This window comes from Corylus avellana, chromosome ca11 (assembly GCF_901000735.1).
Source record: "Corylus avellana chromosome ca11, CavTom2PMs-1.0".
In the NCBI taxonomy this organism is placed as follows: domain Eukaryota; kingdom Viridiplantae; phylum Streptophyta; class Magnoliopsida; order Fagales; family Betulaceae; genus Corylus; species Corylus avellana.
The window spans coordinates 5,875,868-5,947,509 of NC_081551.1; the positions used below are offsets into that span (position 1 = coordinate 5,875,868).

General features: G+C 35.5%; 5 protein-coding genes and 1 long non-coding RNA gene across 12 annotated transcripts in view; 3 read left to right on the top strand and 3 right to left on the bottom strand.

The window, feature by feature from the left end:
• Window positions 1-5,440: 5,440 nt before the first annotated feature.
• Window positions 5,441-9,422, bottom strand: LOC132165445 (brassinosteroid LRR receptor kinase). The gene has a single exon (XM_059576015.1). The coding sequence runs from the start codon at window positions 9,280-9,282 to the stop codon at window positions 5,683-5,685; it is 3,600 nt and encodes a 1,199-aa protein (XP_059431998.1). The 5' UTR covers window positions 9,283-9,422; the 3' UTR covers window positions 5,441-5,682.
• Window positions 9,423-18,740: 9,318 nt separating this feature from the next.
• On the bottom strand, window positions 18,741-26,833 carry LOC132165617 (UDP-rhamnose/UDP-galactose transporter 6). 4 transcript variants are annotated; one of them, XM_059576254.1, is made up of 6 exons: window positions 26,730-26,833; window positions 25,461-25,652; window positions 23,028-23,212; window positions 22,736-22,936; window positions 21,867-22,028; window positions 18,741-19,398 (listed from the first exon to the last, which is right to left on the bottom strand). In XM_059576254.1, exons 2-6 carry the CDS (start codon window positions 25,633-25,635, stop codon window positions 19,069-19,071), a joined length of 1,053 nt encoding a protein of 350 aa, XP_059432237.1. In that variant the 5' UTR covers window positions 25,636-25,652; window positions 26,730-26,833; the 3' UTR covers window positions 18,741-19,068. The 4 variants fall into 4 exon arrangements, with proteins under 4 accessions (XP_059432237.1, XP_059432236.1, XP_059432234.1 ...); XM_059576253.1 differs by having other exon boundaries at window positions 25,461-25,679; XM_059576251.1 differs by having other exon boundaries at window positions 26,680-26,833.
• A 4,552-nt stretch (window positions 26,834-31,385) lies between these two features.
• Window positions 31,386-41,247, top strand: LOC132165922 (uncharacterized). Its single transcript, XM_059576634.1, has 3 exons — window positions 31,386-31,758; window positions 36,182-36,262; window positions 40,681-41,247. Exons 1-3 carry the CDS (start codon window positions 31,600-31,602, stop codon window positions 41,092-41,094), a joined length of 654 nt encoding a protein of 217 aa, XP_059432617.1. The 5' UTR covers window positions 31,386-31,599; the 3' UTR covers window positions 41,095-41,247.
• Window positions 41,248-43,299: 2,052 nt separating this feature from the next.
• Window positions 43,300-49,300, top strand: LOC132166716 (TSL-kinase interacting protein 1). 4 transcript variants are annotated; one of them, XR_009438594.1, is made up of 9 exons: window positions 43,300-43,605; window positions 44,754-44,895; window positions 45,679-45,902; window positions 45,987-46,225; window positions 46,304-46,544; window positions 46,831-47,328; window positions 48,142-48,261; window positions 48,353-48,623; window positions 48,705-49,300. XR_009438594.1 is itself a non-coding variant. In XM_059577585.1 (8 exons), the coding sequence occupies exons 2-8, from the start codon at window positions 44,769-44,771 to the stop codon at window positions 48,443-48,445; spliced, it is 1,542 nt and encodes a 513-aa protein (XP_059433568.1). In that variant the 5' UTR covers window positions 43,300-43,605; window positions 44,754-44,768; the 3' UTR covers window positions 48,446-49,300. The 4 variants fall into 4 exon arrangements, 2 of the variants coding, with proteins under 2 accessions (XP_059433568.1, XP_059433569.1); XR_009438593.1 differs by having other exon boundaries at window positions 48,721-49,300; XM_059577585.1 differs by having other exon boundaries at window positions 48,353-49,300.
• Window positions 49,301-50,286: 986 nt separating this feature from the next.
• Window positions 50,287-57,397, top strand: LOC132166325 (probable serine/threonine-protein kinase At1g54610). The gene is made up of 7 exons (XM_059577128.1): window positions 50,287-50,697; window positions 51,442-51,726; window positions 52,320-52,637; window positions 52,869-53,093; window positions 54,058-54,149; window positions 56,303-56,405; window positions 56,946-57,397. The coding sequence occupies exons 1-7, from the start codon at window positions 50,287-50,289 to the stop codon at window positions 57,297-57,299; spliced, it is 1,788 nt and encodes a 595-aa protein (XP_059433111.1). The 3' UTR covers window positions 57,300-57,397.
• Window positions 57,398-59,223: 1,826 nt separating this feature from the next.
• The window catches only part of LOC132165258 (uncharacterized), a 31,473-nt gene continuing 19,054 nt past the window's right edge, over window positions 59,224-71,642 (bottom strand). The window contains exon 3 of the long non-coding RNA XR_009438476.1: window positions 59,224-59,459. This is a non-coding gene — a long non-coding RNA (uncharacterized LOC132165258). The remainder of the gene's footprint in view (window positions 59,460-71,642) is intronic.

The following is a 71,642-nucleotide window of genomic DNA, read 5'->3' on the forward strand; positions in this document are numbered from 1 at the left end:
CCCCGCATGATCTACACCACTAATGATGCCATCTTTTTTTTACCTTCATCCGTACTTAGTTTTGCCAGTCACCTATAAAATCATTGGATCCAAAGGCAAACAATAAACAAAAATTTCTATACTATAGAGTCAACTTGTATAATGGTAAGTTCATGGTTGATGGTTGTCATCCATACATGAAGCACCATGCCGCAAGATGCAATTATTCATTATCTTTTACATGCATGCATTTGTAAAACTCATACTATGCAACATCCTTTTCCATCACCCAATTTACAGAAAAAGTGGTTTCACATCATTATAAAATATATTTCATATGAGTTATAAGTATGTACGTTTAATAAATGAAATAATCGTGTTATAAAAAGATTTATAATAACAAGTATCCGTGTGGATTTTAGTCATCTTGGTTGTAAGGAACTTTCCGTTAATCCTCTGAATATTCACCGACATTGAAATCTATGAAATGGTCCCATTATTAGCCTCTATCTAAGCTGGAAACACACTCAAACCTAATTTTTAGTCAAAAGAATCATTTTATTCGAGCATCGATCGTTCAACGTCGATTGATCGATAATCGTGTCAAATGTTCAATGGTCCGACAAAATACTCATTATTTTTTCAAAAAGTCCTAACTACACCCTTTCTAACACAATAATGCCCTAACATAACCTACACGTAAAAGTTAATCCATCTTCCTCAAACATATAACCCTCATTAAATCTACTATAAAACAATATCAATATGTACATATCTACATTTATTCTCCTAGTTAGTAAGTTTTTTTTTTTTTTTTTTTGACATGTCCGCACAAGAGGGGAGAGGGGGATTCGAACTAGAAACCTCCGCTTCATTAAGCGTGGTCCCAGCCGATTAAGCTATCTCCTAGGGACTCCTAGTCAGTAAGTTAATCATGAAGAAATAACAAAATATCATATGTCTATAGAAAACTTTCATTTACCTAGTCATTAACTAACACCAAACCTATAATATTCATCTTAGAAGCTTAGAACTAATAACCCATATGTAAACTACGATTTTTATAACTAATACAGTAGCTAATCATAAAAAAATCATGCTTATAATAATAATGGAGACAAGATTAGAGTAGAAAGTTACATCCCTTGAAGGTAAACCTCAATATCCACATTCTCTCTCCCTCTTTCTTTCTCTTAAGGTTTTCTAAGCTAAGGAGCGGCCAAAATGAGTATAAAGGAGCGTAAGGTTATATTTATTGGATAGTTGTCCCATGTACGTACAAGATGCTGAGATGTTCAATTTTTATTGCACATAACTATCATTGATCGTTCGATGGTATCATTGATCATTCGTTAGGGTTAGGTCAACATTGATCATTTGACTTTCTCATCGAACGATCAATCATCGCAAAAATTCACTATAGTTCAAAAATCCAAATCTCTCACTTAAGCTCTTAGAACGAACCTTAACATACTTGGGCAATAATTAGAGTACACTTAACCTTAATTAAAGATCAGTGTGCTATAGCAACATGGACCAAATAATTAATGTCATGTGGATTTCGTTTAACATGTCATGTACTAATTGTACGATTCACATGACACATTTACTTGGAGGTGAAACCTCATATACCATCGATGATAACATAGATAGAGTAATGTTGGAAATTACATTTTTACCTTACAGTTATCTTATACATTATCGTCCTAATAAACCCTTGACTAAAAAAAAAATTAAGAATTGATTGGAATTGGTACATTAACATTGTAAAACAATAGTGTAAAAAAAAAGTTGGTTTCTAATGTTACTTAAATAATAAGTAACGTTATTAGTAATGACCACCTTAGTGGTCGAAATCATATATCTTCACTAATAGCCTAACACAAATATATTTGTGACGAATCTAGATATCGTCACTAATAGACTAGTACTACTAGCGACTATATATCGGTCGTTATATATATTCATGAAGTTAATGGTCGCTAATAACCTACTATTAATAACAAATACAGTCATCACCAATACTAACTTCATCATGATGACATTATAGTTGTCACTAATATTAATATACTATCAACGATTTAAATTATTGTCGCTCATATCTAGGCATGTAGTAACTCTTGTGGTTGCGAATACTAATTTCATCCTGACGATAATGTTTTTGTCTGTAATTTAAGTATTTGCGATTGTAATTGTTGTCGATCCTATGATGCTCTGACGGAGACAAGTTGTCAATTTTTACTTCAATATAATGATATGTTGAGGAATAGGCATGGTTTGCATTTATAGCAAACGCCAAATTGGCCACATAGTCATAACAAGAGTAGTTAGTGATGGATTTCTTGCATTTAGTCACATAATCACTACTAGGGTTCCCCCATCAAGATGGATAAGCCTAACATTTTGTAGCTTCTAGATCTCCTATTTGATTGATTTTTTTTTTTCCCCTAGAATAATGTTATATATACAACTCTTTTACAATTTTTGACACGTGTGTAGCTGGAGCCAAAAGTTGTAAACAGATAACACCTTCCAATCACATCCCGACAACAGTCAAAAGATTTTAAAAAAATTATATGTTTGCGTTTTTTTTAATTTTATTTTTTATGTTAAATATGTTGGTTTGCACAAATTCTGATCTATTTTCCACTAGAGAATATAGGCCTAACAAATGGAGGAAGAAAAATGCTCATAAATAGCTAATTAGAAACCTCATACTTTGGTGTTTGATTGCTGTTGGGAAAGTGATTAGGAAGTTACTCGTGTGTGCCAGTTGAACACCAAACCATAATTAATACTATGTTTATTTTTTTAAGGTACGATATATATCATATGTACTTACATCGTACATGACAGCCATTGTGTATTAGTCTAATTTGAGGGATTATATTAACTAAAATTACCTATAAAAAAAACCCATCAAAACGGAACAAAAGGAAACAGAATATTATTAATAACGATCCATTATTACTTATAATATATAGTTTTATATATATATATATATATATATAAGTGCTTATAATGTATAGTTAATTTCAATGACAGCTGAGTCCCAATCTTTGTAACACATTTGACAGCGTGTCAGCATGGTTGGCAGGGAAGAATTTGAAATGAAACCTCATTCCCCCTTCTTGGGATCTGAGATTCAAACGCACGTAGGATAACCAAGAAATATTATTATTGGGTATTCTAGATTATCTTAATCAAATTTGAAACAAATGTTTATAACTTAATGAGTTTTTCACTTGTTATGATTTATATTTAATACAATTATAGGACAAAGTTTTTCTTCAAACTGAGTCGAAAGAATTTCTTTTAACCTAGTTTATAAAAGTGACATGTGTTCATTTTTTTAATAACATATGAGATGTACATGAGTTTTTAATAAAATTTATTCTAACTTTGTCACTGCTATTAAAAAAACATGGACATATCACATGTGCATCTCACATTTTTTTAATAACATGTGAGATGCACATGAGTTTTTAATAAAAATTTATTTCAACTATCCCTATTATTAAAAAAATATGTGCATCTCACATGTGCAAGGGACACATGTTACTTTTATAGACTAAGTTGAAGGAAATTCCTTCAACCCAGTTTGGAGGAAAACTTTGTCCACAATTACATATATGTATATATATGAAAAATTTTAATTAGGAAAATGATAGGTGTTCTTCTAGTGTTCTTCTGGTATCCTTCCAACTGTGATGTAGCTTTTAAAATCACTGTTGAATTTGAGATTATCATTATTGCTATTGGTGATTTTAAAAGCAACATCACAGTTGGGAGGATACCATGAGAACACTAAAAAAACACTTAGCATTTCCCAAAATTTATGTAGCTGATATGTGTACAAGACAATTTACTATTGTTATTCAATTTTCTTTAATTTATTTTCAATATTTCTTCTAAAATATATCAGACTAATTATTTTTATTTAATTTTAATAAAAGGTAATTTTAATGAGCCAAATATGATTACTTTTCCTCTATTGTTGGAAAAGGTGATGGACTTTAATATAAAGTCCAAATTTTTTTTTTTTTTTTCTTTTCTAATAATTGGACTACTAGAATTTGATTCATAACACAAATTTGACGTACCAAATTAAAAACAAATCCAGCTATTGAAACAGATTATAAATTACTAATTACATATAACTTATATATCACACCCAAAAGACATATTAAACACCATGTGCCCTGACCATGTGACTTGGGCTAAAAGTCAAGATCTCAAGCAACAAGTTGATAGTGTTCATCTAGGGCAAACAAATTAGTATATAATATCTTTTTGTTAGTTTATTGCATGCTTAGAAAAGAGGCACACATTTTCATAACCAAAAAAAAAAAATTGGTTACGAGGTCAAGAGCACGTGTGATGCACATTGTCGATGGAACAGAGACAAAATTTTATTGTTTATTAGTTTATATTGAAAGGAGGAAAATAGTAAATCCAAGATTGATTCTGGACACTTGAGAGCATGCCAATTTTGTGTACAATTTGCAATTATGAGATTGGGACTTTAATGTTTAGATGGTCCAGCCATGGATGTTAGGGCTTTGAAGAGTATATTTGAAGGGTTCAAAGGGAAATGGTCCACTCCTTTCCCCTGCCCAAACCAACCATAAATAAAAATAAAGTGAAAATGGTCCAAAAATCATGCAACACTACTGATTTTTTGGCAGTCATTATCTCTATGTTTGGACCTGCCTTTGAGGGTTCATTTTCTTTGAATGTATATATATATATATATATATATATATATATATTGAAGTTCCCTTAATTCTTAGAATGCAAGAAAAGCTTCATGGAATTGGAAGGTACCTTAAAGATAAGGTGCTTTTTTGAAAGATACTTTCTTGTTTTTGTTTGAAGAAGTGTTTTAATGAAACATAAAGTAAAAATAGTTTTGAGTATTTTGTGTTTTAAGTTGTTTTTATTAATATTTTTGTTGAGAAGGAGAATGATATGACATAAGCTGAACAGTAATTTTTTCAACTGTCCAAATTTAACGGTGGCAGGAAGTATATTGCTCTTCCTTTCATCATTGATTGGAGCTTCTGCTTTTCTGGTTAGGCATTAGAGTTAACATAAGCCTAATAATCCCCACAACACTATGGAGGAAGGATGCATGTTGGAGACCATTTTGGAAAAGGAGAGATCACCAATGAAAACAAAGAAAGAAGAACATGAAACTGGGAGAATAATAATAATTTAACAAGAAAATGTGTATTAGTTAGTGGGATGAAACATAAAGAGACATGGTTTGAGATTATGTTATATTACAAAAATGGAACAAAAGTTGGAGCATCACAGAAAGAGAGAGGGAGAGAGAAAACAAATCAAGCAGGCAGAAGAAAGGGCCAAAAGAACCCTCCACTCAGTCACCATCACTGGACTTTTGAGGATTATATATGAAGGAAAACTTCACTTATGAAGGAAAATCTAAGAAAGAACCAAAGCAGCAAGACTACTGAAACTGTTATATACACCTTTTATAACAAGTTAACAACCTTCTATGTATAAATAACAAAGATTACATACATTAAATGGTAAAAGATACAGAAGCAGTTTTTTTATGCCATTTGAAATGCCAAAGAAGAGGGAAAAAATTGGGGGAGGTGACAAAATCATCTCCACCTTCTTTTCTTCTTTCTTAATTCCAAAGAATGCTCTTGAAAATTCGTTGAAACTGTTGAGCTACTGCTTGATTAGTTCAGGGGCTTCATTTATGGTCTCTACCATTTCAATTGACCTGAAACATCCATCTTCGGTGGCAATGGTAGACTGAGAGTCAATCTCAGACCCTGCCTGGATTTCCTTGAACATTGCCATGACTTGAATCATTGAAGGACGCCGCAAATGGCGATCGTCCAAGCAAGCGCAGGCAACCTTTAAGTGCTGTAAAAGCTCCATCTCAATGCTGGGATCCTCTTTCATGAGCTCCGGATCAAATACATCACTTATTTTCAGTTTGGCATGCTGTTTCACCCACCCCACAAGATTGTTGTCACCAAAATCAGCCGAATCCGTTGGTCGTTTCCCGGTTAGCAGCTCAAGCAAAACTACACCATAACTGTAGACATCACCTTTTGTGGAGCATCTGAAGCTCTGATAGTATTCTGGAGGGACATAGCCGGGAGTGCCTGCAAGAGTGCTGACGCTCAAATGGGTATCCATTGCGCTCATAAGCCTGGCCATTCCAAAATCAGAGACTCTGGCTTCCAAGTTTTCATCAAGCAGGACATTGCTGGATTTCATGTCCCTGTGAATGATGTGTGGGATGCAATTGTGCAGAAAAGCCAATCCCCTCGCAGACCCAATGGCAATCTTTCTCCTCGCAGACCAGCTCAGCTTGATCCCGGCTTTCTTCGGGTTGTGTAGAACATCTTCTAAGCTTCCATACTTCATGTACTCATAAACCAAGAGCCTTTCTTCTCCTACCTTGCAGTAGCCCAGAAGAGGGACAAGGTTCCTGTGTTTGATTTTCCCAATGGTTTCCATTTCAGCAGTGAATTCCCGATCACCCTGTCCGCTCACATGTATTAGTTTCTTGATAGCTACAATGCTTCCGTCTTTCAATTGCGCCTTATACACATCGCCAAAACCTCCGGAGCCGATAAGGCTGTCGTTGTGGAAGCCGTTTGTTGCTTCAAGAAGATCTGCAAAAGTGAGCTTCCGGAGGGGCTTCTCAAATGTGGCAAGGTTGATGCTCAACGCTTCCCGGGCACCAGTTAGCTTCCAGCTGACATTGGCCATGCCGGAGTGGGAACCGCTGTCAATATAACCATCAAACGCCGCATCTTTCTTCTTCCTTCTTTTCCTGGTTTCAATAGCAACTATTATCAAACCAAAGATACAGAAAAGGGAGAACAACAATCCCATTGCCACACTCCCTGCAAGGGATGCTTGCCGCCGATGATTCTTCTGATGCTGGGAACTCGAACTCGAATCCGAATTCGACCCACAGGGATTCAGAGGATACCCACATAGTCCTGAATTATTCTGAAACCTAGACGCTGGGAAAGTTTCAAGCTGACCCATTTCAGGAATCATTCCACTAAGATGATTATTGGACAGATCAATCTCCGTAAGCAAGGTAAGCCTAGTCATGGATTGCGGGATACTCCCTTCAAACCTATTGCTAGAGAGATCAAGAATGTTAAGATCCGTCAAGTCCCCAAGCTCTTGTGGAATCTTTCCGGAGAAATTGTTATGGCCCAAATTCAATATATACAGATAGAACATACTCCCAATCTCCTTTGGAATATCACCCGACAACATATTATGCGAAATATCAAGAAAAATCATAGACCCATTGTGGTAAAATGTTGGCTGAAGCTTACCTCCATATACTCTAGTGAAATTGCACGGATTCCTGGTGGAAATCTTATTCAGCTGGTCAGGCCTAATCCCGGCAAACTCGAGCAAATTCCCAGCCCCATGACACTCCTTACTCCCATCATTCTTGATATACTTATACGTCTTCCCGCTTATGAAATTCACGGAAATATTTCTAGATTGCTTGAAAAGCGCAGGTGGGATCGTCCCGTTCAAGTAATTGGTATTGAGATCCAACCATATCAAGCTCTTGCAGTCTCCAAGCTCTGGCGGAATCCTCCCGTACAAAGAATTGTTACTCAGCTTGAGTATTGCAAGGTTCGAAAGCTGCCCAATCCACCCTGGAATCTCGCCGCTCAACTGGTTATTCGACAAGGAGATCCAATTTAGCCTGGTGCAGTTGCTTAGCCCGGAAGGAATCTCCCCCGTCAACCGGTTGAAGTCAAGAATCAGATTCTCCAGCGTCAGGATGTACATGAGCTCTTGTGGGATTTCCCCATGTAGCTGGTTCAGCCATATGATCAAGTCCCGGAGCTTCGACAACCTCCCCAAGCTCGAAGGGATGGTTCCGGTGAGGTAATTGAAGCTCAAATCCAGCGAGACGAGCTGAGAACAGTTGCTCAAACTCGCCGGAATCGACCCAGTAAACTGATTGTTCTGTAAGAAGAGCTCTTTCAAGATATTATCAGGAGCTTCACAGAGACTGCTGGGAATTTGGTCGGAAAGGTTATTGGCACTAAGATCCAACGTCTCCAATTTGACTAGCTTCGACAACAAAGAATCCGGCAAAGGACCGTGGAAGTTGTTGAACGACAAGTCCAGCTTCTTCAAGTTGCTCATCTTTGCAAAGATTTCGATCGGTAGGTCACCGGAGAAGTTGTTTTCGGATATATCAAATGATTCCAACGATGCACAAGCGCTCAAACCGCTCGGGACCGTACCGTTGAGCTTGTTGGACGAGAGGTCAAGCTCCACGAGGCCGCCGGAAGTACACGCGCCGGCGAGCCACGCGGGGATTTCGCCCTCGAATCCGTTGCTGGCGAGGTAGAGGAGGCGGAGGTTCCCGACCGGGAGCGCCGGAACGGCACCCGAGAACAGGTTGCTGGAGATGTTCAAGAAGGCGAGGTGGTCGCACGAGGAGAGAACGTGGGCGACGTCGCCGGAGAACTTGTTGGCAGAGATATCGAGGTGCTCCAGAGCCAAGCAATCCCCGAAAGAAGGAATACCCACAGAGAAATTGTTGGAGGAGAGGTCCAGGTACTGCAAAGTCTCGCAAGTGGAGAGTGTTGTTACATCGCCGGTGAGCTTGTTTCCCTTCAACGACAACCATTGCATACTACTGCAACCGGCGGGAAAGAGCCATGGGATAACGGTTGCGCCGGAGAGCTTGTTGAAAGAGAGATCAAGAACCCGGAGATCCAGCTTGGGCGCGTCTTTCAAAGAAGAAGAAGGGTTCTCGAGGAGATTGCTGGAGAGGTTGAGGGATTTCAAGCCGGAGCAAGAACCGCCCAAGTAGGAGAGGTCGGAAACAGAGCCGGAGAGGCCGTTTTCAGAGAGATCTAAGGCGGTCAACAATGTGTTACATTTGGATCCAGGGACGAAAGAAACAGCGCCACTGAGATTCGTGAGTCTCAGAGAAAGCGTTTCGAGGTGGTCGAGGGAGAGGAGGAAGGCGGAGACGAGGCTGAAGTTGGCGTGCAGAGGGACTAAGCTGAGGTTTATCGAGGAAACCAGGGAGTCTTTGCAGGAAATGCCATTGAAGGCACATGGGTCTCCGTTGAGGAGCCAGTTGGGGAGGATGGCCGGGTTCGGGAGACCGTCTTTGAAGTTGATGAGCTGCTGGGTTTCTCTGCTGGGTGAGGCGGAGGAGGTGGAAGCTGGCGAGGCTTGGAAAGAGAGGAAAGTGAGAGAGAGAAGAAACAGAGAGAAGTGGGAGTTTGAGGGGCAGAATGGTTTCATTTTGAGGCTTTGAAATGAGTAGGTGGTTTTAGGCTATCAGAGCTGCCATTAGAGAGAGCTTAGAGAAAGCTCTGATCTTCAAAGAGAAAGTAGGCTTGGTGCTTTGGAGTGAGAGAGAGAGAGAGAGAGAGAGAGAGAGCGTTCAAAGGAGTCAAAAGTCTGAGTAAGGAAGGTAAGAAGGGTATTTATCAAGTGGAGAACAGCACACACAGCTGTTGCTCACATGCCATGTGACCCCCCTCCTCCTCCTCCTCCTCCTCACTAATTTACCAACAATATGGATGAGAGTGATATTCCCAAAATGAGATTAAAAAAAAAAAAAAATTGATAGGGTTAATAAGTTTTTTATATTTAGCTAATATTTTTATACAAATTTAATAGATAAATCAATAGATTTGTGGGGTCCATATAAATTTACAAATTTAATGATTGATTTATAAGATGAGATAAACTAAATATGAGAAAAATATTAACCCCTAATATTTCGAGTAATGCTACAAGTTTCTATTGTGTCTCTTCCAAGATGATTGACTCTTAAAATCACTATTGAGCTTGTGATTGATCATTTTGATCAAATGGTAATTTTAAGAGCCACATAATTTTTGGAGGGATACAAGAGGGACTTCTAAAATTACTTTAACATTTCTCATTCTAAAATGCTCTTATCTGACATGATAGTACAAAATTTATCGATAAAATAATAAACAATAAATAGTGAGAGTACTAAACTTTTTATCAACAGATAAGTACCAAAATGATATAAAGTTTATTCATTAGTAGTCGTAACATGTTTTTTGATTAATTATTTTTGATTCTTTTCTTTCTGATGAATACGTTCCAGATCATTTTGGTCATAAAAGATTTTGTACCTCTAGCCTTTCTCAATGAAAATATAATAAGTATTCGAGAGTATGTATGGCATTTCTCATACTGGATTGAGATTTCGAGTAATTTTGTTATTAGTAAAAAATTGCTGCCGAATCAGAAAACAAGACCTGGATTTTATTTGTTTAAGGATGTTGTGTCTGTCTATGTTGTGTTAGTGGTGCGCAAAATAGCTGAGATTAGGGGATGATGGGCATAATTTGTTAATGCTAAAAGTGGTTTCTCTCTTTATAGAAGTCTTTCTTTCTTTCTTTCATTCATTCATTCATTCATATGCTCTTTGATTCTCTCTTTCTCTCTCTAAAACTGTCTCTTTGTCTCTCTAGCTTTCTGCGTACGTGTGATGAAGGATTGGTCCATTACTGTCAATTAATGGAGATTCCTTTGTTTAATTAAATGTCTTTTTGTTCACGAGGATTAATTAACTCCTTTTTTGGCAGCTTGTTGGAGAGTGGTGCTTTTCTATTACTCCTTACTGATTTCTTAAATATCAGGGAAAATCTTACAACCATCATTAGTCTATCCTAATTCATTGCCTCTGCATTTTATTTGAAACGGAGAGGCATTGAATTAAGATCCTCTAATGATAGTATTGGAGGATCTTAATTCAGTTAGTTATAGTATAGAAATATTTTTGTTTTATTAAAAAATGAAAAGATAAAAATATATTTCCACTATAACTGATAAATGAACGAGAGAAAATTTTGTTCCCTGCTATGACAATGTACACTACCCATTTATTATCAACATTAATTTTCTTCAATTTTGGTTGGAATAATTTTTTTTTTTCTTTTTAGTTTCGACTATGAAATTGTCCCATGTGTTTTTAACATGTGAGAAGGACATAATTTTTTAAGAGATTTTTTTTTTATTTTTTATTCTTATATCCTTCTCCCAATTTTCCATTTTAAAAATCAATTGTTAGATCAGTGTACTAAATAGTAGGTCTCTTTTTTTAATGAGTAATATATGTTATATACCACCAGATTTACGTGATAGTGCTCATTAACTTTTGGATCAGTCATTATTAAAAAAAAAAAAATTAATAGTTGATAAGCACGATCACATCAACGCAGTAAAATGAAGGTGCAGTATATATTATTTCTCTTTTTTTTTAATTAGCATGTGTAAAAAACATGTTTTTTTAATAGGAATATTAAAAAAAATTAATTTTTTGTTAGAATATAAATTAAATGATTAAATTAATTTATTTTTATTAGCTAAAGTTTTTATAATAAGTGGTGATTTAATATGGTATTAGAACCAAAAATTCTGAATTTGAACATTGACTGTGTCAATTCATTTTCATTTAAATCATTTAAATACTTAACGTGTTGAACTATATTTATATAAAAAATAAAATTTGAGATATTTCTTGACATTAAATAATAATTTTTTTTTTCACTTTTCTCTCATAAAAATTTAAACTCGTTTGTACTTTTTATCTCATCAATGATTCCTTCGTCATTTTTCCTTCTAAAATTATTTGTCAAACAAATTGGTGTGGACCGTGTGGCATCACCTTCATCTACAGCAAAGAAAGTACTCATTTTGGTACCCTTTTTTCAAAAAAAAAAATGTAAATACTACTTTTTGGTACGTTAATGACACAAATACGACACTTTCATAGAGGCTTTCTGTAGAGTCTTTAATACTAGATCTAGCATTTTGGACAGACTATTTTACCATCACCACTCAGCAATAAATACGTGAAAACGCCCTAAATGGTCGGGGACTTATTAGTCCAATCACAAAACTATTTCTTTATTCAAATTTAATTTAAAATATTTAATATAATATATATTATCGCAATTTTTTGAACTATATGATATCAGATCATGGAGTAGTGATAATCATAACACCAACGTGAGTGAGCGTACAATCACTCACGCTGGTATATTTTATAATATTATTTTTTTAATAATATAATAATATTATAATACACCAGTGTGATTGACTGTTCACTCATGATGTTATGATTATCACTACTCTAGATCATGAAATGATTTCTCTTTCGTTTTATGATCAACCTTTTTTAAAAAAAGACTGGCTCATCCAAGGCTCATCAACAGTTATTTTAAAAGTCACATCACAGTTAACACCAGCCAGTAAGAGAACACTAAAAGAACATCTAACATTTCCTTATAAAAAATGATTGGTGTCAATAATTTGTTTGTTTTTTTTTTTTTTTTTTTATATTCTCTTATAAATTAAATAGATTAACCATTAGATTTGTGGAACCCATCATTGACTTATGTAAGGTCCATAAAAGTCTACAAATATAATGATTGATTCGTAAGATAATATGAAGAAAAAAAATATTGATAAAATATTAATACTAATCATTTCTCATATCTATAGCGTACTCTTTTAAGTATCGTATTTCTTCACACTCGTGTTATGCCCGCTAACATGATGTGTTTAAGTGACAATGTAAATCACTTAAAACACGTCGTATTAGCCTGTATATCATGAATGTAATAAATGAGCAGAAATTATAGCATTACTCATTGAGTATTCATGGTGTAAATGCCTTGAGAGATTGGAGACCTGACATATTTGATCTCATTGTTGTCAAATTTTATTGAGTAATTGACTGTAAATAGTTCCTTTTTTTTTCTTTTTTTTTTTTGAACAAACTGTAAATAGTTCCTGATATGCATTAAATATAATTCTCAAGCTTTATTATATATATATGATTTTTAAGATAGTTCAAATATAATAAAAGCCTAAGAAGGACCCTGACAGTAAATCTAAAAATGCAAAGAGAAATTCATTTTTAACCATATAAAGTAAATATTTTTTTTTAACTATTTTAATTATAATTGTACTATTTCTCATAGTAAATTTTGTACACCAATAGATTTATGAACTGCCAACACTTTAATTTTATTTTCTGTTTTGGTACTGAAAATTAAAAATTCTCTAATACTCTCTCACATAGCGCGTGTCAAAACGCTCCTGCCGTACATGCTTCGTGACTGCACGCGCAGTGGGACAGGTGGGGCGGCGTCTTACTAGCGCACGCAAATATATGTTTGTGGTACTGTACATAAGGGTCCCACGGTTCCTCTCAATCGTAACCGTTGCTTAGCTTTGACGGTCAAGATTTTACTGTTGGAGTAAGAGGGAATGAAGTTGAGGACCCACACGTGTTGGCAGCAAATCTAGTAATTCCTTTGCCAGATCATAAAATTACCTGATGTACATGTAAGGGCTTCCGAGAAACATAAGTGGGGGTAGAAAGGGAATATAAAGATTTCAGGTGCTTTTTAGGTGACGTGGTAGATAAACGTGAGTGTTTTGGGAACAGATTTAACTGTCGTCACGATGAAAACAAAAGGCTTTGAGGGTTAGTTTCGTAATTGGCAGACATTCTCTTTACCGAATCATTCTATTTTCTCTTAAACGAATTTGTTCATAGAAGGTGACAATTACGGATGACATTCTCTTTACCATGTTAATGGCCATGACCACTTTGGTGTATGGGTGAGGCAGTAGCTCTTTCATTTTTATTTTTATTTTTTTCTCATATTTACCTTCTAATATTAATGTTTTACTCTCAAATTTTTTTTTTTTTTTTTTTTAACATCCTAGACCTAAATTTTTAGTTTCGTCCTTGTACTTAGGCTTAGTAGTCCAATACACATAACAAAATTTGTCACGTAAAGTAAGAAAGGTAGTACTAAAGGCACGAGTGGAAGGTGTGCGACAACTCTTATGGGCAATTGTAGCCTCAATGACATGTAAATTGTATGGGTGAGAGGAGCGGTTGTCCTTTTGGTTAGTGTTTGATAACTCCAAATTAGTTATCGTAGTTAATTAATACTGGGAGCGTTAGATATTCAAAGGCAAAATGTCATAATTATGACGTTTTATAGTATCGTTCGAACTTTTTGTATAAGTGTACAGTTAGAACATTCCATGGAACGTTCGAATGACATTCCTATTTCATTGATACCTATCCTTCCACAGTTTACGCATAAATTACTCTAAGCATTCAAAAATCCCACTTTTCTCCTTCTATTGAGATGTAAGACTAATCTAACTCTACTAAACACATTTAGGGATAAACTAGGATGTCCTTAACCCTAATTTAGTGTGTGGTGTTTGTAACGCCCTTGTCCCATATAGAAAAGACAAGTAACCCACAAGTAACATACATTCCTTATAAGAGATGCTTATGGGTGCTAAATCTCACATTACTAATTTATTATGTGAAACTGACATTTTATAAGTGATTTTATAGAAGTTTCAAATTGATTAATTATTTTGGGGTGATAGCACAGATGTGGCTAACGTTTTTCTTTGGGTTGTTACAAATGGTATCAACGCCACTTAGTAATGCACCAATTAGCACTATTAGCACTGCATGATATGGCCATGACGAGGACGTTAGGGTTTAAGTGGAGAATTTGTAACACCTTAATCCCATATTGGGAAGACAAGTAGCCTAATATGATGAATATATATATTTCATCATATTGGGCTACTCGTCTTTTGAGTGGTTATTTTGCAATCATTTAAGTTCACAATATTTGTTTTTACATCACAAGTTAAATGATCTAATCATTTATGAGCGCACCATTATTTTAGCTCGACTCGGATCAACATTATTGTTGTTGGAGGCTTCAGGAGATCTTATTAGGAAAAATAGTTCAAGGTCAAAAGCATTGGTTTTCGTGTCCCCTATATATAGATCATGTCTAGTTTATTTGCTAGTTGTTTATGCTATTGTGTGTTTGTAATGCCAATGGATTAAATTTAAGACGTATAAGCTTTTATTCTATATAAGCACACACAAGCACACATATAGAGAGATTATATATATATATGCTTTTGTATTTATATAAGTCTATCTCCTTAACTTAACAAAAAAAAAATCATTCCCTCACACCAAAAATCCTGAGTATGACCCTAAGGGTATGGTATGCATTCAATTTTCTTAATTTTACTACAAATCATAAAAACATTAGCCTCGTTTCCCTATGATTTTTGAAGAATTTTCTTCTTTTTTTTAAAATAATAATAATAATAATAATAATAATAAAATAAAAGCATTAAAATTCTAAATAAAATACTTTTATTTTTATTTTTATGTCACATCAAAATACTATTTAAAAATAAAATAAAATGTACCATTTAAAAGATTTTATCAAATGAACCCACTCAAATTCTCCAAAAAGAATGTCAAGATAGATATATGCAATTTTTTAAAACCAAAATTTGATTAGTTTTCTCTTGATGAAAAGCTTCCCCAATTAATGAATGGTTGAACACAATTAGCCCTTTTCAATCCATGCTAATTAAAGAATGTTTTGAGCAAGACACCAATATATCGTCAATTTAATTTGCCCACCCTTTCTAGTAGTTTCCAATCATTAAAGCTGACGTACACCCGAAAAACATGTAAAAATAGCCGTGTGAAGCAAAAGATTTACCGGTTAATCAGTTTTTACAGTTATTTGGATATTTTATTGTCGAGGAAAGAAAGGTGAATCTTTGCTAACGACGCACACAAAATTTACCACCCAAAAAAAAAAAAAAAAAACACAGCGCTCACCTTACTCCCTCGACTGTACAACACACGATACTCGCTCCCCCAAATGGAGGGTAGTGCACGTCCAAGGGGCGTCACTTACTCACTGACACGTGTCGGCCGGTAAAAGCGGCTACAATGCTTTTTACTGAAGTAGAAAAAGCACCTTAAAATCTAATGATTTTCACTCAAATGTCACACGGTCACTTGAAAAATTCTTCTTATAGGATGGGGGCTGCTGATATGACGGTCAGTCTGTCACCATCTCTCTCCCACACACACACACTCTTGGCAATGTGAGGGACCCACACAGGCTATCATTTCCCTGGTGGGCCCGGCCCATGATGGGCTTCTCATCCAATTTTGAATAAATGGGGGCACTGAAAAACTGAGAGATGGGTTTTTGGGATTGATTGAGCACGACGACGACGACGACGACGATGATGATAGAAGGAGAGAGAGGGGAAGAGGGACCCACGGGCTGCAATCAACACGTGGCCATGTCCAGTATGCTGACGTGGCCCAATGACACACGGAGGGGCTTATCGGGTTTGACTGCTCGGTCACCGACAGCCTGGGCAGGGCCGTCACTGTTACTCTAGCTGGGATTTTTGCAAATTGCAAAATCCAATCCCCCCAATCTTCACTATTTCAAGTCCCCGTCTATTTATTGCATCAACATGCGTTCGGGAGTTGCATTAAGAGGAGGGGGAAGGAAAGCGAAACCCCAAAACAGGGCTCTAAGAAAACACCACACGTGCACAAACACGCGTAGGCAATTATTGGAGGGTTTTGGAGGGGCCCTCGTTTTATGAGTGAGTTTTAGATTTCATTTTTAATTAATTATTATTATTATTATTATTTTGTTTGGTTGGGGGGGGGGTGCGTAGGATAAGAAGTGGGTGCGGAGGATAGGGCAAAATGCAAAGTTAATGGAAAGGTTATAATGATTAATTTTGTGGGTAATGTTGGGTTGGGGAGAGGGGGTGTGGGGCTCACTTTCTTTTTGGTCTTTCTTTGTATCAAATAGAAAGTACATGGGAGAAATGAGAATGTAAATCAGTGCCACACGGGCTAGAGATGACTTGAGAGGGAGTGGCCCTACCAAATTATTTGCGTACGATTTTCATGAATATGTGTTTATGAGAGAGAGATCCAACTTTTACATGTTTTAAGCTTGTTTTGGATTGTTAATTGTTTTTTTAATGTTAACTCAATATAAAATGAGTAAGATATAGTTGACGAGTTTGATCTGTATAATTAAATGAGATAGGTTTGTTGAGTTATGTAGTCTTATACTCATAACTCGATACGACCCAAATTCAACACTCGACATTAAAGCTATTAATTTTTGACAAAACAGTCAAATTCGATAAGAAATTAACTGATTAGAGTTGAAGGGTTGGATCTATTTAATAAAAAGAATCGGGTTAGATTGACATATATAATCTTATACTCATGTTTTGACATGACCTAAACTCAACACACGAATTGCCACTCACTTCGTAATACGACACTAAAAATCACCATTGATCTAAAATCCAATAGTTACTTATTCAAAGTCTAATAATGCAGGTAATAACTATAAGCTTTGAGGCGTGAAGTGGTAGAGAAAGAATTTCATAATCGGGGTTTTGAATAAGACACATTTTATGTCTCAACATTCTCAAAAAAATAAAATTCTATTCATTTATTTTTGAAGTACCACGTCAAGGAAAATGATCATTTCCATTGAGTATCTATTTAGCTCATTTAGGAAGGTAAATTTGTCCAAAAAATTTACTCCCAAAAGAAAAAGACAATATTATCTTCCTAAATATACTAAATAAATAGTCTCAATTTCATTTGAAACGAAGATCATCTGTTTCCGTCAAAAAAAAAAAAAATGCCTTCGAGAGTGTAACATTTATACGTCATAAAAGAGTTTTATTATTCTCAACTGATAGTTATACGTGGCAATAACAAATAGTAGTAACAAAAAATGAAAGTTAAAAAAAAAAAAAAAAAGAAAACGAAACAGGGAAATCAATGTAGTACTTCTGAGATATCGGTCTTCTCACCGAAAGTTTAGGCCGGAATGGGTAGATCACGCTTAAGACACATGGGAACAAAAAGCGGGGCCCAAATGCAGCTGTAATTGAACCAAACTTTCGACACTCCTCAACATCATGCTCCTTTCTTTTGGAAGCCTCTGCCAGAATTTCTGAATTTTTGGTTTCCATCTCATTATTGTTATTATTATTATTATTGTTATTATTATTCAACGCAAACACTTGTAATCAGTGCATTTCACACCTCAAAAAGCAGGGCCCTGAAAATAGCATCTTAAATGTTCCCTTTCAGAATGGGGATATATATATATATATATCAACAACAATAATACTAACAATTTAGCTCCTTTTTTTTCTTCTTCTTCAATATAGTTACTTTAATGGGGGTGATTGCTTTTCAGAGCCCAAAAATAGTCATTTTGTATTATTAAAGTAAGAGAACATGTTTGAAACTTGTTGATAAAAAAAAAAACAAACAAACAAACACCGTAAATGTCCACAAAAAGAGCCAAAATATTTAATGATTGAATTAATGCATCGTTTGCCCAGGTCTCTGAAGATGGGAGATTTATTGCAGCTCTGGCTTTCCCAGATGTTCTATTATTTCTCTCTTTGGAACCTGAACAGAGGAGAAACCAGTGGTTGAATTTGTTTTAAATACCCAGACCCAGCTGTGTTTCGATTTAGGACCACAATAAGTGAACCTCCAAGAAGGTCCCTAGGCTGCAGGGTAAGGGTAGCAGATTTGAGTCCAATTGAACTATAGCTATAAGATTATATAAGTCAACTATAATCTAATTTATTTACTTAAACGAGTTAAAGTCTACAATCATAATCCATTAATTTTGGATTCGCTGATTGGATCTAAAGTTGTCGGCTCATATTGCCAAAGCATAATAATTTTGAAACGTTGGGCCTAATATTCCAGCCCATAGCAAAGAAAGAAACAAAATATATGAAGGGTTGACAAACAAAGGGCAGAAGAAAAGAAGAGAGAGCAGATGGCTTGAAAATTATCAAGGAAATAAATTACAATGGACATCATCTGTGAAACAATTAATGTAATTTTAATGGGGACAGTGCACCCTTTCAATACAAATTAGGATCATTTTTAGTTCATTTAAATCTAAAAATATTCAGTTAGTTATATTAGAAAAGTATTTTTGTTCCCCCAAAAAGTGAAAAGACAAAAATATTCCTCAAATATAACTAACTGAATACTCTCTCGTTCAAATGAACTGGAGAGGATCCTATTCCTTTCACCAACATTCTTTTCTTTGAGTAGTGGAATGTAGAGTTTTTTAGTGAAATCTAGACCTTATCATCCATATCGGAGGATTCTGTCGAGCTGCCGTGTTTGGGGGATTTGTTGATTAGAGAAGAATGGCTACGGCGTTCCTTCCCACCCGGCATAGAGGAGGCATTGCCATACCAGACCATTCCAACAACGGCAACGATCATACCCGTAATTACATGTAAATTGAGACCCTCTTTACCAAATAAAATGAAACCTAAAATCAAAACAAGAATGGTCTTCATATGTCCAAGCACCTGGAACGACACAGCTGTAAATCTGCCTATGCAGATGAATTGACTCAGATTGGTCCCTACCGCGATAGTGCAAGAGAGAATTATGAATAACTGCACCCAAACAAAAGTGACCCAAATCATTGAGGGTTAAAGAAAAAAAAGAAAAAAAGAAAAAAAAGAAGAAGAAAGTAACAAGTGTTCATCAGGTTAATATATTTTGTCAAATCTATTGGATTACATTTTCTCCCTGAGCTTGTCTTATTATTACATGCCAAAGTTCAGGTTAATAATATATCATTTACTATTCAATAAGCTGAATAACTGCATCCAAACAAAAGTGACCCAAATCATTGAGGGTTAAAGAGAAAAAAATAAAAATAAAAATGAAAGTAACAAGTGTTCATCAGATTAATATATTTTGTCAAATCTGTTGGATTACATTTTCTCCCTGAGCTTGTCTTATTATATGCCAAAGTTCAGGTTAATAATAAATCATTTACTATTCAATAAGCTCATAATTTGAGTTTCTTTATAAAATAATAAGATTATAATTTTAGGTATTTTATAAATAGGATAATAATTCCTAACCATATTGACATTTGGCAAGCATGATGGTATGCCAGGTGTGGAGAAAACATATATTTGTCGATGAGCTTGACAAAAATATTAATATGATAAGACAATTATTATATAGAGAAAAGTCTACATATCTCTCTTAAACTACTACCAAATTGACAATATTTCCTCCAAACTATAAATACATTGTCAATGTTTCCCCAATGACGAAATTACCCTCAATAAAATAAAAACAAAAAATACTAAAACTTCTAGAAAAAACCTACAACCAAAAATAAGTAAATAAATAAATCCAAGGGGTGGCCAAATTTAAAAATAAAATAAAAAATTCCTTTTTATAAGAAAAAAAATTTAAAAATTTCTTTTTTTAAAAAAAAATCAAATTTTAAATAAAAATTTCCGTTTAAAAAAATAAAATATTTCGTTTTTAAAACAATTTTTTTAAAAAAAAAAAAATTCTTTTTTAAAAAAATTTAAAAACTTTGATTTTTAAAAAAATTGAAGTTTTTTTATTTAGTTTTTTTTCGAATGTATATGGGTATTTTTGTCTTATTGAGAAATTTATAGGAGCATTTTGATTTTTTTGCTAGTCTTGGTGGGGATATTAATAATGTTTTAGTAGTTTGGAGAGAACATTATCAATCGAGTGATAGTTTGAAGAGGGTATGTAGACTTAAATATGCATTTATTTTATTTCTTCTAAATGCATTTTTAAGAGTCATTAATCTTCAATTTTGGCCGTCAATTTTGACGACCTCCAAATTGTTAGGGCTTTTTCACATGTATAGTTTTTTTTTTTTTTTTTTTTTTAATAAAAATAAAATAAAGGCAATTAATATATTTCCCCATATATAGCATATGAGGTAGCCTATGCTATTCCATGACCATATTTCTTGTATATGGATGGGACAATAAATGTTTTGTCTCATCACTTGACTTGTTAAAGTGGGATCCTTGATGCTCTAAGAAGCTTTATAAGAAACTTCGCTCAAAAAAGAATCAAGCAACCACCTAAATCGAGTAAATTGTTGCAAATTTAAGATATTTCTCTACAAACAAATTAGAGGCAATGTTTTTGGGGAAAATTATAATTTTACCACCCCAAACTATCGCACTTAATGTACATCCCCACCAAACTTTGACTTTGGGCAATTGGCATCCTAATTTCTTATAATTGTAACAATATATCCCCCAAATGACAAAAAAGACCAAAATGGTGACAGTTTGAAATGGGGATAGATTTTCAAGGAAGAATGATTACACTGCTATTCTCCCCTTAGGGTTTGAAATTAAAGAAATGTCATTGGTCCAAACTATGGAGGAAGAACAAAAGATGAGACTAGCTCATGGACAATAATACCCATTGAATCTCCCCCTCCTATACCTAATGAAGAGTCATAAGCAATATGCTCTTTCGCAAAAGATTGAAAGAAGAAGCATGTTTCTTTTAATAAGGCAGGCAACTTATGACTTATCCCTCTTTGCAATAAAAAGGATGAATTTCCCACCTTCCATAAGAAAAATATGTTAGTGTGAAAAACATACAACAGAAAAGTCTTAGGGGGTGATTGTTAAACATCACCCCCTTCCTTGGCACTGTTCGTACTTTTCTTGAAAAAGAAAAAGAAAAAGAAAAAGTAATAAAAAGTAATGATTTTATAATGATTTTCTTGTTTCATAATGATTTTTTTTATTTGAATAGTAATAAAAAGTAACTGCAGCCCCTAAACTTAGGCTACCAACCACAATACTCAGATCATGGACATTTAAAGCATAAGATACAAATACAAGCATGAATACGGGTAAAAAGGACATGCAACTAAGCATAAAAATATATTGATAATCACATGCATATAAAGGCATAGACAGAAGAATTAGGTCATGGAATGATATGTGCGATGTTGGAAAATTTCCCATATGTCACGGTTGTAAAGAAAAGTACACCTCATCATGCCAACCAAATTTATATAATTCTGACTAAAAGAGAAGGAAAAAAAACTTACCGTAGACGCGAGACTAGAGTCATATGCATAAACCTTTTTACCAGTCAACTGGTAGTCAAGAAATGGCCCTAATACTAGCAGGGATGCTGCCTGTGCTGGAGCAGTATGCCCCAATAAGTTGAAAGATCCGAGAGAATAATTTCGCTGAAGATAGTGTACATACTGCAAAAGCATAATAATCAAAACAACGTTATATATTCTATGTTATAAGTAAGATAAGAAATATGTGACCTTTGAAATGAACCAACACTACTCAATCTAGTCTTCAGTTTGGAACTTACGTTATGCGTAAGAACACATAATATAAAGCAGAACAACAAGAAATAACATAAATAGACACAAAGATTATTGTGGTCTGACAAATAGCCTACATTTATTTATTAAAGCCTTAATAGACAACATATTTTCTTGATTGATTTGAGAGTTACATAAGAGGCTTATTTATACAGGTCAATAATCAAAGCCTCTTCATATATATATATTCTTTAACATTATGAAACCCACATCATTCCAAATGAGTAATGTGGGACAAACCCACATACATATTCTCTAACATTATGAAACCCACATCATTCCAAATCAGCAATGTGAAAACCCTACCCATATTAAACACAAGAAACTAATATGGTTTGGATACCAAATTATCAATAGGTAAATAATGTGAGCAACACATGTATATGACTGTATTCATGAATGAGGTTGCATGTCTTTCTACGCACATACATGAAAGAAATACATGCAAAGAATACAAACATAATGTACCTAAGACTCAACCAGCCTAGCCCCAGGACTTAATTTACCACCCTTAATCCATTCACACCTAATTGCATCTCTATAAAGTATCACGGGTTCAACAAAGAATTACTTACATACTGCTGTAGCGAAGTGCTCCAAACTGCCACTAAAGCCGCTATAAAACCCTTTGCATTGACACTCACATCAGTAATAGTACAAACTGCAACACCAAGGAGGACTACCATTATGCTAAGTTTAGTGTCCCTTGAGTATCGCATCTTGTCCAAGACAACTTCCAGAAAACAAGATACCGGGATCATACTCAGCTTCGCAATCTGACCATGAAAATTGAAAAGGAAAATATTAATTATACTTTCTAAAATTTTCAAAGCAAAAAAGTCAACAAATTGTTTTACCAAAACTGACCTGATAGAATCCCACAGAATTCCACATTAAACTCACATTCATCCCAACTATGGAAAAATTTGCAAATATAACAAATTTCAAAAGTTCAGAAAATGGTAGATGAGAAGCCTGAATATATCCCAGCCTCCTAAGAACAACGGTCAACAAGGTTGTTGTGGCAAAATGCAGACCAGTTAATGTTGTAGCTGCATGGAGGCATTATATAGAATGCAATGTCAGATTTGCAAACATTTAGGAGCAATTTGCAGCAACTTGTTTTATTTCATCACAACTATTAATCTAAGAAACATAACAAAATATATACTTTTTTTGATAGGTAAATAGTTTGCAAACATAACAAAATATATTTTATTACAACATAAGCAAATATGAATTAGATTCCATCTTGGCAGAATTATCTTGTTGAAAGCTCTGTACACGAGCCCTTCCTCATGGCATTCTTGTGTTGTACAAAAGTGTGCATTAACATATGGCTAAAAATTTATTCGTAAGAGTTTGTTCTCTTCTCCGACAGTATGGGTAGATGCAGAGGCCTCAAAGACAATTTCCAATTTCTTGGCTTGCCTTTGGATCTTTGACAAGGGTTCCTAAGCTTTTTCAGAATCCATCATCATGACCAACATAAAAACCAGCAAGCCTTAGGTCAACTATTTGGGTTAAGCTATAACAACTACAATCCATCATAATTAAACATTATATCAGCTGGCCATACACCAGTTCTCTATAAATTAATGCTAGATTCCTATGAGGATATCTGGTGCAACCTTCAAAATAACTTGTAAGTTAGAGCATTTACAACAAGTTCTCAAATCCATTATCCAATTCTACTCTAACCAAAATGCACCCCAAAACAATATTTAGCGCCTTGGAAAGACTACAAGTCAGAATGAAACAACATAGAATCCCTAGGTCTGTTCGATAGATGGATTATTTCCCTTCAGTGTGGCCAATAAAGGAATAGTTGGATAAAGCCCCATTTGGGGAGGGACAGAGCACTAGAAAGAAAAACACGTCAGAAAAATGGCATTGTAATTGACAATGAACTGATGCTTCAAGAATTTTTCTTTCTTTTTTTTTTTTTTTTGGAGGGTTTATGGGTATATCATCAAAGTATCTCTGTATCTAATCAAAGTGTTCAAAGGATTCATTTTCGGATAAAAGCAAATAATGCACGAACAAAATTTGCTCATACCAAATATACAACTATAAACAAATCCCAAGGACTCTTGACCAATCATCTTTCTATCAGATTACTAGTTTTGCAAAGTTTTATCAGAGATCTAATCCTAAAGATTTAGAGATGTCAATAAAACAAACTTTTCATTCCCAGGCAGCCTTTTTAAATGTCTATAATATTATACATGCAACTTTCATGGACAATAATAATAATGTAATCAGATTAAGAGTGGTTCCCTAGATAATACTAAAACAGTATCTCAACATATTTTAACATTCAAAAACCATCTTCAGCAAAAAGAAAGGTTTCGTGTCTCTTCGAGAAATTTATTGATCACAAAAGAAAAAAAGAATCAAAATCTTCAACAAGAAGCGCCTTCGGGCCTTTCTACTTGATTTTTTTTTTTTTTAATAAGTAATGTTGAATATACCAAGAAGCGCCCTTGGGCCTTTTTACTTGATTTGATCAAGGTTTAAAATGGATTTGAAACAAATTAAAATGAGCATCTCTTAGACGGAATTTTCCATCCCCATCACTGGAACTGCCAAAGGTTGTTTCCTTTGAAGTAATAGATTTCACCTATAGGATCCATTTTGACCATTTTCTAATCAATCATAGTGATTTCATTATATGATTAGCAGTGTTAATCTTAACATTATCGAGGAATTTTCAATCAGAGTGAAGAAATTAAACCATACGACTCACATTAGCAGATGATGTCATTTCTTTAAAACAATCAATAGAAAGACAATCAAATATCTAATATCTTTTTGTTTCCCTTCAATGTGGAAGTTATTTCACTATGGAGGCAACATCAGCCAAAAGTCAGTGGAAGGCCTCTTATGCTACGATTTTTCTTAAGGTGAAAAGGGGGAAAGAAAAAACCTATGAAAGGTATAAATAAAAAAGAGGCACACAAGTACATCCGTTGTTAAAATTATAATTTTAAGTAAATATTACTTAAAAACCTTCAACTTACAAGATTTAAAGCGAAACCAAAATCCACGCCAGCATTGTTTATGTTAAATTCAAAATAATTAATTAATTTTTAACTTATCCAAAAAGTTCATAACAAGAATTCTCCCCAATTTCTTCCTCTTTAAGAAGGTCAAATAGAAAACAGACCACACAACATGACTGATTGTATCCAAATCATGATAATATTCAAGGCATAAAGCACAAGATTTGTTAGGTAAGTAATGCAAGGGAGAAAAATTAATCAAATCATTGTATTAAAATAATCACAAGTGACATACCAAAGGTAAAACCATATTTCGCCATCAAGGCTTTGTTGACAAGAATTATTCCAACAGATGTGACAACATTAAACATCCATGAAGCAATATCAAGCATGGCCTTTCTATCAGCCATCTTTGCTGAAGTCATTTTCTCTATTAATGAATTTGTCACCAGTATTTTCTCAGTCTTCATAGAAGCAAATTTTACGCCTGAATATCAAAGGCAAACAACTTTATCTGCATTAGGAAACAAGTTATCCCAAAAAATTAGAATAAAACAAAACCAAAGAAAACACTTTGCAGGTAACAAATGCTACCTTGTAGAGAAAAGAAAGAGTGCTTTACAATATGGCATCAATATATACAGATTTATGAAACCTTTAAGTAAGAAATCATAAAAATCTCTTCTTAATCCGCATGCACAATTTTAAAAAAATTCAACAGCTTATTTTGAGGCCATTTTGTAGGTAGACAATAGCAGTTTCACAAAATTTATATTCAAGGCCATTGTGCAGCACGAACAAACTTTTTCATTTTACAGATTTGTTTGCAAAATTCCAACATGCTTCAGGTTCTTCAACAGATATACTCCTTAGTGCTACATTCAATTTCTCACAACTAATCGAAGAAATAGAGTTCAGAGATTTCCAAATGTTCGTAGTTTGATTGGCCTTCTCAAAATTGGCGTCCTTACCAATCAATCAAACAATGAACAAACTCACACCCGCTTATACAAGTTTTAATCAAGTTTCCATCTAAATTTGTAAACAATTTTCAGCTCAATGATTTGAACCCTGGACCTGCAGCTGTTTTCCATTGAAAAAACTGCCACTAAACCTTATCCACTCATCTATCCACCAAATGTAATTCCAGTCAAAGATCCTACATCCACTAAAAACTCCTCAAATCCACAAAATTCAACAATATACCAAAAGAACAAAACGTAAAACAAAATATTTGCAAAAGATTCTGAGATGAATAACACAAACACGCAAAGAAGAATTGCCAAAAACTGTAAACAGATCAATCACTCTTACACAAAAACACAGAGCAAAACTCCAGGCATAAAGCCATACAATTATTGCAATTCTAAGCACAAAAACCAGCAAATTCCACCACAGATCAACACAACGAAAGACGGAACGAAAGCGAAAAGGAATTCCGTTTGTTTCCACGGAAACAAACAACAGCTGAGAAAGACGTTTGCAAAATATGAAGAAGATTTCGAATTCCGAACCTTCGAGGCGAGGGAGAGGGAGATGAAGAGGAAGAGACAGAAGAATCGACCTCGAAAATCGTGCTGGCAGAAGGAGGCACAGAGAATGTTGAGAACTAAGAAGCGGGGATGGAATTTAAGAGTTTCGTTCTCTCCATTAAAAGAGAGACGTACACTGAGCGAGAGAGAGAAAACCAACACTACAACGTTTTTATTTTTCTTTTTATTCGTTTTTTATTTTTCTGAAAAATGTTGCCTGGGGCTGGGGGTGTCAGGGTGTGCGTTGATATGTCCACTCCGGGATCTCAGGAGTGGACTTTAGAAAAGTCATTAAATCATGTGGTTTGATTTTGTTTAGTTTAATTTGATCATTGCAGTTTGATTTGAAAAAAAGTAAAGGTTTTTTATTATTAGGAGCAACTTCACTTTACACCCTTAAATTATCACAAGATTAGACAAACCTCCGTCTCTAACGGGTAGCTCAATCGGTTAGAAATCACGCCTTATGAAGCGGAAGTCACTAGTTTATACTCCTTACTATAGAACTTTTAATTGCAGTAATAAATTTGACCCCCCCTCCGTCAAATTTTAAACGTTAAAAGTAAGACAATAACATTTATACTCCTAAACTTTTTTTAATAAAATTTTAAATTTAATCTTAATTTTAAATTAAAATAAAAAATAAATTAATAAATAAAAATGAAAATCAGGAATATTTTGTTGGTCTTTTAGGTATTAATCTGACGAAGAAGTTCAAATTGACTGCAATTGAAAGTTAAGGGTTCAAATTAAGAGGTTTTGAAATTTGAGATTTGTCAAATTGCGTAGTAATTCAAGAGTTTAAAGTGAAATTAGCCCTTATTATTATTATTATTTTGTGTATTTGCTTAAGTGGTGGTCCATTGTGTCATTTTCTCTCTGTTTCAAGGGAATTACATGCTCATGTGCTCCGCAAAAGTCATTTTCCCATTCTTTTCCTTCTTCGCATGATCGTTTTGGTCACAACAACTATATGACACATCCATAACTAGTGGGGCTTTTGATTTACCCCTCCGAGATGACAATTAATTTTTGTTTGTTGAGTTCAAGTTACATCCAAACATTAATATAATATAATATAATATAATTAAATTCTTCAACCCTAATTTATTAATTTTGTATTGAATTTATGTCGAATTTGCAGGTTGCGTAAAAAATTGACAACTCTTGTGTCGCATACTGAATTTTGACTATGTCGAGACATATATATAAGACTATATAAATCAACTATAACTTAATCCATTTAATCAAACTGGTTAGACTCGTCAGTCCAAACCTTCTAATTTCATGTTTAATTCATAGATCGTGTAACAACAGCCTTAGTTTTGGCGTCTAAATTTTATGTATCATTCTTTTTGAGGGTCCATACTCTATATATTGGTAGCTTATAAGAATTTTCGAGTGCTTATAATAATTTTTCTTTAAATTGAGTTGAAAAATTCTTTGAATTAAATCTATTAAGATAACATACATCCAAAATGAATGTGATTAAAAATATATAAACTTAATAAACTTGATTGAATGAATTTTTTTTCTTACCCATTGAAACTTTATCCATATTATTTATACCTTATTAAAAACTTTTACAAACGATTTAATCTTTGTTTCCAAAATGAAACTGACCCATTTTAAACTCTTAAACCCGAAAAAAAAAAAAAAAATGACAGAAATTTCTTTCAACCTAGTTTAATAAGTAATAAGTGCCATTCAATATGTTTTGATTTCTTAAAAATTAATGTTTGTGTTCATAAATTAGTGGAATCGTAATAAATGACTCTTAAAATATTTTTTTAAAAAAAATATAAGAAATGACACTTTACACTTACTAAATTAGGTTAGAGGAAATTTCTTCTTTAACTAGTTTAGTCGGATGAAATTTCTGTTCACTAAGTAACCATTAACTTTGCTTGTTAGCAACATATGCCTGGAGCAGCATTAAGTGTTGGTTAATGTCAACGATTTGACCCAAGGCCCCATTAAATCTATTGCTCATAGCTTTTTACGCTTCAATTTTTTTATTTTTTATTTTTTTTAAATAGTATATCACCCTTTAAGTGACTTTGAAGTAAAAAAAGTACTGTGTTTACCTTTTTCTTTTTTCTTTTTTTTTTTTTTTTTGAAAAAAAGGGGTTGATGGCGGAGGGTTGGTTCAACAGTGAGGTCCATGTGAATGGATTGCGAAAATAGTGAAGGAGTTGTATACATGAAGATGAGATGGTCTTGAGAATAAGAGTTTATTTGAGATTGTGTTTGAGAAATAGAGCTTTTAAGTCAAAAAAAATTTTTGAGCAAAAATTTTATTTTTAAGTTTTTGCTAAAAGTGTTTTTTTGGCAATTTTTAAGCTTTTTGAACAATTAAAAACGTTTTTAATTTTTTTACCAAACGAATACTTTTTTTTTCAAACAGACTTTTTGAGTGTTAAAAGCATTTTTAGATCTCTCAAACGGAATTTCAAATATGCCTTAAATAATTGTTGAACAACACAAAGGAGTATGAAAAGGTCCATGGCCAAACATTTACTACCAAATGGCTCTTTCTAGCAACATCTATATATATATAGTGATAACGTGAAAGTGAAAATTAATTCTTGATTTTTGGCTTTTACAATTTTTTATTTTGATCTAAAAATTGATTTTAACAGATTAAGATTCTCTCCGATTCATTTGAATCTAATCCTTTATATCACAAAAGTAGAAGCGTCAAAAATATGTAAAATGATAACTCTACTATTGTGATATAAAGTAGAGCTGACAATTTTAACACGATCCGTGAACCCAACACGAACACGACACGAAAAAACAGGTATTGGGTTTGGCCTTATCGAGTTTGGGTCTTAATCGGGTCTACCCGTTTAAGACCCGGTTAATTCGTGTCTAACGGGTCGACCCGGCAAACTCAATTACTGTTCGAGTCTTGCTAGTATCCGTCAGACCCGATTACTATTCAGGTCTGGCGGGTACTAACCAGGTTTGACGGGTACCCGCCAGACCTAAACAGTAACCGGGTCTGACGGCCACGGGTACCCAGCAGACCCAGTTAAAAAAAAAAAAAGGTAAAAAAATGAACATATTTGTAATGTTTCATAATTCATATCTTTGATTACATGGGATGGATCATGGATCATTCAAGACTTCAAGTGGATAGCACCGGGCATCCCATGAGAACCTAATTTGTAATGAATCTAATGATGAGGTAGTTTTGAGTTTTGTTTATTTTTTTATTTATTATTTTGTTTTTGTTAGGTTTTATTTATTTATTTATTTATTTACTATTATTATTATATTTTTCTTTATTGCTATGATGGAGATGTCGTGGGAAATCTAATTTGATCCATATTCATTTCATATATACACCATTATATATATATATATATATATATATATATATATATAAATGGTGTATATATATATATATAATACAATAATGATTTTTAAGTCTAGATGTTATCTAATTTTAATGTTCATATTAAATTTCACACACACACACACACACACACATATATATATATATATATATAGAGGTGTGTGTGTTCAGTGGCGGAGCCAGCCATTTTCTATTGGGGGTGCTGTTAAATTTTTTTTGGCGTCCTAAAAATTTTTTCTACCCTAAAAATTTGGTACTTCACACAATATATGCATCACAAAAAATATCTATAAAAGTTCATAAATATTTGCTCAAATTGATATATTAGAAATGTAACATATCGACACTATATCAAAAAGACAGAAATACAAAAAAAAAAAAAAAAAGTTTAGAACTGCACTTTACGAAGAGACTAGAGAGAGTCTGAGAGAGAGCGACTTAGAGTTTTTTTTTTTTTTTGGTGCGGGAGAAGGGTTGCTGTGTCTAGGTAATGGGTAAGTAAAATTTTAAAAGGAATTTTTTTTTTTTTTTTACTACCCACGGCACCCTAAAAAATAAAAAAATAAAATAAAATAAAATAAAATCTTTTTTAAAATCCTTGGGGGTGCCCCAAGGGCTAATGTGGCTCCGCCACTGGTGTGTGTGTGTGTGTGAAATTTAATATGAACATTAAAACAGATAACATCTAGACTAAAATCATTATTGCATTACATGGAATTATGGAAATGGACTATCTAATATTCTAATATGTATAGAGTTGAAAATTGCTAATTTTGTGAATGTTTTTATTAACAATTGTATTGGTATTAATGTATTATTATTACAATTTTTTTTTTAAAAAAAAATTTAGGGTTTAAGGTTTTTAGCAGGTCGGGTTACTTGTTAAGAGAACGAGTCGTGTCAGGTCATGTTAACCCGATATGACCCGATTATTGTAAAATGGTTAAACGGGTCGTGTCGGGTTACCCGGCTATTTCCGTGTCATAATCGTGTTAGACCCGGTTACCTGTTTAGCTAAACAGGTCGTGTTCGTGTATAGGCTAATCGTGTAACGCATACCCGTGGGTCGTAATTAGATCGTGTCAGGTACCTATATTAATTTGATAATTTTTTTTTAAAAGAGATTAATATCTTAGCCTCTTTTTTTTTTTTTTTTTTAAAAAACTTTAACTTTAACTTTAAATCTTTTGGGCTAATGTTAATTTGGGCTAGAGCTTCAGCTCGGTGTTGACTGTTGTTCACGAGTGTTTGCTTTCTGGCCTTTTAGACCCAAGAGAAAAAAAAAAAAAAAAAAAAACACACACATACACACAAAAACGAAAAAAAAGAAAGAATCCACGTGCCAAAAGAATCAAAGAGCCCCCAACTTCCATCTCTTTGCTCCCAACTTGTCTTCAAAAACTTCTCAGCCCCTTATCATTGTCTTTAACCATCCGCCACGCTTTCACACAACGAACGTTTCCCTATCCATCCGTTTCTATTTACAGGTGAAATACAAAGAACCAAAAAAAAAAAAAAACGAATTTCACCCACCGACCATGGCGAAGAAGAGGAAGTCCGACGCCACGCGCCTGGACGAGGTGGATCGTAGCATGTACACGACGTTCTGCAGCGCCGCCAACTCCCTCTCCCAGCTCTACACCCAGACCATGAACCACCAGCGCCTCTCCTTCCAAGCCGGTGAACGTCACGCGCTGGTTCGCTCCTCTTCATTTCTTTTCTTAAATAATAATATATAGTTTTTATTTTTATTTTTATGTATTTATACATGTCAGGGGTTTAATATGATGGGATTACTGTGTTTGTTTGATGGTTTGTTTTGTAATATAATTGTCTTTTGGCATATCACATCGCTTGGTTACCGAGAAAATTGAAGAAAATCATGAATTCCGGATTTTTTTTTTCTTGAGCTCTCGGTTTGTTTGAACTATGGCGTTGTTGTATGTGGCTTTTGGTTTGTTGAGTATAAATAACGAAGACACTGGGATTATTTTGTTTTCATTTTTACAATTTTCCTGATTTTCTCACAGACCAAGCGGAGCTATTTGATATTTTGCTTATTGGGTCGTCAATTTGTCCCTATATTTGATTCATAGTAAAAGTTTTCTTTTCTTATTTTTTCCCCAATTCTGCATTTTTTTTTTCTTATTGTTTATGGAGTCACACTTGCTTGGTTAAGAATTCTTTTAAAGCTTCAAGTCGTTATTTTCACTTTGTGCTTCAATTTCCTGTCCTGTCTACTTGCTTTGGCATATTTCTATTATGGAGCCTTTTGATTTGAGCGTTGCATTGCTATTGTACAGCATCTGAAGCATTTCTTTTCTTATGTAATGATGTTCTTTGAATTTTTTTGCTATATCATCAAAATCTTCTTAAAAAATGCTATGCTAATAGCTAGGATTGCAAGTTCCATCCAAAAAGCTTAAGATTGGACAGTTTCAAGAATCATATTTCAGCGATTTGACTAGCTCTCAGTGTAGCAACTCTTTTACGGTCTCTGAACCCTCAACCATTAACACCATGTTCTGAAAATAATACCAATCTTTTTACTACCTCAAGTGGCATTACCCATTAATGGGTTATGTAACATTTCATCACTATAAGCAATGTATTGGTGCATACTCTTACAATATGAAATGGTTATATGTTATACAAAAAGTTTAACTTATAAAAAAATTGTTATGCTATATAACAGATTTCCATAAATATCGTTTGAAAACTTTATTTGGTTCCTTGCTTCTACTCCAAGTAGTACTCCATCTTTTAATATAAATATAGAACCTCGGGATGGACAAAATCTCGGTTGTTTATGAAAAATCTGTATTTTTTTTATAAGCAAGATATCATTAAAAGCATAAGGCTATATGTGTACTTAGAGGCGCATTGCACTTTTTTTAATATACAATATTACTTATAAAAATAAAATAAAAAGCATAAGGCACCTACATATACATATGAAATATACACGAAAAACCACGTACCTAATAGGCGTAAAAAGAACAAGGAAATCATGATAACTAATCATTAAAGGAGAAACATAAGCCATTGTCCAAAAATACAGGGTATTGAAGAATAAAGACTTAATCTCTTCCAAAGTCTTCTCACGGTTCTTAGAACTTCTGTCATTCCTTTTCTTCTAATCCATAGATAGCACAAAAGGCATGAATGTATCCTCTTCTACACAGCAACACTTAGAGTGCTGGCGGCAATCCACTAACAAGCATACCAGTTGACTATTCGCCTAGGCATAGCCCAAGACAGTCCAAATCGACTGAAGAAAATAGTCCAAATGGCACAAGTAACTTCACACTGTAGAAGAAGATGGTCCATGGACTTCCCATTCCTTTTATAGCAGCACCTATCGACCACGATGTTGTGTTGCTTCCTGAAATTGTCCATGATAAGGATTTTTCCTAGGGCCACAAACCAAGTAAAAAAGGCCACCCTCAATAGAACCTTTTCAAGAGAAATGAAAGCCGTCATTACAACCCATGACACCGCAACAGGATTTGACATAAAAAACCCTTATTTGGAGGGGACCCATCACCACTTGTCTTCACCTTCCTGTCTCACTCTCACTAAATACAACACCTCGAAGAACTAGGCAAAGACATCCACCTCTCAATCATGAGCCACTCTAGCAAAGTTCATGTTCTACTGAAGGGAATCATTAGAAAGCTCCACGTGAACCGCTATAGAAGCATCCTTTGTGCAAGCAATTCCATATAAATCTGGGAAGGCTTCTTTAAGGGCCATATCCTCACACCACATATCATGCAAGAATTTAACCTTGGAGCCATCTTTCACCTCAAATTTGGCATGACTTGAAAGCTTCCCTAACCCCTCCTAATATTCTTTCATAACCTTACCCCATATGGCCCAATGGCTCATTAGAATACCATCCACCCTATGAATTTCCAAATCCACCACTCTCCACCAAGCCTCTCTCTCAAGCCAATAGCGCCAAAGCCATTTCCTTAAGAAAGCACAATTGAACATCTGCAGGTTCCAAATCGCTAACCCTCCCTCAGAGATTGGCAAACAAACCTTGGACCACCTTATCAGGTGATATTTGAACTCTTCATTTAGCCCACCCCATAAGAAATCACATTGAAGCTTCTCAAATGGTATCCATACAACACCAATCCACATGATGACAGCCCCATGAACTACGCACAACACTACGAGACTTGACTTGAAGCTTAGCTTCTTGGAAATAGACAATATCAACCTTCCATTTTCTGATTAAGTTTCTCACCCTAAGACATTTATCCCCCTCATTCAATCCTCTAACGTTTTAGGATAACAATTTAAGCATCATTAAGAGTTCATAACCCTTTTCCTTACTTTTACCACGACTTGAGGTCTCACCTTTTAAATCATAATTGATGGAGAACTCCAACATTCTTAACTCCCTGCTACCTTTGTTCCCTAGTTTAGAACCGGAGGCTGAAACCTTATGACTACGGCTAGCCTCAATAGTTTGTTCCCTAGTTTAGAACCGGAGGCTGAAACCTTATGACTACGGCTAGCTTCAATAGATGTTAGAATTGCCATAAATTGCTCCTTAAAACTCACACACGAGACCCCCACAACCAGATAAATTTCCTTCACTCTTTGCAGTAGCTACCTTTGTTCCCTAGTTTAGAACCGGAGGCTGAAACCTTATGACTACGGCTAGCCTCAATAGTTTGTTCCCTAGTTTAGAACCGGAGGCTGGAACCTTATGACTACGGCTAGCTTCAATAGATGTTAGAATTGCCATAAATTGCTCCTTAAAACTCACACACGAGACCCCCACAACCAGATAAATTTCCTTCACTCTTTGCAGTACCCATTCTGAATACTCAAAACTTGAGCTACCATAAATTTTCAATACAACAAGTTGATAGGAACTTAAAGGGGTATAGAGAGAGGCTACCACCCCATTGGAAAGCTTCATGTCTCGAGCCAGAGTCGGGTTGAAAGCAAGCTGCCTATTTCCCCAATCACAACCCAATTCCATCCTAGCCACACAAACATAGCAAATCCAATTTCTTTATCCCCAAAAACATCGGCCTCCCCCACTATACCCGAGGAAAGGAAAGGGCCGAAGGGAACAAATAGCTGTGAAGAAGTAATTCTTCCCTTATTGATAGCAAGAGCCCACTTAGGGTCATTACTGGTAGACAACCCCCAACTGGCCCGGGGACAAAAGCATCATTGCCCAGCCTATCTACCTAGCACCAATGCTGTCTAACTGGTACCTCAACCCAATTGGGAACCTCGCCGGCAGCTGTTGAGAGTGGTGGGGAGATGTATTTCCAAAAACACTACCTTCCACCTAGACTTATCGGCAGAATCTAAGCCATGCTGATGGATGCACGATGAAGGCCTAGTCGCGGAAAAAACTTGTCTTGCCATGCTCCTCTTGTCGAGTGTTGTCACCGATATTGACCCAAAACCAGAACCACCGGCAATCGTCCTCCCTCCACCCTCCTCTGGGCTGAAGTTGAGGCATGACAGTTGAGCCATCTACTGTGTGTGTCAGTGTGATACAATAGAACCATTAAGAGTAGTAACTGATATAGACCCAATAGACTCTTTGGTGGGAGTTAACCGTTGAAGACCAACCTTCGCTGGAGGAGGTTGAGAGACAGCGGTTGAGCCACCTGCCATGCACAACATTGTAGAAACATCGGGTTGACCCAAACCCTTGTCCTTCACCGGGTCCAAGCCCAATAAAGTGTGCCCCATAACCAAATCCACGGGCTGACCCAAACTCCATTTGATAGACAACTTCATCTTGGTTTTAAGGGAAAACTTGGGTCGTGTCCCCCAGTGAATTACATTGCTTGATATGCGACTTTTATTGTTCAAATTATTGCTGTTAACTCATATTGGTTTTATTCTTTTGGGATTTCATTCTTGTATAAATTGTCAATCATGGATAAAAACGAGATGTTACTCAATGGCAATAATTTTCCCCTTGGCCTTAAATGTTCATTTCCATTGTTTGTCTTATCAGTTGTCAATTGTTGCCCTTTTCTTGTAGCCTTCGTGTATATATATATATATATATATATATATATGTATATGTATATAACTCTCTCTCTTTCTCCCTCCTAATTCTCCTTGCAGGATAAACTATATCAATGGATTTTGAGACAACAAGAAGAAGGATCAAGAGTGACAACGGTGGATATAGTCGCTTATTTGCAGGTTTCTTAGCTTTCCATTAATTAGTGGTCCTTTTGTTATCTCTTGCTTTGCTTTCTGGTTTTATATATTTGTGGTGTAACTTCCTTAATGTTTATTACTTTTGTGCTTATTAAATCATCACTTATTCTAAAAGATTAAGCTGATAAGAAGAGGTAAATTTAGTCATTTAATCAATACTTTAACACTCCCCCTTACCTGTGCGCTCAAACTCGCTTTTAATAGGTAAGGGCCAACACGTGAAATATTTAATTTAAATGAGGGGTGAATTGATAGAGTCAAGGTTCGATTTTAGGACGTTTGGCTCTGATACCATGTTAAATTATCGGTTGTCCCAAAAGCTTAAGCTAATAAAAATAGATAAATTTAATCACTTAATCAATACTTTAATAGTGCTAATGTTATATCCCTAGCTTGTGTTTTGCTTTCCATTGCTCGTGGACTGCTGGAATGCTTGCATTTTGCATATTAGAAACCCCATCCTGTCACTATTCTGCGGTGCATGTTGCCATATACTTCTAATCTCTTGGGCTGATTGTTTTGAAAAGTAAACATTGTGCAGCAAGCAATCTGGTCTATCTCCCAGTATGTAATTCCAATTTGAGATGGATTTCACATGTTGGAAGATAGAGAGTTTGATGAGAATGAGAGGAAGGCGGTTGGTCATCACTTTTCAGGTTTTATTTACTTAAATCAAGGCAATTAGAGTTCATTTATATCATCTTAATGAAATATTACAAGTGTAATTAGAAGTATACAACTTTGTGATAGGTTTACATAATCAGTTGGTGGTTTGTTTTATTTAATTTATGTATGCCCGTGAAGCTTATTAATTGCATTGAAGGACAATGGAAACTTTACGGCCTTGTTTGGTTTGTGGAATAAACTCTTGGAATGGAATGACTATTCTTATGGAATAGTTATTCCTTTGTTTGGTAGAGGTCTGTTTCTAAGAATAGTTATTCCCGTGGGAATAATTAATCCCATACATAGAGGAATAGCTATTCTTCTAAAAAAATGAGAGGAATAGCTATTCCTTAAGGAATGGAATACATTTTCCATAAACACCCATATTATTTTTTATTTTATTTTAAAATAAAAATAAAAATAAATAAAGTGGGTGAGAGGCCAAGGGTGGCCGCACCAGCCCCGGACGCCTTCAGGGACCACCCCAGAGGCGTCTGGGGGTGGTGCGGCCACCCCCGTTGCATTTGGGGTGGCTACGGTCACCCTTGGAGCTCCTCTGGGGTGGTCTTGGCCACCCTAGATTTGCTTTAGGGGTGGTCATGGCCATCCCAGATCTGCCTCTGAGGTGGCTGCAGCCACCCCCGGCTGTTTATGGGGGTGGTTGGTTGGCCACTCTATTTTTTTTATTTTTTCAGTTTGAGTTAAAAAAAAAAAAAAAGAAATAAATAGCATGGGGTTTTTTTTGTTGTAATTTTAGTTAAATTCCAGTTTTTGCATGTGTATTGTTACCAAAATAAGGAATAGGAATAACTATTCCATTCCACTCTCATTTATTCCCAGTAATAACTATTACATTTCTTAATGGAATACGCATTCCGCGAATCAAACGAGCCCTATAGGAAGATTCGAAGGTTTAAATTTGAGTTTGTAATGAAGTTTGGTAAGGAAAGAAGTTTTTAGTTTGAGCCATACAATCCCATGTGGGAGGTGCCGAAAATCATTCATAATAGAAGCAAATTTCTTAATTCTTTTAAGTGTCTATTGCCATGCATAAGTCCATTGCGCAATCCTGGTGAGTCACTGATAAGAAGCTACGAGTATCTCTTGTATTTTAGATAGAAAAATGAGCTTGAGATGTTTTTCTGTCCACCAACGCAACTTCCTCTGGTAGGCTGGCATAGGTGATTTAAAAATTGTTCTTGTCCAGCTCTTAGACAACTTGTTGGGTCCTCTATTTTAACTGGGCGTGTGGCACAGCTCTAAAAGGAGCCACAACTATCTCTCTCTTTAGAAAACCATTACGTGGCCACTATGAATTTATGAACAAACAATGTCAGACATGAAAACACGAGCATATCTGCCAATGGTTTTTCGAGCAAGTGGCATCTCCTTCCCCTGTAAACAAGGGATGGGGGTGAGTCGTGGGTTCAATCTCATGGAGGTGGTGGAATTATACATGCTTATGAAAAAACATGAGCACATCCGGCCACCCTGCTCTTAGATGCATATTCCACATCTGGGAGTGACAAAAGAAAGTGTATACAATCTTTGTTGTCATATATTTTAAAACAATTGATTCCTGCTTTCGTATAGTTAAAACAATGCTACTTCATGCGAAAATAATGCTGAAAGGTAGGATTGTATCCAATATACCCCTCCCAAGATATTTCTTGGCTTTAGCAGAAAACCCCACCTAGTAGACATCGCATTTTGCCTCAGGTTGTTCTATCATTTAGCTGTCTCCTTCCATTTTAACATCTCTGAGTTGTTAAATTCGAAGATTCAACACCGCCAAGATTTGAACCATCTATGTCTTAGTCAAAAGAAGGAGAAGAAAGAAAACAATGTAATGAAAGGTCAGATGGTTCTGAATCGTCCATTAGTGCTATCTTCTCTCGTGTAGTTTTAACCATACTGGAATCATTAAGAGATGGTCTTCTATTATCTTTTCTTGCGATGAAGACGTTCTGTATGTTTTCTATTACTTTCAGTTGTCCAATTTATGATAACTTATCCAAAAAGATGAAAAATCTACAGGAATGAAATTGTACACACTATCTTCCTTTATTTATCCCCATCTTTGTCCTTTTTCATCACTTGGCAATGACTATGTGACTATCGAAAAGTGTTAAGGATGTTAAAAAACAAGTGATGCTATTCCTCACTTATGCCATGTCTTGCCTTAGAGGCTGGCGTTTTGGTGTTGACTTCCTTGTATCCATCAGATCATGTGTGCTGGCTCAGACCTTGGTTTGTCTTACACTGAGTACCCTTGTACAAAACGGATGATATTATTATCATCTATCATCTCAAAGTTCAGCTTTTAGTGACAAGAATACAATTTTTTATTTATTTTATTATTTTGTTTTTTTTTAATTTTATAAATACTGCAGAAACAAATTACATATACATAATACAGTGAAAGACAAAACAAAAACAAGTGAACAACTCAATAACCCAACCAAGATAGACTACAAGCACCTCAGAGCTCAGAAAGAAACCTAGGAAGGTGAAAGTCACTTGGGAATGCAGCCTGTGAGAGCCGCAGTCCACTAAGATGGATAAAACCATAGGGAGTAAAAGAACCCCTATAAACTTAGATCTAGTCTGGCTTCCAAAGAAACCGAATAGACTAGGAAATAACAACTTAGATCTAGTTTGGCTTTCAAGGAAACCGAATAGACTAAAACGAGAAAGAACAGCGAAAAAGGGATTTCCATCACAGGCAAAGAGTTTGAAGCCCAAACAATTTACGCTAAGTTGTAAACAACAACACAACACCCAACAGAAAAACACAGTAAATAACCGGAAAAACCCATAAAACAGCAGCTTTGGCGGAGGGTGAGGCAGAGGAAGGCAGTGTGAGGAGGCTGTCTAGTGCGTGAGGTCCACGCGCAAACTCGTGGATGTTGGAGGGAGAAGCGGTTGATAGCACCGAGAAGCTTGGATGCTGGAGAGAGCGGTGGAGTGGCACGTTGCAAGCTGGAACTGGCAGAGAAAGGAAGACCTGACTTTGAGCAAGCGACCCAGTGGAAAGGACTAATGGTGAGGTGGATGATGTGGCCGTTGAGGTGGGGGAGACTAAGGCTGCGGTTTTATGAGGATCAATGATAGATCATCAAGGACGGTAGTTAGAGCCTCACAAGAGACTAGCAGATTTAGAGAAAACTCTTAGAAAATGGAGTTTCTCTCTCGAAGATAGAAACTCAGTAAAGGAAACAGCAGACAGCAATAAAGGAGGGGAGGATTCCCTCCTCCTCAAGCACGAACGGGAGCCTGGAAGGATCTGAGAAAAATTTCATAGAGAGAAGTGTTTTTAGAAGTAATTGGAACTATGTATGTCTACAAAATTACTTTTTGTAACTAAACCACTGGACATGCTATGGAAAGATAATTATTTCCATTATGTCATGTCTATTATACGAGAGTCCATATTAAATGATTTTACTGCATATTACTATGGATTAATTTTAATGGATTCAAAAAGTTCCGAAAGGTGGGTACACGAAATAGCCTTGCCTTGAAGGAGTTTATCGTCATAAAAAAAAGGGGGTTTCAAAAAGTGAGATCACTTGCATTTCTATTTGTTTTTCAGCGAGGTAGTCTTAACTACTTTGATGACGCTGCGTCTTTCTGGGTGTGCCTAAATGCAGGGCAGTCAAAAAAGAAGGATTGGATCTCCATGGCTAAATAAAGTGACTTCTTGTTGATTTTCTTGATCTTTATTTTTGCAGAATGAGCTTGAATATGGATCAGATGAGGCACCAGTGTCCCCTAGGGTTTCATTTCAGAACCAGCATGCCCAAAATGCAATGCACTTGTCCAATTTGGGTGGCCCCGTCTCTTCCGGTCCATTCGGGGCAGCAGCAATCGTTGCGCAGGGAGTTCGTTCCGGGCAATCTGATAATCAAGTTAAGAATTCTGTATTCTCAAATGCTCTCTCCAGCCCCGTTCGTCGGAGCATTCAGTCCTATCACTTAGCACAAGGTGGATACCATTCAAATAATATTATTGCATATGGAACAGGAGGACCTCGGAATAATGAGATAAACTCTACTCATCTCCAAAACCGGGATACCAACTCACCAAGCTCCAATGACTGCATGGATATGCATGCAGATACTCCAGGTCATGAATTTCCATACTGAAATTACTTTCGAGGGCAAGGCAAAAAAAAAAGAAAAAAAAAAGGGATAAAATGATTTCCTTGCTGAAATTTCCGTTTGGTCAGATGTATTGTGTGCTCAGAGATGTTGTAACTTGTAATCACTGCAAATCTAGCTAATTTCAATTTTTATTTATTGATTGTTTCTGTTAAAAATCACTAGTTTAATCTGAATATAGGGCTAATAATATTGAATGAAATAACTTTCTTGTGGTTTCTTCTCAGTATTACCATAAAAGGCTCCACTATTTTTTAAAAAGAAAATGAAAAATCATTAATAGTTAAAAAAAAAAAAATTCCTCCCGACGTGACGGTTGATTTGGCAATTGATTGGCGTGACAAAAATTCTTATAGCAATTTAGACTGAAAAGTTGATGGGACTGATTTTAAGGTGACTAAAATTTAGAGAATTTTTTTTTTTTTTTTTAATTTTTAATTTTTATAATTTGGGCAATACTTTTTAGCCAATTTCTTTTTATTATTATTATTATTATTTTTTGAGTTTTTATTTTTATTTTCCCTAAAATTAAATATGACATATCAGATGCTGAATTTGGCAAACTTAGGCTTATAGGATTTTGGTTTTTCCAATATTGATAAACAAAAAAAACCAAACTTGCTCATGATACGGAAGGAAAGTTGGCGAATCAAATAATTTGAAGTCAGATTTAAAAAAATATTGATAGGATTTCCATGAAACCTTAAAAGTAGAAGCTCTCTTCTAAACGCCACTCTACCTGCCGCTAGAGTAAGAGGAGGAGAGCAAACCTTTTGGTTTCCTTCTCCTCACCTTTTGATCTACTTCCTTAGGCTTTTCTTTTTGCTGGGATTTTCTCTTCATGAGAAATATCTCTTTCATCTAAAGTTCTCTCTAGATTTATCCAAAATCTTTACAAAACAGTAGTTGTTATAGATTCTCCTCCTCACTGGCCAGATCTGTGAAGGCTTGAAGATTGGATTTTTTAAAATCAGATTTTCGTTTCTCCGCCAGGCCCTGTCCACAGCGCAACATGTCCTTGCTCCCTGGAGCCACTTTTAGCCTCTTCCATAGACAGTTTCCGCCCCTCCACCGCAATTGCTGTTTTTTGAGTTCTTCATACTATTTTCTATTTCTGTATTTGATTTTCTATTTGTAGAGGCTTTTTTGTTTGAATCAAGAGTTTATTGCTCCTTGATTACTAATTTTGTTATGTTTTTAGTAGTGTTGTTCCCCCCTCAATCACTTCGGTGGTTGTTGTTCTATCCTAACAAAGGTTTAGGTTAGATGTATAGCTCTTTTGAGATTCATGCTGTATGGCTCTTTTGAGATTCATGCTCTTGCCTATCCTCTGTTTAGGTGTTTTTACCGCTTTATGTGGTCGATTTCTTGGCTTCTGCCCAAGTTATAGAGGTCCGGATAGTTTATGGTTCTTTGGGATCATTTATGCGTCCATTGCCTGTTCGGTTTATTCCGGTTTTTCATTTTCCAGATTTAGCACTGTCTTTTACGTTATGGGTTTGTTGTTGAGGTGCCCTCCTCTTGGTTCTTTCTTGTTATGTTATGTTGTAATCTGGTTTATTATGAATGAAGTGAAGTATTTACAAAAAATAATAATAATAATAATAATAATAATAATAATAATTTGAAGTCATTTATTCCCAAAAGATAAAGAAATTAAAGAATTACAAGCAATAGCAAAGCACACCCATCCCGATTGGTTATTGATTTATGGGGTGTAAAATTGTAAAATTTTACTATACTAATAGCAATGCAAACTCCCAAATTGTAAAATTGTAATTTTAGCCTACCCTATACTAATAGCAATACAATCCTTGACAGAAATAATTAATCTAATACGAAGCAAAATATAAATTGGTTTCTTGCTTCCCGTGATAAGTATGTTCAACAATCGACTTTTCATGTAGTAGAAATTAATAATTCATTTCATTTATTTATTTTTAGTAAATTGCTATATGACTGTTATACAAGTAGAGTGACCCAACAGTGAAAATTATTATTATTATTATTATTTTTTTAAGTAGTGTTGTTTAATAGACTGTTATATAACTTGAGGACGTGATAGTAAAAATCAATACTTGTACAAAATTACAAATAAATCTAAGTTTATTTTTACATCTCAGTTGTATAACAATTTACTAAATAATATAAATATATATTTTTTTTACAAATATTAATTAAAAGGCTAAATATTACTACCACATCATCAGTCAAATTAAATGGGCTCATAAGGAGCCCAAACTCCCCATTTTGTTGGTGTTTATGATATAAGGGGCCCAAAGAAGTATTTAGTGCGAAGCCCAACGTTTCTCTGTGGGGAAGGTAGTGAGAAAGAGAAACCGACTCTCGCCCAAAAACAAAGACCCCTATAAATTCCCGCATTCCATTCCCGCCAATCACTTTTCCCAAGTTCAAAATCTCTCTCTGTCTCTCTCTCTCCCTCTCTCTCAAAAGGAGGCTTCGACTCGGGAACGCGAGGATTCAAGTCCTTTGATTGTGAGAATTCGATCGCGCTGTTCAATTTCTTTTGCCTATTCGCTGCAAATTGTTCTTGTGTGTGTGTATGTATATATATATTTTTTCATTAGAGACAAGTTAAATTGATTTCGTAAGTGTTGGTCATGATTTTGACTCGAAATTCAGTGAAAATATGTCTTTGAAACGTTTGAGCTACTCTGATTTCTGTATGTATGTCATGGCCGAAACCCTAGCTGGGGATATGACTGGTTTTTAAATTGAGCACTCTTATCCGTGTCCCTGAAGTTAGGGTTTTTTGTCCATATGCCGAATTTTGACCTCGTAAATAGACCTTGTTTTGGCATTTGATTTTCTATATATACTCCTGTATTGCGATACAATTTTTTTTTTTTTTGAAGATCAGTTTGTGGTTTCTTCGGGCTTCTTTGTATGGTGGTTTAATGGTCTATTTTCTTTCTAAGGTCTGAGCTCTGAACTGGTATTGCAAAATTTTGGTGTGTTGAAGATCACTTGAAGTGTATGGAAGACTTGGAATTTGTAAATTTGGGGTATGGTTTATCAATTGGATATGTATTGGGAATTTGTGATGTATTTTTCAGTATATTATGTCCTAGCCTGCACAATTCATGAGCTTAAGCTTATTAGTTACTAAACTTATATCTCAAAGGAGTGGAAAGAGAAAACCATAATAATGGATTTCTGTTACGGTGTTAGATCTCAAGGAGTTTATAGATGATAGATTTAATGAGAAACAAAGAGGTGGGTTTGTTGTTTCATACTCTATTTCGTTAATGCGAAGTGGTGAAGAATGTGAAAAATTGTTGTCCCTAGGAAGTGGAAGTTTTATTCTTAATTCTGCAGGCAAAAATTAGGTGTTATGGTTTGAACTTTACTATTTTAAATTAGTTTTGGATTCAATTTGCGAATGTGAGGAATTTTTCCGTAAATTATCTTGCTCTATAGCATAGAAATCCTAACTCCTTTGGACCTTTTATATGGCGCTATTTGCATAAAGTGTTTCCAGACAAATTAGAAGCATTTCTGTATGATACTTATGCAGTAAATGATCTTTGATCTCCGATGGTCTGGAAGCTTGGATCTGAAATATTATTATTTTTTATTACAAGAAGGATAATGATGACTTTAGCGGCTGTCTAAATTAACAGGAAAGCTAGTTAATCATGAACACTGCTAGACAGCGAAACAGGAAGGCAGTTAAGGCTCCCTCAAAGTGCGTGGCAGACATAGATTGCACTGGAAAAAAGAAATCCACAAAGAGAACTGGTGGTCAAAGTTACAAATCTGCAGGTGAGGCGTATCTCTAAGTTTTGTACTTGAATTTCATCTAAGCGGAATTTATTTTTTGGGTTAAACACATTTTTGGCCCCTGTGGTTTAACTACTTTATTTTTACCCGCTTAAGTTTTATTTTGTATTGTAGATATCTACTACCTCGCTTATGGTTAAAAACAGAGATTGTACCTTCATCTTACTTTCGTCCATAAATTGACAGAAATTCACGTCAATACCTTTAAAGACTCGACACATGTCCCTAAAAATTTTAAAATTAAAAAAATTGAAAAAAATTGGCTAGGGTGGCTTTGGTTTCAATTTTATTTATTTTTATTTATTTATTTTATTTTTTAATTTTTTTTTACGTTTTTAATAATTTAATTTTTTAATTTTGAGGGACACATGTCGAGTTTTTAAGGGTATTGGCATGAATTTTCGTCAATTTTTGGACGGAAGTTAGATGGAGGTACCATCTCCGTTTTTAGCTATAAGCGAGGTACCATTTTATCATCTGCGATACAAAATGAAACTTAGGTGGGTAAAACATAGTAGTTAAAGCACATGGGGTAAAATGTGTTTATCCCTTTATTTAATCATTGTCCAAGTGGATTAACTGTCCGTACCATTTCATTTATGGAGTATTGTAGATTTAGCTCATGGACTGCCTGTCAGTTCTATCATGGCTGGGACTCATTTACATGCTTGGCTTATAAAAGGAAACAATAACAGAAATATGGGATATTAGTTTCATATATTATGTTTTGCATTCTGCTCAAGTTCTTGAACGTTCACGTTTCAGGGAAAGCTGAAGAGTTTTTGGCTGAAAAAGATGAGCAATCTCCACTTTCTAGCATAGCTGAGGGAAGGTGTCCAGAACTTCCAGTCAAAAGTAGACGTGTTTCAGAAAAAACAAAAAGGTCACCTCTACTTGAGCTTTATCCTGGACCAAGACTTCTTCCATCTGCAAAGATAAAGTTGCAGCTTTTCCCAATAGATGAAGACACTCGCATGGGACTGGAAAAGGTTAAATACAGAACCCTAAAGCGTTGACCTTTTAGTTATGTTGTCTTTGATTTTTTTTTTTTTCAAATTATAATTTTTATGTAGGATGGACATTATCCATACTTGGAACTTACTTTAAGTGCTCAGAAGAAGATTTCATCGGTGCTTAGGCATTTAAATAGCAAGTGGGGCAGTTCAAGTATTGCTCTTGGGGAGCCTATGGTTTGCCCATACAACATACTTAAAAATGTGTCTGGTTGCGGAAGATGGACTCTGAATGACAATGGTATCAGTGCAGGAGATGTCTTTGAAGCTGTTGGAAGCCCTGACATTTTCCGCCTAAGGTATAAGGATTGGCCATTTTCTCTTCCTATGAGATCAAGTGGTTTATGTGAAATTTCTGACTTGATTTCTCTTTCAAGGTATGGCTGGTTCTCTTATTCTGAACCTAAAACTTTAGGTAACCTTTCTTCATCAACTCCCCCCATTGATTGTTTGCAATCTGAGGGCACACGGAAAGGTTGCAACAATAATGTGGAGGTTACATATAGCAAAGGGAAACAAATTGAGGTGACAAGTGAAGAGCTCAAAGGAATCAATGTAAGTGAAATAACAGCTGCAATTGTTGCTGAGGAGGTTGCAAATGGTCCTGTTGATCTTGTGGTAAATTTCATGCTCCCTTTTTCTGTTTTGTTTCTGTTTTTTTTTTAATATATATATATCCATGAGCATTTTGTTTTTGTACATGTTGTAAGTTCTTTAAAGATGTAAAAATGATGAGATATTAAAATGATCATATAATTGTTGTAAAGTCTCATTTTTCTTTTGAACTGGTGCTTGCGTGGCTATGATGCCAATACCCTGTGGTTCTATTTAGAGATTCTCTTGCAATTTATATGGTCATAAATATTCCTACTGTTCTAAAACTTACTCATTTTGTTCTAACTAGGATAGGGAACTGAGGATGGATGCTGGCCCTGGACAATCATCAGTCCTGTGGGCTGATGGTCTAACTAATATAAGCATTGGAGGCCTCCTCTCTGAGGCATCCATACAGGGAAAGTTTAAAAATTCTGTTCCCATCACTAATGGTCTAACCGATATAAGCGTTGGAGGACTCTTGTCTGTAGCCTCCTTACAGGGCAAGTCCAATAACTGCGATCCAAAATCAGTTGGGAGCACTTCAGGCTTGCATCCGAGTCAACTAATATCTGATTCCTTTGATGCTTATATTGCTGCCCAAACAAATTGTGCTCAAGTTCCAAGGTTCTCCACTCAAGATTCACGCTCATCTATATTGGATGCTGAAGAAACATGCCAGGCGTTTCCTTTTCAAAAATTCTCATCTTCGGAAAAAGATGTTCTGCCTTGGAATGCAAGTGCTTGTTCTGGGGGCTGCAGCCAGGATGCTGGCTCCAATTCATTCAAATTTTTTAAAGCAGCTGAGGTTTGCTCAATTTTGTTTTACATGTTTTATTCTTTTACTGAGAGTTTTGAAATTTTTACATGGCTTAAATATGGGGTTGAAATGCTAACAGGTTTAGTATTCAGATAGTTTTCAATCCCATTCATCCAATAAGTACGGTGCTTGTATGTAAGCAATATGTATGTCAGTCTTTTATATGAATCATACCCTATATTAATCATTGATGGATTTCTGGATTTTCTTGCAAACAGGATATCTAATTGAAGTTTGGTTTTTACATCAGTCACAGTTTCGTTTAACAATTGAAATTTAGAAACTTTTTTGAAAGACATGAAATTTGATCTAGAAATGTTTAATATATTTAAATGTTGCAAGTTTCTTGTGTAATGTAATTGGTGCTCTAGAAATTATTACATTGATACAAAGGTTGGATGAGGTATCACTTGATTCTTGATGGAAGAGGAGGGCTAGTGGACTTGAAAGATGCCTTGCTAATGATGTGGACATTTTGCCTTGGGTTTGTTAGGATTCAGGACTATTAGGAGTCAACCGTTTGAATCTGACAGTATATGCAAGGGCGGATTGATTCCTAAACATCTGTTGGGTAGAACTTTTTGAATGTAACTTGTTTAGAATTTGACTAATTTGTCATTTGTAGTTAAGATCATCTGGTAGGCTATTTTTGGTTGTTGCTTTATCAAGTAGCTGGGACAAAGGCTTGGTTTAGACTTGAAACAGCATGAGACTAGTGGGCTTTAAGATGCTAATATCAACCCAGTTTGCACCTTAATAAGTTCCAATGAGTGTTCTAATGTCTGTTACTTCGTTATGCAGATCAACTGTCAATCTGGGTTTTCACAAGATCATGCTCATCAAGAATCTGAAACAGACCTGTTGCTTTGTTCACGAACATATAATGATGAAAGTAGTCTTGGGCTGTCAGGCATTAAATGGGTACTTGAATTTTTCACTGAAGCAATTGATTGATTCTTATGAATGATTTCTTGAATAGTAAATTTTATTATATTTTGACGGTTTGAATCAGACTGACTCGCGTGGACCCTTTGATCTTGGTCTACCCACCTCTCAGAAGCTTACCAATGGAGACAGTATTAACATCAGCAGATTTGTTAGATAGCAGTCTGGATGCATTCCAAAACGACTTTCGTTGGAGGCTGAAAGGTTCCTGTCGAAGATAAGAAAATATAGTACACAAAGAAACCAACAAATGAGTAAGGTGAAGCTTGATGGGTGGATCAAGTATTATAGCATATTAAGGCAAGTGACCCCAGGCTGCATCTGGAAGCATCATTAAGGTACCTGGCTATCAGATCAGGGTGTGTGTGTGAAATGCTTGGGAATGTAATATATAGGCAATACAACTAATACTCTGAAAGGATTTTATCTGGACAGCTGGCTGTCAGCTTTTCATATCCAAGCAAAGAGTATTAGCTGGTCCTCCTCTGCTGGGAATTTGGCCTTGAACATAAACCATCAGTTGGCTATCAGGTGCACCTCTGTCAGATTCAGATTGTGTATCATCAAATTGGAGATGGCTAGCATTTTTTTTTTCTTCCTGAAAAATGTAATCTGACAACGGCTGTATGAGTGCGGCCTGCGGGAGGAAATTACTTTGGGGGTGAAAGAAAAAATTCTTTTGAGAATGAGTATTTTATTCACACAGATTGTAAATTGTAGTAGCTGATTAATTGTTATTTTAGTACTTGAGATTGGCTATCCACTCCTTTTTTTTTTTTTTTCCTCTGTTGGATGGTGATTGGCTTGCAGTTTGAATGCCCATGAGGTTAATAATTTTATGTAAATTCACTGCCTCGTCATACTTGGCATTCAGGTAGGTATAGGGGAGAGATCGGGAGAACTTAGCAGGCTCTTTTACATTGTGTAGACAACATTAGCATATATGGGATTCGATCCCTTTAGGGTTTTACAGTCGCTTGCTCTTCTTCTTATTGGATTCTTTTCGGATTCTTTTGATCTACAACTGTTCTTTTGGGGACTAACACATCTATCTCTTGTTGTTCAAAACAGTTTGTTTTTCAACCATAACTTGTCCTGGTTGCCCGCCCTTTATCTTCTTCATATTGCTCTCCTTGCTTGTCTTGTTGCTTGATTTATAGTTTTTTTTTGGGTTAATTACATTCTCCTCTCAAATTACTAATTTATTAGTTCCCTTTGGACACTTAGCCGCATTAAAATATTATTTTGTTGCAAAAAATTTTGCAGTTAGGAAATCTCGTTAAATCGGACGGAGTATGCATTGTTTAGACGTAAAAGGACGGAAATACTTTCAAATAAAAATTACAAAAATTTTAAAACTAAAAAATTTAAAAATTAAGAATTAAATATATTTATAAAAAAAGCTAAGAATAATCATCGAACTAGAACTATTCCCTGGTGTTTGAAGATAAATTGGCTACCCGATTTATCCTCAAATGGAGTGACGGGATACTTATGGCCGGAGACAATTTTTAAAAATTCATTTGATTACCAAGCAAATCGTGAAAAGCGAGTCTTACAAGAAAGAACAGTTGAACTCCTCGTAAAGCAATTAGAGGGGCGTTCTTGTCATTCCAGGCCGTTTCTTTGCAGAAGGCCCGAATTGCCCCTTCTTATACGGCACGCAACCATCCTTTCCCCTTGAATACTCGTCTCTACCCGCCAATTTACATATATAAATTACAAAAACTGCCACTTCCTCGAGATCACAGCCCAAGACATTGATCATGGAGGGAAACCTCAAAGAACTCTCTTTCCACGAAAATTCCCTCTTCTCCCCCACCTTTACAATAATTCCAAACAAATGCCGGCCCAAGGACGGCGGGCATCGACTTCTCTCATTTTCATCTTCTTCTTGCTTTCTCTTGATATCATCAAACTACCCCATACCATACCAGTCCATACAATATTGCCACCTTGCTTTTAACGAAAAAAGCATCAATCCGATTCTGCTGAGACGCGATGGGATGTGTTCAGGCAAAGGCTTCTCCTCATCAGGGCATCGAGAAGTTGAAATTGGATGGTGGGTATGTTAAGGAGGCCAGCGGAGGGATACCCGTTACTCACAAACAGCTTGGGAAGGTTCAGGCCAGTAAGGAGCTAACGAGGCTTCTTCAATCGGGTGATCTCGGCCTGAAAGATAAGCATACTGTGAGAGTGGAGGCAGCTGGTAGTGGTGGTGGTGCCGAAGGAGAGGCGGAGAGGGAGAGGAGTGGTGGCAGCCGGAATGTGTCGAAGAGGGTTGTGCCAAAGAAGATTGGAGAAGATGAGCTGGTTGATGGGTGGCCCAAGTGGCTAGTTGATAATGTGTCTGCAGGTCTGTTGGAGGGTTTGGTTCCCACGAGTGCTGATTCCTATGATAAACTTGCTAAGGTTAGTGTTGATGTTGCGATAGCAAGTGTTCCACCTGCTTAAGTACAATCTTTTATATATATAAGTTTTTGGACACTTTCTCCGATTGTACTTGAACCATGTGGGACAATTATGATCGTAAAAGTTGTTATTGACTTTGATATTACATGATCTTTTCTTTTATTAGGATACGAGCGAAATTTTTGTTTCATATTCACTATATTGTCAAATTGATATTGCTTCAATTCTATGAGAAGTGGCACTCTCAGTAAAGAAATCTGTTTAACTGCATTTGCAAATTAGGATTTCAAATGAAGAGATTTGGATTTCAATTTCTGATATAGACAATACTCATACGCATTTCTCTGGAGTGCCTACTCTGATGTCGCAGTGAAAATTATTATAGAATGTTGCTTGTACTTTAATTTATTATTTCATCCGATAGTGATTTTTACTTTTACGTTAGGGAATTAGCAATTGGGAGTGTGTAACATTCCTCGTATATAGGAGACAACTAATCATAGAGTCAAGAGAAGAACATCTTACTCCAAGGGGTGGGAAAGGCTTCATTTGTCACCCTTCTTAAGCATTCCAAATATTTGTCATCTCTTTTGCCTTATTCTTTGCAAGGGTTGTTAAATTACCAGTTATGTCAAAAGCTTAAGTTGAATCATTTAGTTAATGTTTTAACAAGACTCAAATTAACAAGGGATAGGGAGATAGAAAGATGTTGTCTGAATTGGGTTTGGATTTTTGGTTTTGCAGATCGGGCAAGGAACTTATAGCAATGTGTACAAAGCTCGAGATAGGATCACTAAAAAGATTGTGGCTTTGAAGAAAGTGCGGTTCGACACATCGGAGCCGGAGAGTGTCAAGTTTATGGCAAGAGAGATAACGATGCTAAAGAGGCTAGATCATCCCAACATCATCAAGCTTGAAGGACTAGCCACATCGAGGATGCAGTATAGTCTTTATCTGGTCTTCGATTTCATGCAGTCAGACTTAACTAAAATTATCTCAGGTCCTGGTGGCAGGCTCAATGAAGCACAGGTTGGCATTTTTCCTCCCCAACTGAGTATTCCTGAATTCTTAGCTGCCCAAAAAGGTGGGGAATTCTTGAAGTGATAAGAACAGCATCTTGAATAGTAGGTAAAAGTTCCAAAATGATATTGATCAGGTGGGAAACCATTTGTATCAAGCCCCAAACTAAAATTGAGCAGATGCTAACTATAACTGAAACATTCTAACAAAGTATGTCAACAACATTCTGGGGGTGAGGCAAGCCATTTTAAACAACTTACCTTTTTATTTTCCAAAATATAGGCTTCACAATACACTTAGAAAATGTGAATTTAACATAAAATGTTAAGCAATATTTCTACCCAACAATATCCAAATATTGTCATGAACATATATAATATTTTACTGTGACCAACCACATTACTTCATCAATTTCAAACAGTACTAAAATCATATCCCTAGAGTATATTATGATTTGAATGAAAAACTTTAAAGTGACAAAGAAGCATAACTATATAACACACTTATGAACTATTATGTACTTAATGAGATTTCCTATAGTTCATATAAATTGCACCACTTGGCGAACTGTATCACAATGATTTGGGTATTTTCTGATGCAGGTCAAGTGCTATATGCAGCAGATACTTTCTGGTCTCCAACACTGCCATGAGAATGGAGTTTTACATCGAGACATCAAACCTTCCAACTTGTTAATAGACAAATATGGAGTGTTAAAAATTGCTGATTTTGGGCTTGCAAATCTTTTTGTTCCTAACCAAAAACGCCCCCTTACAAGTCGAGTTGTGACACTCTGGTACAGGGCTCCAGAGCTACTGTTAGGTTCCACAGATTATGCAGTTGGTATTGATCTTTGGAGTGCAGGATGCCTATTGGCGGAGATGTTTGTTGGAAGGCCAATTATGCCCGGGAGAACAGAGGTAGAATCCTTCCAGGGACACATATGCATTTAGACTTCATTTTGGACACCACTTGGAACCAAAACCATTTATAATAGATGTGTTGGGGGCATTCCATGAAATTTTGTATGCTCAATGGTATTCTCATGTTTCCATGCATTGCAGAGTTACTACCTTTTCCAAGGGGACATGCACTCAATGATTTTATACTGACCATATTTTTGAAGTTTATTAACTCTTCATTGTACTCAGGTTGAGCAGCTCCATAAGATCTTCAAACTTTGTGGTAAACCATCGGAGGAGGACTATTGGAAGAAAATGAAGCTGCCAACAACCTTCCGACCACTGTCGCATTATAAACCTAGTTTCCAAGAAGCCTTCAGGGCTTTTCCTACCTCTTCATTTGGTCTTTTGACAACACTTCTTGCTCTTGATCCAACCTCTCGTGGCAGTGCTGCTTCTGCTCTCCAAAATGAAGTAAGTAAACATGGCATCTCTGTAGTCGTTGCTAGCGGTATTACTGGTTCTCAGACCTTTCTTTGGCTGACTAAGGCTTTGGACTAAAAGTTCAGATTTTTTTTTTTTTTTTTTTGATCAGTAAAAAAGGCTTAGAGAATTAAGAGTATTGTCTCTTTTGTCCAATTATATTTTTGTGTGTGAGTGAGATTTGAGTGTATTGGAGCTTTTGGGTTTGAGTGATGTTCTCTATACTACTCTTTGTACTCCATCATTTTGTTAGTGAATTTCCTCTGGATTGTCTTCGCCTGTGGAGATAGGCTTACTAAGCCGAACCACATAAGTCTTGGTGTCTTATGTGATTGTGCTTATTTTCTGCTTCTTTGGTGATCCTGAAATTTAGTTTGTCACAACAAAAATATTTTATCCTTGTTAAAACCAGAGACAAAGCAAAATGAGTTATTGTCTGAATTATTTTAATTTTCCTATTCCTTTCTCTGATTTGTAGGTAACTAAAGTGATTCTGAGTTTTTACTCACTAGCGTATCATGATGATTTTATGCTCAATAACCCAGGTTATTATACCTGCCATTTTTGTTAGCAACAATAAACATCATTTTGGTATAAAAATAAAAAATAAAAGAACCCGGGACTTGGTCAATATGGGTCTTCTCATTGGCTTTAGCAACCTTAAGTGGTTCATCATGCTAAATCAAAATGACATACCATGAAGAATACTTTGCTTCTGAACTTGATTAACATTTAAGAGAAACACATGGGAAAAATTGAAGGTTATTTGAAACATGAAGTATAGGCTGTCTCTTTAAATTGAACTTTTACTCTGGAAGCAAATTGAACAAATATAGAAAAAGAGGAATAGAAAGTGTTCCTTATGAACTTTTCTATGATCTTCCTGGTGCTTATATGCATTACATGTCATCAAAATATTCCACACAGTATTCTGAATAGTTCTTTCTGCTTTCAGTTCTTTACTTCGAGTCCCTTGGCATGTGACCTTTCAGCTCTACCAGCACCTGGGAAAGAAAAGGATGAATCTCGAACCAGTACTCGTAAGAAGTAAGCTATTAGTTCATAACATGAAATTCTTTTCCTCAATAATCTGATGAATAGTTTTTATGTAGGGATCATGATGTCTTCATCAGGCTGATCTTTAAGATAATAAAGAGAAAGAAGATCAGGAAACCTAAATCAAGCATTTGAATTTAAATGTATTAATGTGTTATATTTTGTTATTAATTTTTCTTTTCTAATTAAGATTTTAGCAGCATGGAAAATTGTTTTTGTTGTAACAAGTAAAATCCTAACAATTATTTACTGATGCTTTTTGTATTAATATTCTATGTCCATCACCTTCTAAATTTTCCATTTCCTTCCTATGATAGATATTAGATTTTCTGAATTTCATTTCTTTCGTGGTGTTAACTGCCAAATTTGTAAGTAGCATGTCTAAAAGTTTCAATGAGAAGTGAAAAATGCATCATGTTTTTAGCTGCACTTTGGAGGTAAAACTTCATCCTCTTTATTTAAGTTACTGCAGAGGTGAAGTCCTCCCTACTAATGAGAGTTGGAAACACAAAGGAATGTGTTTTTGAATCCCACTGGCCTTTTTAAATCATCAAAAATACCAATTAATTTCATTTAAACGCTACCAAATCCTGCAAAAGCTAAGGTTTCTTGGGAGTTAATTTGTGTTCCAAAGAAGGAAGGTGGTTTAAGGTTGAAGAGGATAGAGGATTGGAATGAGGCAGCAATTTTGAAGCACATCTGGAATTTATACACTAGATCAGGTTCTTTTTGGGTGGCCTGGGTCAATTAAACCTTCTTAAAAGGGAGATGTTTTTGGCTGCCTAAAGTGCTGCAAAATGCTACATGAGCTGGAGGAAGATTCTCAAGCTTAGGGACACAGCAAAACAAGTCCTAAAATTCTTGGTAGGTGGCGGTAGCAGCATATACTTATGGTTGGATTTTTGGCATCCGGATGGTATACTCTATGATCAGTATGGTTATATAGTATTTTATGATGCAAGGAATAAATTGGATGTAAAATTATCAAGTATTATTAAAAGGAAGGAGTGGGAATGGCTACCTGCTAGGTCTGAAAGTTTGATTAACATACAAGGTAAGCTAAGCTGCCTTTGGTAACACTAGGGGTTAGTGACAAACCTTTATGGATGGTTTCAAAGTCAAACAGTTATACGAGCAGGGAAACTTGGGAAGCAATTCGGGAGAAGCAGCCAAGGGTTGAATGATGGAAGTTGATTTGGTTCTCCATGGCTATTCCAAAACATGCATTTTGTATTGTGGCTCGCGGTAAAAAACTGATTCTCAACAGGCGTAGAATGTTGAAGCGGGGCTTTAAAGGTGAGTTAAAAATGTTTGTTTTGTAGAAATTTCATTGAATGTGGAGACCACTTGTTCTTTGATTGTGGCTTTAGTAAAACGTTATGGAGGGAAGTGATGCAGAAATGCCTTTAGATTGATATTCCTACTAGTTGGGAGGAAATTTGAAGTAAAGGGATTAGGGAATGGAGGATAAGAGCTTAAAAGCTGTGGTATGCAAGTTGGCTAGGGTTGCAGCAGTTTATAACATTTGGAGGCAGAGAAATGATGTTAAACATGGGAACCAAATAAATTTAGAAGAGAAAGCTTTGCAGAAGATATGCTGGGAAGTAAGGAGCAGAATTGTGGGGAAGGGGAAATTTAAGGCAACTGATGAGAATGTGGCTATTTGTAGTAGTTGGGTATCTCTCAAAATGCTTTGCATTAATGGCTACTGGTGTCTATTAATAGAATGGGTGTATGGGGGCTTTTCTGTATAAAGCAGATAATGTTGTTTGTAGAAAGGTGAGTTGTGCATTTGTTGTTAGTTAAGGGAATCTTGATGCATTTTGTAGGTAAATGTGTTGTTTAGAACTAGTGTTTTCAGTAGTTGCTGGAATGTGTTTGTAATTGTTGTTGATTGTAGAGTGGTTGCTTGTAATTGATGCTCTGGTTAGCATAAGGGGTTCCAACATCTTTCTGGAGTGTGTAGTATTCGTTCTTTTGTTGGTAATAAAAATTCATTCATCAAAAAAAGAGAAAAAGAAAAAATGCTACCAAAACCTTCATAGGCACTTTACCATGTAAATTACAATGGGTTGTACTTGTATCAAATTCCATGGGATGTCCAAACACCATGAGTTACTTCATTGTGCTTTTCCATCTTACAGGCGCAGGCCTAAAACAAAGAAACCATCTCAAACAAGTCATGAAGGTGATCGGACAAAGGCCCTAATTGCACACGCCAGTGGACATTTTGACGCTTCGAAAGAGGTAAAGCATCTTGAAGGAATACCTTTCGAGCAACATTTTCAGTTGAGGTTTATATTCTCATTAAGTGGGTGTTCACTCTTTCTGTGAAAAATAGAATTCTGTTGGGTATTGAAGAGAAGTATTCATTTGAGTTCAAATGATGCATCAAACTTCCAACCATTGGTCATATTTTTAGTTACAAAATAATGTTTCTGTTAACAGTTTTAGCCAAATCACACTATCCGATTGTTATTTTAGCTAAATTACACCTTGGCTCCACTAAAATTATCCTTTTAGTCAGATGTTTTCTTGGAACATTTCCTATAGCCCTATAGGAGAAATCCTTAAGAGAGCAAGTAAGACCTTTTCTTTCAAAGGAGATAGTAATAGGGCAATGGCTAATTATCACTCCTTTCATTGCTGCTACAGAATATCTTTAATCTAATCAATAGACCAATTAAAGATTATTTTCTTTAACTAAGCTGAATTCCTCTTTCATTATAATAATAATAATTATTATTATTATTATTATTATTATTACTTTTCCTTTAGCTTCTGCAGTGGAAGAATGAAGAGCCACACATGCATAGCCAAGACATGGGTTACAGTGCAAGCAGCACTTCCTCTAGTGTACAAACGATTAGGCATCAAGGGATCCTGCATGAATCCCTATCCCCAGTTCTTCGTTCTCATAAAATACTATCACCAAAAACTGAGGGTCATCATAATGCTCTCAAGAACATCAAGAATCTTACCCTTTTGCAGGCCTCTATAACAGATATCATCAACCCCAATGAAGGCAGCATATTTGCTCAATATCGCAGGTCTCTTTCTGAAATGGATTTCCGAAATCGCGACCCAGATAAGATATCAAAATCCTTTCGACTCAATACAGATTCTCAAGATGATACATAATATTCTGAGTTGTACGTTTCATTCTTCTTTTCTTAGCTTTTTTGTTACCATCTTTAACTTGTAAGCTGGCCTATATAAACTGAGTTCCATATAGATAATTGTCTGGAAAATAATAAGAGAAGATCATGTTGGCAGAAAATAAACTCATTCAGAAGCAATATATATATATATATATATATATTGCATTATATCTGCGAAATTTTGGAAATATGTTTTGGGTTTGCTTGCAAGTAAAGGTAAGAATGATCCTCCCATGAACTTTATGAACAGATTAGATATCACAGAACATTCTTGAGACAAATTATTTATGTATTAAGAGAAAGAGAACAAATGATGATTTGATGTTCTTCACTCGTCTTCGAAGTTATCTGTAAACTTGCTCTTGATCCACTTGAAGCTGTTGCGGAAAGAAGATTTGAGCTTCCCTTCCATGGCGTACATGTTGTAGGATGCCACCCTTTTCCTCCTCTTGAGCTCTGGATTCCCAGATGCCCCCAAAGCAGCATCTCTGTTGCGATTTGCGCCATTGAAGCTGAAAGACTTGGACCTGTCAAGCTCGAAAGCTGATCGTATGTCTGTGTAGGGGGTGGAGTAGTAGCCTGAAAATGATTTGCTCTTTTCCATGGCCTCAAAAAATGCTATAGGATTTTGCCTTGCTTCCACTTACATCATTATTTTTAAGGAAGAGAGAATTCTGGAATAATGTTAATATTGGGATAATGTTTTTATACACAACATGAGTGGTGTGCACGGGCCATGACTACGTTTTAGTTGATGATTAAATATTGAATCTGTGGAGATACTTCATAAGGAGATGATTCGATGCAATATAGGCATGTTTAATTTAGTGGCAGACAATAATTCTTGAGTCTTTTAAGTGCTTGAATGTAGTGTGGGATATTGTAGGAGGTGTTTTCTGAGTATTTCGGGGCAAACATGATCTGTATAGTGGGTAAAACGTAAAAATGCAATTTTTGTATTGTTAGAACAGTTGCGAACTAGTGGTTTGAGGCACTTGCAAAGAAAGGTGAGAGATGAGCAAAATAGCGGGTTGGAGTGGGCCGGCGGGAGATAGCTCTGATGTCTAAGTTAATATATTCGAGGAGAATAATATCAGAGAATAGTATATAGAGAGAAAGAAACGAAGATCCTTTTTTACCTGTTGTTCATCTTTTTGATATCAATTTGTCATAGCCGCTCTTCGTGTAGCACTCATTGGTTGGAGGTCGTTCTGCCATGGTGTTTCTTAGGCCGCGTGACTCTTGCAAACCCTCATTTCTTCCTGGGATCACGGGGACCGATGTTGATGCCTTAAGAGATAGGATCCGGTGTGGAGCTAGGTGTGGCTGTATCTTGGTCCATTGGTCGATGGGCTAGGTATTCAGGTTGGCAGGTCCAACACATGATATGGCAGTCATGACAAAAATAACTTTTTCACTCATTTCGCACCATACAAACATATGATCATTTGTAAATATCTCTAATTTAATGTTGAATATTTAAAATGAAGAAGAGAAAAAGAAACTAATCATTGATGGCTCTATATCATATGACGTGAGGCTATGCTCCTCATGAATGGTAGCCGGAGGTGGTGGCTGAAGCTGTTGATGACAAAATGGCACCACTGATGTGTCTCATTCGGGTTTCAGTGGTGGTGGGTCATGTCTAGTTTTGCTGGGGTGGTGGAACTATAGCAGCCGTAAGAGGAGGTCTGCCAAGTGCTCATCCCATCATAATTACATAGTATTGGTGGTGAGGCCCACAAGGCCCAATTGGATTGTGGAGGACGAGTCCCACATTGGGAAGTATTTATCTTGGATCAATTATTCGATTGAAACATACTTTCACGTTGATTATCAACATCGTATCCAATTCATTGATGGGGTTTGAAAAAATCATTGCAGATTGCATTATGGCTTGTAAGAATAAATTAACAAGGAATTTCAAAATACAATTCGGCATGACCCAATGCTATTACTATGCATCTCTCGATTCCAAAAAAAATCCAGGATACTGGTTAATTGTATCATAACCATCATTTACATTGCTGTGCACATTGATTATACATGGTTAATAATCTCTCCTGCAAGAGTGAATTCCAGCTGCAACACCTAGACATCCAGGACTTGAACATAATTACTGAGAGGAATTCAGCTGCACCTGTCGGTTGATACAAGATCCAAGTAGAGATGTTAAGTTTTGTTTAAATAGAGGAAACCAAACTAGGATTTGAGGGTCATGTCTTGGCAGCCAACAGAACACAAAAGCTAAATTATCAAGTAGGAAGCATAGCAGAATTCATATCTACCTAACACTAGGCTCTGGTTGCCAAATGCCTACGAAATGTGGAAAGATATATCAGTATCTTGGCAAACTTATAATTCTATTTCTTTCTATTTTATGTATTATTGTTAAGAACATGTAAAATTTCAGTACTTAAGTAAATATTAAAATAGACGTCCCCTCTTTTCTCTTTTTGTTACTCATTTTTTTCTATTTCTAGTATGGTAAAATTGCATAATAGGGGAGCTCTCCCCTTGATGTAGATCGAGGGGTGCATGGGAGTTCACGAGGAAGTTGGGAGCAAACTCAAGTGTCCAGAAGACTGTTCTAGACAGGTGTGTTAGAACGAAATCACAAGCTCATTCAAACGAGCTATTGTAGAATACAGCAGGAGAAGCACAAAAAGGCTCGTGTGCTAACTCGTTCGAACAAAATTGCAAACAAGGCAACCAGAAGGGCTCGTTTGCTATCTCGTCTGACCAAGATTGCAAACGAGTCAACCCAAGAAACTTCTAGAAGCCCTTGTTTGAGGTCCCGTTTGGACGAGATGAACCCAAAGGCTTCCAGTAGCTCTCGTTTGCTATCTCGTCCGAAGCTCGTTTGAACGAGGAATAAAATGTCATATTTTTCTTTATTTTCTATGCTCGTACGGATAGGGGTGTCAATACGGTTACGGTTAGCAGTTATTGCAATAACCGCTAACCGTAACTGCCTTAGCGGTTAGTAGATTTCACTAACTGCAACCACTAACGGCTAGGTAATTAGCGGTTAGGTTAGCGGCTAGTGAAATAGATAACTGCTCGCTAGTCGCTTTTTCAAAATTTGGCTTTTTAAGCTTTTTTTGGGCTTTTTTTTTTAAAAAAAATTATTGTAGCATTTTTTCCCTCATTTGTTTTTTGTATTTTTAGTGTCTTCTTAGGCCCAATTGCTATAAAAGAGCCCATATTGAAAAATAAAAAATATTTGACCCCAAATTTACATTTACTTGTACTTTTAAAAAATTCCTTAAATATTAAATCATAACCGGTTAACTTTTTTTTTTTTTTTAAAAAAAACACATACACACAAACACTATATATATATAAAATTCAACACAACATATAAAAGAAGTTCAAATAAACATATGATATATATGATTATATGTCATATTATATATGATCATATGTATTATTTGTTATTATATAATCATATGATTTAATGATCAATTCATCATGTGATATAATCATATCAATTATAGTGATAATGTTACTAAAATTAGAATGATAATACATTAATACTTCATTGTCAATTATAATGACAATGTGTTTATAAGTGACACATTGTTTAATCCAATGTCAATTACTTAATTTGATATTATACGAATCACATTATCATTATACATTAATAATATGATTAACTTGAATAAAGTATTTGAATTTTCATTGAATCATATGATTAAGTATTGATATTATACATTTATATTATTCATATGCATATATGTATAATTATAATTTATAACATATGTAGACTTATAAGTTTATAACATACATTGGAACTAAGTCTCTAGGTACTTAATTGTTGTATTAGTATGAATTGGTATACTTATGACTTATGTCATATTATATATGTATAATTTGTTATTATATAATCATATAAATTAGAATGATAATACATTAATACTTCAATTGTGATTATAAGTAACATATTATTGAATCTAATGCCAATTACTTAATTTGATATTATACGAATCACATTATCATTGTACATTAATAATTTGATTAATTGGAATAAAGTATTTTAATTGTCATTGAAATTCATATGATTAAGTATTGATCTTATACATTTATATTATTCATATGCATATATGTATAATTATAATTTATAACATAGATTAGAACTAAGTCTCTAGATACTTAATTGTTATATTAGTATGAATTTGTATACTTATGAGTTAACTGGAATAAAGTATTTGAATTGTCATTGAAATTCATATGATTAAGTATTGATCTTATACATTTATATTATTCATATGCATATATGTATAATTATAATTTATAACATATATAGACTTATAAGTTTGTAACATACATTAGAACTAAGTCTCTAGATACTTAATTGTTGTATTAGTATGAATTGGTATACTTATGAGTTATGTCATATTATATATGTATAATTTGTTATTATATAATCAAATGATTTAATGATCAATTGATCATGTGATATAATCATATAAATTATAGCGATAATATATTAATACTCAAATTGTGATTTAATTATCTAAAAAAAAAAATTGTGATTTAATGATAAGTGATTATGTTATTATAAGTATAAATATTACTATAATTATAATTATAAAAATATATTATATAAAAAGGCGGTTAGCTGTTAGCGGGCGGTTTCTAATCGCCTGCATTGACACTCCTACGTACAGACGAATAAGTGAGCCTCTTCTAATGAGTTGTATAAGTTTTGTTAAACCGACTTATTTTAAAGTTCTACTAGGTTTAGGAGTTTGTTGCTTATAAATACTTGTTAGACAACCTAAAATGGAGCTTTGATATATTTGAATAGTTTCAATAAGGAAATTCATACCGAGTTTTTCTTCTATTTTCCTCTATCCCCTCGATAGAATCTTAGTTGTTGAGAAGAGTTTTGAGTTATTTGTTGCTTGTCTTTGCAACCCACTACGTCACACTGCATCACTCTCCTCATATCAACACCCTTCCCCACCCTCCAAGAAAAGAAATATTGGTTGAACAAGAAGGCCTCTCCCCTCTGAAGTGGGAGAAATACCACTTGGCTACAAAAGGCATGTGGAAGCACATTCTTACATGTTTGTGAACTAAACTTTTTCTGGTGGTGACCATCATATTTTGAGTTGTCATCAGCAACTGTATGGCAATTTCACAAGGCAATTTAAGAATCCAATAACTTATCCAGGCGGGTCCAGATCACCTAGATTGTGTTCAGTAAACAGAAATATGTAGTTGTAAATTCAGTTCTTAAAAAAAAGAAAAAAAATAGCAATATCCTCTCTTAACTCAAAGTGGTACCCTAAAACAAAATTTCCCTTTTGAAAAACCCCCCAAGGGTTTTCCAAACAAGGCAATAGATATGCCAGTAGCAAAATAAGTCCTTCTAATATCATATATTTTATCAGCGACATACATAATTATGGACATAAAATGTCAGAGAAGCACAAAAAAGGGCTCTTTTAGATGTCCCATCACCCATGCGTATTAAACTGTATTGCTTTGCCTCAGAAAGTTTTATAGATGGAATGTAATGTAACTGCATTCCATGAGTTCGCAGTTCTAATCCAATAATCTATGTTGTGGAGATTGATCAAAGTTCTGCAAACAGCATATAGAAAATTAATGCCATTTGTGTATTTTTTTATTTTATTTTTATAAATAAGAATCGTATGAGTACATTTAACAAACAAGTACAAAAAACCCATATTGAACAGTGCAACACAGGTCTACACAATGTAGCGTCGCATCAATCAAGGGGCCTCAAGATAAAATCAGGTTCAAATCGACAGTCTTCTTGTTCTTTTGATTTGGTCAGGATAGAACAAGTTTTTGGATTGCAGCAAGATTCAGGACAACCAAAATTGACACAATTTACAGAAATATCAGAGGCAGAGTGATAATTAGAATCAGAGGAAGATAGAGAATCATTATCAGAAGAATAATCAGAAAATGCATTGTTTTGAAAAATTCTAAAGATTTTTTGCTTATATTTTTTAATGACGATGATAAGCAAAAAATCTTTAGAATTTTTCAAAACAATGCATTTTCTGATTATTCTTCTGATAATGATTTTCTATCTTCCTCTGATTCTGATTATCACTCTGCCTCTAATATTGTGTCAATTTTGGTTGTACTGAATCTTGCTGCAATCCAAAAACTTATTCTGTCCTGACCAAATCAGAAGAACAAGAAGATTTACTTCTTACCCTAATTTCAAAAATTGATAATCCTGATTTAAAAGAAGAGTATCTTAAAAAACTTAAGAAACTCATGACCAAAGATGTTGAAAAACCTGTTGGCACTAAAATCTCTCTTGAAGATACCTTGAAATGATTTTCAAAACAAAAATTCAAGGTTGTTACTATCTCAGACTTGCAACATGAGATTAGTATCATCAAGAAAGATATTGTCAACTTGCAAATTGCCTTGCAAAATGTTAATATCGAAAACAAAGATTTACAACAAAAACTTTTGCTTTTAAATCTTAACCAATGTTTTCCAGGAAGTGTTTCTGATAACGAAACAACTGAGCATGATGATGAGGCTGAATCCAGTCATAAATCTTTGTCTAATGAAGTTAAGATTGTCAGTATGATCAGTAAAATTGTTCCTCCCAGATGGTATTCAAAAGTCAAAATTACCATTTCCCCTGATTATGCTTTTGATGTTTTTGCTTTAATTGATTCTGATTTGAATTGTATTCAAGAAGGATTTATTTCTAGCAAATATTTTGAAAAATCAACGCAGAAACTTGACTCTGCAAGTGGAAACAAATTGCACATTGATTTTGAATTGAATAATGCTTATGTCCGTTGTGATAATATTCATTTTCATATTCCTACTGTTCTTGTCAAAAATATGAGCGAAAGAGTAATTCTTGGAATGCCTTTCCTTGCTTTGCTTTATCCATTCTCTGTTGACGAGATTGGTGTTTCAACTGTTAAATTTGGTATTAATATTCAAATACATTTTGCTTCAAAATTTGAAATTGATATTAATAGGTTGGATATTAAGTTTAGGCAGTCCCCAGATCTAGAAGTTGGATAAGGACCCTATTCCCATCAGAATTTTATCTTGCTTAAACACCCCCCTAACGGTTGTGTTTTCCCAGAATTCTTTGTTCATACCTATCCCAACACATGGCGCATATTATTATTTCATTTTTGCAAAAAATTATTTTGACATTATTTTGCATATATTTTATAAAAATTTTAACTATTCTGGTTCTAATTAGTTTCCTTATGAATTTTTGCAGTGCCACAATGACAAGCAAAAAGGATAAAGAGAAAGTCGATTCCAAGGCTCTGACTTTAAAAACAGATTATTTCCCTTCTATCCTGATTCTCAGATGTCGTACTCAAGTACACTTGCCTCCTCTTATGATCCCTTTTCTGATAGATCAAAAAATTCCTTCATTAGGTATGATAAAACGTCTGCCTATATGACTCTCCCTTATTCTCTGAATTTATTCTTTGTCGAATTAAATCGTTCTTCCTCTTCTAAATCTGCCGGAGATATTGCCCTCTCCTACTTCCCTCCAAATTTTCACTGGTTTCCTGAACATCCCAAGAAAAATTTGGCCTATTATTCTGCTGTCTTAAAACAAACCGATTCTATCTCTTTCAAAGCTATTCCTGATAGAAATAATCCCCAGAAGAAATACTTTATCATAGTGTCTATTTCAAAAGGATTATCATTGAAAAGGAATGGGGTAATCATCCCTCTGTCGCAAAATCCCTTAACGGATTTTCTATCCCTTGCACTTATTATGACTATATCGACTATATCGATGCCTGGTTTAAGTTCTTGCTTTATCAAACCTCGATTTTTAATCATTTTTGGTTTGTTAATTTTGACAAAAATTTCTCTGGTATCCTTCCTCTCTAGTTCTCCAGATGGTAGAACCAATTTGGCCTTCTCCCTGATATTCTCCCTCTCCAACTAGTTGAAGCTTTCCAATTACTACAAAGTTGATTCTTATGGCTCTAAGTTTTCAACTATGCTTTATTTTGTCAAAAAATACAAAATTCCTTGGATTCTGAAATGGTAATATCACCTTTCAGATGATAAGATCCAACGACAGTGGTTTGTCAAATGGTGGGATAAATGCTCACTAGTTGATTCCATTGTTATCACTGTCAAAGAAATATCTCAAGCACCCAAGGCTCATGCTTTGCCACTAACGGCTAAATCCCCACTCTTAATTACTCCTAGTATTTTCTCTTCCCCAAAAGAAGAAAAGGAAATATCCCCTGTTTCTTCTCCCTCCAATTCATCTAGTTCTTTCAAGAAGAAATCTTCTTCAAAGAAGAAAGATAAAATCAAAGCTCTCCTTGCTGCCCTTGAAGATGATTCTGACAATGACGAAGAAGAAGAAAAATCTGCATCGTCCCAGAGAAGACCCTACCCAGGGATTGAAGATTTGTGAACCAATGGCCCCTTAACGGCTAAATTTCCCTGTTCTCAGTTTTGGCCTATAACGGCCTCGGAATTCCCAAGAGTTTTGACGAAAAAGAACTGCTACCATTCCATTAACAGCTGGTTCTCAGTTCACTGTTCATAACAACAGCAATTATCTAAAGATCTTCAACGGATCAATGTTCATCACTATTTGAAGTTACTGTGCAAAATCACTGTTCACTTTTACTGTTCATTGTCATGGACGACACTGTACAAGATTACTGTTTAGACGCACTATTCACTGTTCAAAATTTGTCTGCCGACACTACAGTGTCGACAGCTACTGTTCCAGATTGGCGTTGAACGTGCTTCTACTGTGCACTTTTGACCGCATTAACGAGGCATCTGCTTTACTATTTGGTTCATGATTGTATTTTGTTTTTTTTTTTTAAATGTAATTGGCCTATATAACGGGCTCCCCTCTCCCATTATAAGGCATAAGCAATTTACCAGAGACCTTCATCTTCTGAAGCTCCTTTGCTCTCTAGCCATTCGCCTACTCTTATCATTTCTTCTTCTCTGTCACTTACTTGAGTAAGCTTTATCATGTATTTTTGTAAGCTTTATCTAATCTGTAACGATTTAAGCTTATATCAAGCTTTGTTTATCAAACTCCTTAACTATCTTTAATTTCAGTTCTTTATTTTGATTATACAACTATTCATGGCTGGTTTTACTGCTTTGTTTTAAATTATCTTATTGCATGTACATCTCTCCCCTACTCCTTGCATCTATATGCATACTGTGCTTCCTCTCCCTCCGTTGTTGGTATCAGAGCCAAAATAGATTGCTGATCCTCTCACTCTCCAGTTGGGTACGGAGAGGCTCTCCTGCGGCAGGTTCGTGTCCGTTCAAGTGCTAGGACACGGATGCTTTGGTAGGTACGGGTGTAGGCCATGACGGGGAAAGCCGTCCCTCACGCTTGGAGTTCGGGTTGGTCAGGCATAAGCAACCTGGCGTCGTGCCCCTCGAGTCTTTGTCGGACGAGAGCTCCCATTTGGTATCAAAGCCCTAAGAGTTCCGATCTCTTTGTTACTTGATGTACACCCTGCTCTCTCTTGACCCCCTGAGTATAGTCTTGTTCTTCTCCTCTTAGTCTTTGGTAAATTGCTTCAGCCTTACAATGGGAGAGGGGAGCCCATTATATAGGCCAATTACATTAAAAAAAAACACAAAATACAATCATGAACCAAATAGTAAAGCAGATGCCTCGTTAATGCGGTCAAAAGTGAACAGTAGAGGCACGTTTAGCGCCAATCTGGAACAGTGAAAGTAGTCAATTCGGAACAGTAGCTGTCGACACTGTAGTATTGGCAGACAAATCTTAAACAGTGAATAGTGCGTCTGAACAGTAATCCTGTACAGTGTTCCTCGTGACAATGAATAGTAAAAGTGAACAGTGATTTTGCACAGTAACTTCAAACAGTGATGAACAGTGATCCGTTGAAGATCTTTTAAATAATGGAAAGTTTTCTGTTGTTATGAACAGTGAACTGAGAACCAGCCGTTAATATAATGGTAGCAGTTCTTTTTCGTCGGAACACTTAGGAAATCCGAGGCCGTTATGGGCCAAAACTGAGAACAAGGAATTTTAGCCGTTAAGGGGCCATTAGTTCACAAATCTTCAATCCCTGGGTAGGGATAGTAGTCTTGTGTGTCTTCATAATATGGGGAAGCTTGAAGGGGCTTCTGGGACGATGCAGATTTTTCTTCTTCATCGTCGTTGTCAGAATCATCTTCAAGGGCAGCAAGGAGAGCTTTGATTTTCTCTTTCTTCTTTGAAGAAGATTTCTTCTTGGAAGAACTAGATGAATTGGAGGGAGAAGAAACAGGGGATATTTTCTGTTCTTCTTTTGGGGAAGAGAAAATACTGGGAGTAATTAAGAGTGGGGTTTTAGCCGTTAGTGGCAAAGCATGAGCCTTGGGGGCTTGAGACATTTCTTTGACAGAGATAACAATGGAATCAACTAGTGAGCATTTATCCCACCATTTGACAAACCACTGTCGTTGGATCTTATCATCTGAAAGGTGATATTGCCATTTCAGAATCCAAGGAATTTTGTATTTTTTGACAAAATAAAGCATAGTTGAAAACTTAGAGCCATAAGAATCAACTTTGTAGTTGTTCTTGAACAATTGAAAAGCTTCAACTAGTTGGAGAGGGAGAATATCAGGGAGAAGGCCAAATTGGTTCCACATCTGGAGAACCAAAGAGGAAGGATACCAGAGAAATTTTTGTCAAAATTAACAAACCAAGAATGATAAAAAATCGAGATTTGATAAAGCAAGAATTTAAACCAGGCATCGATATAGTCATAATAAGTGCAAGGGATAGAAAATCCGTTAAGGGATTTTACGACAGAGGGATGATTACCCCATTCCTTTTTAGTGATAATCCTTTTGAAATAGACACTATGATAAAGTATCTTCTGAGGATTACTTCTTTCAGGAATAGCTTTGAAAGAGACAGAATCAGTTTGTTTTAAGACAGCAGAATAATAGGCCAAATTTTTCTGGGGATGTTCAGGAATCAGTTTGTTTGGAGGGAAGTAGGAGAGGGCAATATCTCCGGCAGATTTAGAAGAGGAAGAACGATTTAATTCGACAAAGAATAAATTTTGAGAATAAGGGAGAGTCATATAGGCAGACGTTTTATCATACCTAATGAAGGGATTTTTTGATCTATCAGAAAAGGGATCATAAGAGGAGGCAAGTGTACTTGAGTACGACATCTGAGAATCAGGAAAGAATGGAGAAAATCTGTTGGTTATGGCAACAGAAGAAATAGGCAAAGAAGAAGCAAGGGAAGACTCTGATTTTAAAGTTAGAGCCTTGGAGTCGACTTTCTCTTTATCCTTTTTGCTGGCCATTTAGGCACTGCAAAAATTCATAAGGAAAGTAATCAGAACCAGAATGGTTAAAATTTTTATAAAATATATGCAAAATAATGTCAAAACTAGTTTTTGCACAAATGTAATAATAATATGCGCCATGTGCTGGGGACAGGTATGAACAAAGAATTCAAGAAAAACACGACCGTCAGGGGGGTGTTTAGGCAAGACAAAATTCGGATGTGAACAGTTTGGATTACCTCCTATTGCTTCCTCCAGAACGCAAAGGAAGAAATCTAAAGCTTTCATGAAATCACCCCCTCCATATTACAATAGCCACAAGAAAAGAAAATTTAATAAACCTAAATTTTCAAAACCTCCCAAAAAGAATAGAGAATCTAAATTTGAAATATATATATATATATATATTAAAACCATCATAATTGGCATGATTCAGTCATCATTATTTGGTGGTCCTGTCCACTTTGATGTTTTTCCCAAGATGTCTCTTTCTTTAATTGATGTTCATATTTTGAAAGCTCTAACGCTGAATATTCTCACATCAGGATATAATATGGAAAAAGGTAGCCATTCTGTTGCTATCATCTATCGTATTTATTATAAATTGATGAAAACAAATCTGGATCCTAGAGCTGTAATTAAGAATCCAGGCGAGTCAACTCTGTTGATTCAAAGTTCTACTCAGAATGCTCATATTAAAACTCCAAAAATGATTCGATGGGCTGAGATTGACCTCCCCAACGAATGGCTTTTGGAAGGTGTTGCAAAACCTTCTCGAGTAGTTAACGATGCCTCTAATCTTGATTACATCCAACAATATATGGATGGATCTGTTAAAATCAATTTTGCTGATTTGGGATATTCAAACAGAATTGAACGTCCCCTGTTGATTAACGAACGAAGGAATTCTTTTGCTGGTTCAACAACCTCAGAAGGACTCCGTCGTCGAGATAAAGATGTCGAAGAATCCCTTAACGATTCTCCTCATCTTCATCCCACAGTTAATCCTGGTTTGAAACTCAAAGGAATTTCTACCGATTCCCAAGTTTCGTCTGCTTTTTATTCCACCAAAAATCATCCCCTAACGGATGACGACGGAGTGGGGGTGGAAGCGCAGACTGCATATAGATGCAGGGATGAGGGGAGGTGATAATAGAATGTAGAAAATAAGCAGTTGTAAATCAAAGCAGTAGAACCGTCCAAAGTGGCGGTATGACAATTATATAATCAAAATATAAAACTGAAATTAAAATAGTTGAGAAGAAGCAAAACAGATAATCGTTATAGATTATATGATAAAACCTTTACAGAAGTAAGCGTTAGAACTTACTGAAGTAAGGGACAGGGAAGAAGAAGAAGAATCTGAAGGGGAATGGCTAGATAGTTTCTGGTGAGGGTAGAGTCACCTAAAAAACTTATGCCTTACAAAGGGGGAGGGGAGCCCGTTAAATAAACTGAGCAAAAGCATAAACAGTAAATTCCAATCATGAGCCGCGTTAATGCGGTCAAAAGAAAACAGTAAAAGTAAACAGTACAGGCACGTCTGGCGCCAGTCTGAACAGTGAAAGCAATCAATTTGAAACTGTAGTTGTCGGCACTGTAGTGTCGGCAGACAAATCTTGAACAGTGGGTGAATAGTGCATCTGAACAGTAATCCTGCGCGTGTCGTCCGGACATGAACAGTAAAAGTGAACAGTGATTTTGCACAGTAACTCCAAATAGTGATGAACAGTGATCCGTCTAAGAACAAGGAGAACCAAAACCAAAAACTCGAAAACCAGCCGTTATGAGCTAGCTCTGTCGATCTGAACAATTCTGGCCGTTATGGAGCCAATCTTGGAAAACATGAGAAAACTAGCCGTTTGAGAGGCTAGATAAAAACTGAAATTTGAGGGCCGTTATGAGCCCAAGCATTCACATGTCTTCAACCCCTGGATAGGGATAGTAGTCTTGTGAGTCTTCAAAATAAGGAGGGACTGGATAGGCTTTTCAGCTGATGGTTTAGACGTCTCATCTTCTTCATCATCTAAGTTATCCAGGGCAGCAAGTAGGGCTTCAATCATTTCTTTCTTCTTGGAAGAATTCTTCTTTGAAGAACTTGAAGAGGCCGAATGGGAGGAAACAGGGGAACTTTCTTTTTCTCTTTTTGGAGAGGAGAAAGCACTGGGGGGAATTAATAAATTGGACAAAGCAGACGCCTTTGGGGCAGGAAGGGCCTTGGGGGTGTGAGCCATGTTTTTAACAGCAAGGACAATGGAATCATTTAGTGAGCATTTATCCCACCATTTGATATACCAGTGTCTTTGAATTTTGTCTTCTGAGAGGTGATATTGCCATCTCAAAATCCAAGGAATTTTGAATTTTTTAACAAAATGAAGCATAGTAGAAAACTTAGCTCCATAGGAATCAACCTTGAAGTGGCTTTTAAACAATTGAAAAGCATCAACAAGTTGGAGGGGGAGAATATCAGGGAGAAGACCAAATTGGTTCCACCACCTGGAGAACCAGAGAGGAAGGATACCGCAGAAGTCTTTATCAAAACTGATAAACCAAGAATGTTCAAATTTCGAGGTTTGATGAAGCAGAAATTTAAAATAGGCATCAATGTAATCATAATAATTACAAGGAATGTTGAACCCATTAAGGGACCTGGAAGCAGAGGGGTGATTTCCCCATTCTTTTTCAGAAATAATTTTCTTGAAATAAACACTGTGGTAAATTGTTTTCTGGGGATTAAGCCTGTCTGGAATAGCTTTGAAGAAAACATAACCTGTTTGTTTCAAGATAGCAGAATAATAAGCCAAATTTTTCAAAGGATGTTCAGGGATCCAATGAAAATTTGGAGGAAAATAAGAGACGGCAATATCTCCAGGGGAAAGGGAAGAGGAGACCCGATTTAATTCAACAAAAAATAAATTTTGGGAATAAGGGTTTAGGATGGTTTCTGGGAAGGGTCCGCAAAGGGATCATAGGGAGCAGCAAGGGTGCTGGAGTAGGAAACCTGGGAACCAGGA

Bases quoted from the DNA above. Each gene is read 5' to 3' on its own strand.
- LOC132165445 (XM_059576015.1), bottom strand. From the start codon at position 9,282: ATGAAACCATTCTGCCCCTCAAACTCCCACTTCTCTCTGTTTCTTCTC.
- LOC132165617 (XM_059576254.1), bottom strand. From the start codon at position 25,635: ATGAAGACTGAGAAAATACTGGTGACAAATTCATTAATAGAGAAAATG. The intron at 22,029-22,735 runs GTAAGTAATTCT...ATGCTTTTGCAG, and splicing joins GCACTTCGCTACAGCAGTAT to TATGTACACTATCTTCAGCG. The intron at 19,399-21,866 runs GTAAGTTTTTTT...GTTTGGGTGCAG, and splicing joins ACTCTAGTCTCGCGTCTACG to TTATTCATAATTCTCTCTTG.
- LOC132165922 (XM_059576634.1), top strand. From the start codon at position 31,600: ATGGCGAAGAAGAGGAAGTCCGACGCCACGCGCCTGGACGAGGTGGAT. The intron at 31,759-36,181 runs GTTCGCTCCTCT...TTCTCCTTGCAG, and splicing joins CCGGTGAACGTCACGCGCTG to GATAAACTATATCAATGGAT. The intron at 36,263-40,680 runs GTTTCTTAGCTT...TTATTTTTGCAG, and splicing joins ATATAGTCGCTTATTTGCAG to AATGAGCTTGAATATGGATC.
- LOC132166716 (XM_059577585.1), top strand. From the start codon at position 44,769: ATGAACACTGCTAGACAGCGAAACAGGAAGGCAGTTAAGGCTCCCTCA. The intron at 44,896-45,678 runs GTGAGGCGTATC...TTCACGTTTCAG, and splicing joins TCAAAGTTACAAATCTGCAG to GGAAAGCTGAAGAGTTTTTG. The intron at 46,226-46,303 runs GTATAAGGATTG...TTCTCTTTCAAG, and splicing joins CCTGACATTTTCCGCCTAAG to GTATGGCTGGTTCTCTTATT.
- LOC132166325 (XM_059577128.1), top strand. From the start codon at position 50,287: ATGGGATGTGTTCAGGCAAAGGCTTCTCCTCATCAGGGCATCGAGAAG. The intron at 53,094-54,057 runs GTAAGTAAACAT...TTCTGCTTTCAG, and splicing joins CTTCTGCTCTCCAAAATGAA to TTCTTTACTTCGAGTCCCTT. The intron at 54,150-56,302 runs GTAAGCTATTAG...TCCATCTTACAG, and splicing joins CGAACCAGTACTCGTAAGAA to GCGCAGGCCTAAAACAAAGA.